Source organism: Poecile atricapillus, chromosome 18, assembly GCF_030490865.1.
Source record: "Poecile atricapillus isolate bPoeAtr1 chromosome 18, bPoeAtr1.hap1, whole genome shotgun sequence".
NCBI classification, from domain to species: Eukaryota; Metazoa; Chordata; class Aves; order Passeriformes; family Paridae; genus Poecile; species Poecile atricapillus.
In genome coordinates, this window is record NC_081266.1 from 6,082,843 (window position 1) to 6,151,008 (window position 68,166).

The 68,166-nt window shown below is 46.2% G+C and overlaps 2 protein-coding genes across 4 annotated transcripts in view; one reads left to right on the forward strand and one right to left on the reverse strand.

The window, feature by feature from the left end:
* CACNA2D4 (calcium voltage-gated channel auxiliary subunit alpha2delta 4) overlaps nt 1–11,669 on the forward strand; it is a 125,121-nt gene extending 113,452 nt beyond the window's left edge. Inside the window, exons 36-40 of the mRNA XM_058852793.1 lie at nt 706–726; nt 5,460–5,577; nt 7,635–7,747; nt 8,108–8,190; nt 8,565–11,669. Of these exons, the coding sequence (XP_058708776.1) occupies nt 706–726; nt 5,460–5,577; nt 7,635–7,747; nt 8,108–8,190; nt 8,565–8,651 (422 nt within the window). The 3' untranslated portion in view covers nt 8,652–11,669. The remainder of the gene's footprint in view (nt 1–705; nt 727–5,459; nt 5,578–7,634; nt 7,748–8,107; nt 8,191–8,564) is intronic.
* A 3,009-nt stretch (nt 11,670–14,678) lies between these two features.
* Nucleotides 14,679–59,488, reverse strand: ADIPOR2 (adiponectin receptor 2). 3 transcript variants are annotated; one of them, XM_058852874.1, is made up of 8 exons: nt 59,331–59,488; nt 36,745–36,980; nt 24,267–24,386; nt 22,330–22,501; nt 21,716–21,902; nt 20,492–20,679; nt 19,091–19,284; nt 14,679–17,280 (listed from the first exon to the last, which is right to left on the reverse strand). In XM_058852874.1, the coding sequence occupies exons 2-8, from the start codon at nt 36,910–36,912 to the stop codon at nt 17,149–17,151; spliced, it is 1,161 nt and encodes a 386-aa protein (XP_058708857.1). In that variant the 5' UTR covers nt 36,913–36,980; nt 59,331–59,488; the 3' UTR covers nt 14,679–17,148. The 3 variants fall into 3 exon arrangements, with proteins under 3 accessions (XP_058708857.1, XP_058708858.1, XP_058708859.1); XM_058852875.1 differs by lacking the exon at nt 59,331–59,488 and adding an exon at nt 59,011–59,165; XM_058852876.1 differs by lacking the exon at nt 59,331–59,488 and adding an exon at nt 53,803–53,949.
* Nucleotides 59,489–68,166: the final 8,678 nt, after the last annotated feature.

The following is a 68,166-nucleotide window of genomic DNA, read 5'->3' on the forward strand; positions in this document are numbered from 1 at the left end:
ATCTCTGCAGTCCCATGCCAGCAGCCCCTGCAAGCAGGGGGGATGTTAATGGCCCTGAGGAGACTCAGAGGGGAAGGGGAGGTGTGCTCTGCCCAGCCAAGGAGGGGCTGTAATTAGTCTTGTTGATTATTGATCACTAGTGGTGCCTTTAGTGGAGACAGTGGTATGTTCCTTGCCAGCTGTGGGGCTGTGTCTCCTGCACTGAGCTCTGCTGGCATGATGAGGAAACAGTCATTTTCTGAAATTCCCCTCGAGAGAGGAGGTCTGTGGGTGCTGTTTAGGTCCCACTCTCCACCTCCACAGAGATGGCAGTAGAAGCTGCAGCTGTCCCCTGAGCAGCTCTGGCTGCTGTGTAACACACAGCAGGAGAGCAGCAGTGGCCCCATGCAGAAACTGGTGAGGAGGAGTCAGGTGAGCAGGTGCAGTTATCATGGCAGTTCAGGAGACACTGCTCCTGCAGGGGAACAGGCTGTGTTCCTGCTCTGCGTGGTCTGTGGCTGATTTAGGCTGTGCTTGAGGAGAGCAAAAAGGGAGGGGGGATGTCACTGCTGCCCTGCTCATCACCATTTCCTTTTGTGCTTCCTTCATCTCTTTCCCACATCACCTCCATGACTGCTGTGTGCAAATTCATGTCTCCATGTCACTGCCATCCTGTGAAACTGTCCTGTGTTTCCATCGTCACTGTGTGTCTGGGGACTTCTCCAGCCAAGGCTGTCTTCCACCACTGTAAGTAGAAACATCTAATAGTTTAAAAAAAAATTAAAAAGAGAATTAACTAGAAACTCCTAGGCTAGGAAAGACTTTTTTCCACCTTTTGTACAGTGGGGGATTTGCAGAAAGGCGTGACAGGGCCAAGGCAGAGCCTGGCTCTGTTTCCCTGGCCTGCAAAGGAGAGGTGCTGCTGCTCGTTTAGCTGGCTGAGCTGGTGATTGAAGGTCTGTCACTGAGGAGCTGATAACCAAAGGAACACATGAGCCTCCTGGGGAGCTGCAGCCACAGACAGCATCATCACTCATTGCTGTGGCCTGGCTGGGCCTGTGGCCCGTGTTCCATGGCATGTCCTTCACCCTGGCTCCCTGCTGGCCCCTTCCTCTCAGCTGGTACTCCCAAAGCAAAGCCCAGCCCGTGCCTTCCTGCAGGAGAAACTACACGGGTCTTGTAGACTTCAGTTATTAAGAAGCAACTTAAGTCTTCTTTTCCACACTCCATGGCTTGGCTCCTTCTGATAAATCCCAGCCCAGCTCTGGGATAAGGCAAGAGGACTTCCAAGTAGTTCAACTGATAAGGGTATGCTGTAGCTCATAAATCCGCTCCTGCAGGCGAGTTAGAAATTCCTCCAAGACGGAGTCCAGACTGTGGCTGTGGCTGTATCTCTCTGCTTCCATATCTAGCTTGTGTTTGCCAACTTGCTCTCTGCCCAGCAAGCCGTATGTGTGAGACAGAGATGGAGAAACAGAGACAGTTGGAATGTGACTTACTGGATGGAGAAGAGGAAGAGCAAGAGAGGGTGTCTGCAGATGAAAAAAACGAGTGTCCATGTGTGTGGGGGAGTAGCAGGGAGGAAGAATACTATTGGGGCTGGAAGGAATGGATTGCACATGTTGTTAAGAAGGGGCTGTAGATTTTTGCCAGAGACGTTAACATTTTCTTGACTGCACGCCAGGGCTGGTGTATGTGAAAAATATGAAGCGAAGGAGACATTTTGTGAGAGAGAAATTGAGCACACACATTTTTTCCGGGTTATGTGCATAAGAATTAACGATCAGGGATCTAATGCTCTCCCTTGCCTGGCTGTGTACCTCTGGCTCTGCAGCACTGAGCCTGTTTCTGCTTCCCAAGCTCTCTTGTTTTCTGGGAAGGTGAGACTTGCTGTTGGAATATGGGTGTGATGTATTCAGACTGCACTCATCATACAAATCTGCCTCTCAGAGGTGCTGAGAAGACGTGTTTGCTGCCACAGATTTTTCTCTGCTCTCAGCATCTCAGTTTCTCTCTGTGTTTTTTATAAGGACTTCTGCTTTTATGGACATCAGCACAGGTTTGAAAGCTTTTAACTAAGCCAAAAATACTTCCAGCCAAGGCATGCAGCCTAGGAAGAACCATTTCTAGAATTCCGTAGATCATAAAAGTTTCTCTTTTTTTTTTTTTTTTTTTTTCTTTCTGCATGGTAATGTACACAGAAGATATTTTACAAGATAATTAGTTAAATTGTATGTTTTGTATTGGTAACTAAGTGGCAGATTCTGTCACGTGTGCCAGAGTAAATCCTCTGACTGGAGTGCATGATTTATGCTGGTGGGAAAGAGTTCACAATCTGGACTCCATAGTTCATAACGAGGCACAGCAACTGCCTCTGCTGCTCAAAAGGATTGGTTGCCAAATGTCTGACAAAGTCTTTCTGGAAGTGCAGATGGTAGCAACGACAGCCTGGAATTAACTCACTCTTTGCTATAAAGTTTGCAATTTGTTATCAGCTCCTCTGGCTGTTTACTAATCCCTGACCAGCAGGCTCTCAGGGCGCTGATAACATTTTGATGTCCAGCATGTGCATGCAGAGGCTCAGCCTGAGCCTTTTGCTGATGATGTACATGCTACTGGGTTTCTCTGAACCTCTCAATACTGCTGCAGCTGCATTGCTTCCCAGCAAATTAAGTGGCAGTAGGCTTAAGCATAATCTCTGTCACAGGTCTTGTCTCTGTGCAGGAGTCAGATTTTAAAGCAGTTTCTTTTCATTCAGCTTGTGCCAAAAAAAGAAAAACAAAAAGAAAAACCCCCAAAACTTAAGGCCACTTCTGCCAGTTTAAAAATACACCTTGGTGCTGGCCACATTTATCCTGGGGCCTGGTTCTCCAAGCCCACCACAACAGCCCTCATCCAACGCTGGCTGAGGCTGAGAGGCCTCAGATCAACTTCCACTCTGCATTTTCCAGGCTGACAGTCTCATTCACCCCTTCACACTGCTGTATTTTATATTGCTTGAACTCCTTCTGCTTTGATGATGCTATAACAGGAAGCTAGTAAAGGATATAATAACAGGAGCTAGTAAAAGATGTCATTCTTTACTAGAGACAAGGGAAAAACGAGGTCCTGGTAAGTCAGGGCTCTTTGCCACTCATGAGCCATATGTTAAATTCTTGCAAGCAGTTTGCCCCAACTTTACGAGGTCACCTTTGTGGTGATCACAGCGATTCTTCAGAGCAAGGACTGCACAGTCCATTGCCAACAGCTGAGCTGCAGGGGCAGTGCTGGGAATCCAGGGGCAGGAGCTGCTTTGTGGCTGAGGGACCAAAGTGTGGTCTTGCCACAAGCAAGACAAGGGCTGTCCCTGGTGCAGGGAAGGGTGACCTTGCCACCTGTTTCGGGGTTTGGAGCTGCTTTCCCAGCCTGCAGGACAGTGAATTAAGGCTGGAAGCAATGCTGCTCTGTTTCTCACGCTCCTTTAGTCTTAGTTTGAGGACTTTCCTGGCCAGAACACACTTACCAGCCCTGCAGCTGCTCAGAGCCAGAAAGTGTTTGCAGCTTCTCTCCTTACAGCATAAATGGGGATATTCTGCATGCCCCATCAGAAGTGTCTGAAATTCACCTCAGAACCAGGGTCTTCTGCTCATCCCAGATCTCCTCAGGACTCTCAGTCCCTGTGGAATGTCCTAGGCAGAGGCATTCTCCATCAGCAGAGATGGGAGAGGCTTTTCTGTGTCTCTGCAGTGTGGGGTTTGCACAGAGGGACAGCAAATGGTGGCAGAGCACAGCCAGACAGCTCCTGGCTGGTGGCAGAGGTGCTGCCGGCCCCTGGAATGACAAGTTTGGTGGATTAATTCAGTGTGAATCCAGGGTGAATACAGAACGAGGCACTGTGCTGCAGTCAGGCTCCGTGTGCTTTTTGAATATGTGCAAAATGAACCTCACCATGGCACCGAAAGGTGGGTCCCATAGTCTGGGAGGATTTTAACAGGGGGCTGCCTCCTGAGTGCTGGCTTTTGAGACTTCTGAATAAAAGCACAAAGTACAATTTCCAGAGACTCTGCACTGCAGGGAGGGGTTTGAGTGCCCATCATATTCACCTGGGCAAGGCATTAGAGGCAAGATCGGGCCGCAGTTCCTGGCTCTTAATGGATGTCTTGTGTTGCTGGATTGCCGTGGTGGATAGAAAAATCAGAGAAAATCATGCCGTTTTTCTCTCTCTGGTGTAATTTGCATTGTTTAGACGGCAGGCTCTGCGGGGAGGTGCCTGCTGCTTTCTGCCTGCTCCGGCAGTGCCGGGGGAGAGGAGACCATTGCTCTCAGCAGTGAGGCTTCTACAGTGATGCAAATCACCCATCCAATCACGGATGCCCTCTTGATGCCTGCTCGCCACACATTTGCTGATTAAAAGCCGGGTTGCTGCGTTTTCCTATAAATCTTGAGCGTTTCTGCTACAAGGGGTGGACTGGGTGTGCTGCAGGTGAGGAGGAGCCTCTCGCCTGCCCTTGCCTGAGCACTGCCCGTGGCTGCTGTGTGCCTGGGGGGCTGCAAAGCGAGCATTTGTGCTCTGGCCCAGAGCTGATGTAGAAACCATTCCTGGTGTTTGCTGCTGGCTGAGCCCTAGCAACAAAGCTTCACATTTCCATCGGCAGCGTCCCCTGCGTCCTGCAGAGAGAGGCAGGAGCTGCCTCTGCTACCTCCAACCGCAGAAAATAATTGCCTGAAGGGCCCAAGGCAGTAGTTTCAGGCAAGACAGATTTTGCTGAACTCCTAGAAAGAATGCTCTTGCTTCTTGAGGGAGGCTTAGTGAGGTGGCTCAGCTCCCCCTCCTCCCCAGATTAGTTTGGGAGTCCCACAGAGTGTGACTGATGAGCGATGGAGCAGCTGCTCCCTCCAGGAGCCAGCGCTGTTCATTAGCCGGGTTCCCCAGAGCTGTCATCTGTTTCCCTGTGCTCTCAGGCCAGATCTGGTCGCTGCTGGTGCTTTTTTCTTGCCATGGCAGGCACGGAGCCCCCGCGGTTTCCTGCTCGCTGTGACAGGAGGGCTCGGGGGGATGAGCCCCGGGCAGGGCACCGAGCTCAGCCCCGGCACGGCTTTCAGTGTTTAAAACTGCACTTTTCAGTGTTTAAAACCGCACTTTTCAGTGTTTAAAACCGCACTTTTCGGTTTTCAGTGTTTAAAGCAGCAATGAACCAGGGCTGCATTAAGGCAGGGGTCATTTCCAGCCAAGGCTGGTTCAGCAGGACCCCCGAGCTCCTCTGCCCGCTGTGCCCCAGCGTCCCGGGCTGCTGAGGCCGCTGCGCTCCCTGGGCCGCGGCCTGGGCCCTCAGGCCCCGGGCCGGCTGCGAAGGCGATGCTGGAGACATTTCTCACTTAGCCTGGTTTTCCCGCACCACCTAGTGGGAGCAGGGATGGCTGCCTGGCTGCTCTGTGCCGCAGCTGCCGGCCCTGCAGCGCCCCGGGCCCTGCCCTCACGGTGCCCTTGTGTCGCCCCGCAGCTCACAGGCACAAGAAGCACGACACGCTGCAGCCCTGCGACACCGAGTACCCCGTGTTCGTGTACGAGCCGGCCATCAGGGAGACCAACGGGCTCATCGACTGCGGAGACTGCCAAAAGTAAGAGCTGCAGCTTCCCTTTCAGCTGGGGACCTTGTCCCAGGGCTGCGGGGACAGGGTCACCTGCCACTGTGCCCATGGCACGGCCACCACCACAGCCACAGCGACAGGTGACAGCGACAGGTGACACCAGGGGACTGATTCTTAACAACAACAAAAATTATAACCTCTCATTAACCTCTATTCATAAGCAGAGGTGGCCGGAGAACAAAGAGAACAGCATTTAAATATGTGTATGTTTCCATTCCAAAGATTTCTTTCATGTTTCTGGCAAAAGGTTTTTTTCTTAGAAAGTTTTCTTTTTTTGCAGTGCTCTTGGTTTTCCTTTTCTCTCTTTTTTTTTTTTTTTTAATTTTTCTCCTTTTTCTGTATTTCTACAGAAATGAAAAAAAAAAAAAAAGGGATGGGGAAAAAAACTGAAAAGAACTGAAAACAAGGGTCCACTCTTTTATTTCCCATTTTCATTGTAAATGAACGGACAGTCAAAAGTAACATTGGGAAAAGAGGCTGTTTTCAGAGGTTGTACAGTGCCATCAGCAATCACATGGGGAAAGGTGACAAAAAGATGTATTTCCACTGATCCAGCTTTTCCTAACATGAGGAGGCCAAACAGATCTGACTGGAATTGCTCCTAAAAAAAAACCCAGAACAATCCTACCTAGTCTTCAGTATTGGATCAACTGCAGGAAAGACTTAAAGGTTAGAAAAACAGCCTCCACTAGTCAGCATGGCTCTAGGAAAACCCGAGCCTTGCCAAACATTGTTTCAGAAGAGGCTGCAGATTTGATGACAACAAGCTATTGTATTAAGCTCTGGGCAGATCCAGAGGAACTGAGTGACCTCTTTGGGTCACAGATCTCTGCCACAAACAGAGCCTGGGGCTGCCCCTTCCCTGCTGGAGGCAGCACCTCACCAGTGCTGGAGCAGCAGGTGCTGTGTCCTGCTTGGCTCCTTTGAAGCTGCATCCTCTGGCTCCCAGGTGAGTCTTGTGCATCTTTCATCCAGGTATTTGGGAGAGACACCCCCCTGCCACAGGCTCTGTGGAGCATTAGCCAGGGCCTGGCATGCATTCCTGATCACATTCCACATTCCTGGTGGAGCAGGGGTAGGCTGGCTGCTCCATCCTGGGCAGAAACATCGGCTTGTGGATTGGTGGGTGCATGGGGCATCGCTGTCCTCGTGGCTGAATCTGGGCATGGGTTGAAGGCTGCTTGTCCCAAGGCAGTCATTAGCCAGGGAGCGCTAATGAACTGCTCAGCTGCTGTGTGTGCCATTCAACACCTTTAAAAGGGGACACAGAAATCCCTGGAGGCTGGAAAGTGGCGCAGCTGCTGAATAACCAGGGGCACTGGGCACTTCTCCAGCACAGGCAACTTGCCCAGTGCAGTGGGCACATCCCCACAAGCCTGGGTTCCTGTTCCAGAAGCCCTGCCACCCGTGCAGGCCTGCTGAGCCTGCTGTGCCAGCCTTGCCTGTGCCCAGTGGCTCCAGGACATGCTGGTCCCCTCCCAAACCCCTGGTGGTCCCACTGGGTTCCTCTATTTCTGTCTCTCCAGTAACGTCAAATTTAGCACAACTCTTCTCCTCCCAGGACCACAGAATACAGACCCCCTTGCACTGGACAAGCACACACATATAATTAATATCATTAATATCATTAATATCATTAATATCATTAATATACATTAAATTGGCACTGACATGCCTCGGGATGAAGCCAGGCTTTGCTCAGGTGTTGTCTGCTGTGATGTGCTGCCCCATCTGGGGATGCTTGTGTTGGGTTTGGTTGGTTGGGTGCTTGGGTTGATTGTGACTTTCGTGCCTAGCATGGAGTTGTAGATCTGAGCCAGTTCAGAACCAAAAAAGGAGGCCAGAAAGGAGTGCCAAGGGCGCTTCTCCCTGTGTACACCTGCTCACTGGTCTCCTGCTTTCTGCTGGCACCCTGTTTCCAATGATCTCTGTTTTCTTTCAGTTTCCTGGCGGTGGTTCAGGCAATGCCAGGGCTGCTGCTCTGGGCGGGAGAGCTGTGCTTTTTCTCACCTTCTCTTCCCTTGCAGGATGTTTGTGGCACAGCAGATCATCAGCAGTAACCTCCTGCTCCTCGTCACGGACACCGTCTGCGATTGCAGCGTCTTCCCACCCGTCCCAATGGATGCAAAAGAGGTCAAATATATCCTTCCGTGCACAGCAGGGATGCAGGGCTCCGCTGGCCCCGTCATCTCCGAGTTCGCCAGGGTGGAAAATGCGTTTCTGCTGCCACTGCCCTGGGGGTGGAGAGCACGGCGTGGCTTGGAGAGGTCTCCAGCCCGTGCAGGGTGACCCGTCCTTCCTCATCCTCCCGGCTGGTGCGGTTACAGCCGGCCAGAGCTGCATCCCGCGGCTCCGCGGGGCGTTCATCCCCTTTGCTGTCCTTGGGCGTTCATCCCCTTTGCTGTCCTTGGGCGTTCATCCCCTTTGCTGTCCTTGGGCTTTCATCCCCTTTGCTGTCCTTGGGCGTTCATCCCCTTTGCTGTCCTTAACAGCCCCGCACACAACGCGTCCGTCAAGTGCGAGAGGATGCGCTCGCAGAAGCTGCGCCGCCGGCCGGACTCGTGCCACGCCTTCCACCCTGAGGTATCCCGGGACAGGGGGGATGCCCGTGCCCGGCAAGCACGACTGGCTCCTCTGGCACTCTGGAGCTGCCCGTCCTGCTGGAGACGGGTGCCAATCCCGGGGGGTTTCAGCCTGGTACCGCCCGGGAAGGGCCTGGGCTCGGAAACCGCGGGGTCAGGAGCACACACACACCCAAAAACACACACACACAGACAGACAAACACACACACCCTGCTGGGTGGGTCCCACGGGGGGCTGCTGTGGCAAACAGGAATCCCACCAGTCCCTGCCTTGGTTCCTGGTGGAATCTGTCGGCCACAGGCACTGCTCCCTCTCCCAAAGGTGGCGGGCGGGTTTGGCAGCAGGCAGGCTGACCCTTGTCTCCCATCCGGCAGGAGAATGCCCAGGACTGCGGTGGCGCTGCTGCCATCGCCGTGTGGCCGACGCTGCTGCTCCTGCCCCTGGTGCTGCTCCTGCGGTGACACTGCCCGGGGCAGCCACGGACCCGGCGGGACACAGCGGGACACGGCAGGACACGGCAGGACACAGCGGGACACGGCGGGACACAGCGGGACACGGAGGGACACGGCAGGACACGGCGGGACACGGCAGGACACGGAGGGACACGGAGGGACACGGCCCCTGCTGGGACACCGAGGGTCCCCCGCCGCAAGGGCCAGCACGGTGCCGGCCAGGAAGGCTCCTCGGAAGGTTGTGGCCAAGAGACGCGAGAAGCGGCAGGGGCAGCTCCTGTCACAGCAGCTCCTCCGTGACCCCGCTCACGGCCATCCTCGCCGTAGAGAGCATCCTCCAGCATCCTTCCTCCCTCCCTCCCTCGCAGCCAGCCGGGCTGCAGGCGGCAGAGCTGCCTCGGGGAGAGCCACCGCGCTTTTGAACAGCCGCCTCTGGCAGCAGCATGTCCTGCTCTCGGGGGAGGGACACGGCCCCAAAGCTGACCTGCACCACCCTCCCCGGCAGCTGGGCAGTGGGAGGCAGCACAGCTCGGCTGGGAGCTGCAGCCACGCCAAGGAAACCTCTCCTGACGCTGCTAGAGCATCCAGGTTCTTGTCCACACGTGGACTTACCTCTGGAAAGGGGTTTTGTGTGAACCACCAGAGTGGTGGCTTAGCTGCTCTCTTCATTGCAGAAGCAGCTAGGAAACGGGCACTTTTCCTCTCAGAACAGCTGCCCTGCCATTGCAGCTGCCCTTGCTTGTCCCTGCCCTGAGCCTGGCATTCCCAGCTGGTGGGCACGGGCCATTTCTCACAGAGCTTTATGGACAACGGGTGAGGTGCACCCATTTTTCTTTTTTTTCTTGTTTTTTCTTTTTTTTGTATGAACTGTTCCATACCATCTCATTAAAAACAAATATATGGCATATTCTACATAGACACCATAGCTTCAGCATGTTTGGTGGTTACACAAATCCCAGAAACTCGTGGGGACAGGGTGTGGGTGGGGGGACTGCAAACACAGCTGTGCTGGCCCCAGGGTAGGACAGCAGCCAGGCAGAACCTTTCCCTGCTCACTCTGGGAGCCTCCTGCAGCCCTGCAGGTCCCCTGTGTCACACCAGGATGTCACCTCCTTCAGGACAAGAGCACTCCTGGCTCGCTGCCTGACAAGCAGCACTGCCCACACGTGCCCAGGGCTCCTCTCCAGGCTCTCTCCTCTCAAGAGCAGCTGGGTGGGAAAGAACTTTATCCTCCCAGCAGGTCTGCCCCTGCCCAGCAGACACCCACAAATGCACTCCAGGCGTGGTAGGGACGCTGGCCTTCCTGCCCCCACATCACCTGGCACTGAGGGGACAGATCAGTCCCAGCCAGGTCCTGGCAGGGACCTTCCAGGACCTCAGAGCTCCCGCTGTGGGGTTTTGCCTGGAGGAGGGCGGTGTTACAGCAAAGAGAAGAACCACTACAGTACTGGAAATAAAACTGGAGGTGGAGAAGGTTCCAGGCTTCAGAGGCAGTGACCTTATCAGAGCCAGCAGCAGCCACGGAGGATGAAGGCAGGATGGAGAAGGGGTGGCTGTCAAGGCCGAGGGCTGGCCCAGCTCTCGCAGGGTGCCTGCCCTCCCAGGGCACTGCTCTCAAGGATCACCTCCCTGTCAGAAAGGATTAGCAGCCCCATGTGCACTCAGCTCAGCCAGGACATAGAAATGCACATTGCTGAGCTGTGGATGAGCCATGCCTGGCCTCAGGTCACTAATCCACGATAAACACGGTCCTGCAGGGACACCTGCACTGACAGAGAGGATGAGAGTTATTCCTGCCTTGCTTGGCTCTGTGAGTTTGTCCACAGGTGCTAACTGGAGGGAATGGGACAGGGGTGAGAACTGGATTATGTCTTAAACTGAGAAATGCCAGCAAAGGTTTGCCTGACTCGAAACCTGAGCTCACACCAGAACAGCTTCCTGGGTTGTTGGGGTTTTATTGTAGCAAAGCAGATCATAAGCAAACCTACCCAATTCTGGGCTCCAACATGGGGTTAAGCTAATTCCATTTCATGCTCTGACAGAGATAGTGACTCATGGCCCTTTCAGCAAGAGAAAAATCCCCAGGAAGAGCAGCTGCCTTAGCTTCCAACTTCTTCAGCCATGTGCTGGGCACAGCAGATGGAAATAGGTCAGCAAAAACAAACAGCAGCCGAGGCCGGAGGATCCAAGCGGCAGCGGAGCAGCTGCAAGAGGAGCCATCCCTCCCTTCCAGCATCCTGGTGCCATCCTGATCCCCAAAGCCCAGCTGTCCCTCCTGCCAGAGCCCACCCAGAGCAGAGCTGCAGGGTTTGTTCTCCCGGGGGAAGATGCAGTGGGAGAGAATTCCCTAGTGCTGCTCTGCAGGCAGGGCTGCCCATTGCCCCTCGCTGCTGCACAGGGCTCCACAGGCCCGACATCCTCAGCCGATTTCCCCGCAGGCAGGGGGACAGCGAGCTGGGAATTCTGAATTCTCCCCGTGACACTCCTTGCTCTTCAGGAAGAGCCCACTGCAGGCTGAGGTAGGGCTGGATGTGCCCCAGGAGGGCAGGGACACACAGCGTCACACTGCTGGGACAGAGCAGCTGCTGATTTCATGGGGGCTGATTTCACTCTGCAGAGCAGTGGGCAAATCAGCCCTGCAGTTCCAGGCACAAAACGGGGCTGGCCTGAGCTGGTTTGGGCTTGGGAGAGACTGGCCCATGCCAGGCTGGGCAGAGCAGGGTGCCACATGCTCCGGGGGCGCTCAGAGGCGTGGGGGGTGTGTGGCCCATCTGTGCCACGGGGAAGGAGCAGTCCCACAGCTCTGCTTGGTTCTGTGCACGCCTCAGGCTCCTCAGGATGCTTTTTCTGCTGAGCAAGCCCAGTGGAACTGTCAGCACAGAAACCCTGGGCTCTCCCCAGCCTCTGCTTGCAGGGGAGGGGGGCTGAGATACAGCAGATACTTCTGTGCTGAGCAAATTCTCCACAGCAAGCAGAGAGGGAGCATCAAAGGCCCGTGTGCCAAACACTCCATCAGCAGCTGGGCCCTCGCTGAGGAATCACTGGGAATCACCAGGAATCACTGGGAATCACCAGGAATCACTGGGAATCACCGGGAATCACTGGGAATCACCGGGAATCACTGGGAATTGCTGCTCCTGTTCCCCCTGGGCACTGGGGAGCTCCCCCATCCCTCAGCACAGCTGCTCCCCCCCACCACCTCTGCCTGCCCTTGACAGGAGCCTTTACACTCCTGTCACTGCCCCAGCACACATCTGTCACTGCCCCAGCACCCACCTATGTCACTGTCCCCAGCACTCACCTGTGTCACTGTCCCCAGCACAGATCTGTGTCACTGTCCCCAGCACTCACCTGTGTCACTGTCCCCAGCACTCACCTGTGTCACTGTCCCCAGCACAGATCTGTGTCACTGTCCCCAGCACTCACCTGTGTCACTGTCCCCAGCACTCACCTGTGTCACTGTCCCAGCACTCACCTGTGTCACTGCCCCAGCACTCACCTGTGTCACTGCCCCATGACATTGGTCACAGCACTCTGGGTTGGCCCCACAGGGACGCCACCCAGCACATTTCTGCTGGATTTTCATCATTTCAGGAGGACATTTCATCAGCCCTTCCTGCTCCACTGTCTGCCACTGTCTCCAGCTGTGGGAGCCCTGGCACCCCAGCTTTCCCCAGGCAGGTCCCTGCAGGGCTGGGCACTGAGCTGTGTCTGGCTCTCCGGGGCCAGGCCCCTGCCCCTGTCCTTGTCACCAGCACCAGGGCAGCAGAGCCTGTGTGTGTGGCACGGGGCACACGGCTGCTCCCCAAACTCTCCCCCAGGAAAGGCTGTGGGGACAGGGGCTGCAGCCTCTCTGGAGGCCAGCACTGCACCAAGGGCTGGCCTCTCAGGGCAGCAGGGACAGACACAGGGAAGTCCCCACAGCAGTGACACAGCCCAGAGCCCCGGCTGCTCTCGCCTGTCTCGGCCAGCAGTGACTTTCTCTAGCCCCTGGCAGCAGGAGCTGGAGCCTGCTGTCACCTCCTGCTGCCCGGCCCGAGGGACACGAGATCGCTTTCCAAGCTGGCAGGAGGCTCCCTGGCACAGGCAGCGATCCCAGCCCGGCGTGGGGAGCTGGGCCAGGGCCAGGGCAGAGCCGAGGGCTGGAGCCGTGGCCAGGAGCCGGCAGGGAGCTGGTGCCAGCGGCTGCTCCCCCCCAGGAGGGCTGGATTCCCGTGCCAGCAGCAGATGCCACCCCACAGCCCCGTCTGCCCGTGCCAGCCTGGCCACAGCCACAGGGAAAACTTGGGATTGGGGGAGCTCGGCTCCAGCCTGCGCCAGGACAAGCCCAAAACGGGCAGAGACCGGCAGGGTTAGAGGTGAAAGCAAAGCCAGCCACTGGAACTGGCTGGGGTGGCATTTGCCTCTCTAAGGGAAGCACACCATTGCTCTGGGAACCCAGCCATGAGATTTTCCCATCTCATTTACAGCTAGACTGGTTTTTATGCTGTAAAGAGACTCTGTGCTCAGTGGTTCCACTACAGAGGTGAAGCTGCTACTAAAAGATCATGCTGAATCTCCAGTGCAAGCATCTCCCAGCTCTACAACACCTCTGGAGCTTAAACATGAATTTTACCAGAGAAAGGCAAAGGTGAAGCTTCCAGAAACACCAGAAAATTTCATCACTGTGAGGGTGGTGAGGCCCTGGCACCTGGCAGCTGTGGCTGCCCCATCCCTGCAAGTGTTCAGGGCCAGGAACTGGAACTATGTGATCTTCAAGGTCCCTTCCAACCCAAACCCTCCTATGACTCTGTGATAAGCTCCAGCTGGCAAAGCAGCTCCGTGCTGTGAGCCAGGAGTGCTGGGCTCCCATCCCACTATCCCTGCCCAAGGAACCAACCTTCAGTGGTGAAGAAGGAACTGCTGACCCTGCAAGGCTCTCCCAGCAGCTCCCAGGTCACGGTGGGCAGTGATTTCATTTCTCCTTGGCTGCTCATTGCTCAAACAGCTGGAGATGACCAGGAGTGACGTTCTCCACGGGCACTCAAAGTATTCCTTCTTCAAGAGCAACATGCACCTAGGAATTACCACATACAGTCTCCAAGGAACTGATCTTTTTAAGCCACTTCATCCAAACCACATTAGTGCTCCACACTCCTGGAAATCAGCCTGGAGAATCTCAGTTGGGGCATTCCAGGCAGATGCAGCAGGAGGGCTTGGTTCACACACAGTGCTTTGATGCCAGGCAGGGGTAAAAAAAAAAAGAGAAAGGGAGGAAGAACTCAATTTTGCCTTTAACAGCTTCAACTAAACCAGTCAGTGCTTCCATCCTGAGCATGTACTTCATTTATCTCCAGCTTGACAGAAAGTTAGGCAATGGCACCAGACACTCACCTTGACTGCAGCACTGGAAACAGAATAAACCCAATTCACATTCAAATGTGGCAGCTACTTTTAATGTAATCTGCATGAAATCTGATCCTGACATCCTCCACGTTCCTTGAATTTGCTTTTCATTAAAATAAAAGTAATAATAATGGTAATAATAGCCCACCCTGAGACATCCATGGAGCTGTCGAGGTGATCAGCAGGAGCTCTCTCTCACAAGTCACTGCAGAACGCTGACCTGGAATGAAGGAACTGACATAAAGCAGAGCTGGGCTGGGGACACCCACAGTCCCAGAGCAGCATTAGCTGTTCCCCTTCCAGGCAGTTCCCAGATGTCACCTGACAGACAAGGAACAGCAGAAGAAGAAGAACTGGGCACAGGCTGTCCTGGCCACCACCAGCCCCTCTCCCTGTCCAGTCAAACCCACTCATGCCAGCCCTTGCACAGTGGGAGGAGATCAATCCTTCACACAGGATGGGAGGCGCTTCCTGCACACCAGGAATTGAAATCCAAACCTCCTGACCTTCTTTTCTTTATCTCAACTCACCTAAAATTCTGCCCACAACCACCAGTCTCCAGCAACGACCCTTTCTCCCCCCAGCTCTCGTGCTTTGCACCCTTGTCCCCTCTTGCCCACACAGCGCAGAAAGACCTGGACCAGACAATAATCAATTTGGTTCTTTTATTAGCAGAAGTTAAGAATACAGCAAGTAATAAGATCCCATCTTATATGGAACCATCACCAGAGTCCCCAGCCATCAAAACCCCAGAATGTGCTTCATTGCTTCCAACAGTAAGCAATTGTTAAAAAGAAATATACTGAACAAGGCCACTATTTAATGGGGAAGGAAAGAAGCTGTAGGTCCTAACTATTCTATGGCAATAACCTGCACACAGAGCAAGCAAGCCTCTGACTGCTGAGAGTAAGGCATTCAGGTGCCAACCTGGGAAGAGTTCTCAGCAAAAGCTACAGAAAAGTGCACAGCTAGGTTGTTTTTATTGGAACACACAAACTTCTTGAACAGAGAGACTGACTGGGTTAAGAATAGCAGGTGGAGTACTGTGTTTTTGTAATAGCTCTGTGCTGCGCAGGACCAGGTTACAATCACCCTTGGAGGAGTGAACGTGGGATGACCCAGGATGGAGGCTGCTGCTTCTGCTGGTACTGTTCAGAGGTATCCCAAAGCACCTTCCAGCCAGCTCTGCTTCTGATATGCACACACAGCTCACACACAGCACGCTGCCTCCAGGCACCTCCCCAGCCCCGGCTGGGACACCAGTGCTGCCAGCCCTCACACCCAAGGTGATACTGCCCTTCCTTCACTTCACTGCCACAGACCTGGGAGCAGCTAATTCCAGCCCTGCAGGCACCCAATATCGGGATCCTACTGGGAACTCTGCAGCTGACCTCGCTCTCACAGGCTTTACTCCACTCCAGGGCTGAAGCCTTAATGCCCACTCAGCTTTAGGAGGGGATCATGCTCCTACCTGACTCCATCAGACAAAGCAACTCCCCAAACACACTGACATCCAGGCTATGGGAAGATCTTTGCAATCCATCTCTTCTCTCAAAGAATGCAAACTGAAACTTGAGGGAATCTAAAAAAAAAAAACAAAACCACCCCACACAACAACCAACAACCCTTTACCTTCCTTCCCTGTAAAACACTGCATGCTATGAGCTGTTTAACTCATCTACAAGAGAGGTAATTGCTCTGAATTTCCAGCTAAAGCCTCCAAGCAATACCTGTGCCATAACAAACAAAATGTTCAAGTTTCACCTTCTGACTCCAATGATTCTCCTTCAGTCTGGTTCTGACTGGGCTCCAAAGCTCAAGCTACATCCATTACACAGGAGAAGGGTATTTGCCTCCCTTTATATAGGAGGTGTGTCTGCTCCACAGCAATCCAGCTGAACTCTCAGGTTTAGGCTTAAGAAATACCAGCAGTCCCACTGCTAAAGCACAGATGGAAAGCAGACCCAAGGACAGAAAAAAATAAAGTAAAATAAAATAAAAGGAACTGCACTGGGCTGGTTAGGGATCTATTCCTCCTAAAAGAGAAACCTGCAAACTGCCTTGGCATGTGGAGCCTGACACAGAGGATGGTCATGTGCCTGAGGTGTGCAGTGCCTGCTGAGTCCTGGAGCACACAGCTTCCTCTTTCCAGCCCCTCTGAACCCCACCTCTGTTTCCCCTGACGTGCTCAACGCTCTTCTGACCACTCTGTTACCATCATCCCTCAGAGCAAAGGAAGCAAATGGCAACCATCCTCTCCTGGGGGCCTCTGGGTGTAGGCAGGCACTGATGGAGTTGGACTGTTTGCCATTTCACTGCAGGATCCATCATCCCAAACCTCCCCCTGCACACTGGGAATGCAGCAGCTGCACCTTTCCAGTTACCTGAGCAGATCCATTTGCTCACACCATGATTGATCCTTCACAACCCTCGTGTACATGTCCTGAACCTCCTCCAGGTGCTGGCCACGACCCCACCTTGCCCAGGGCACGCTGGCCACCAGGAAAATCTACAGGGCCGGCGTGCTTCACTCCTGGGAATTTTACCTGGTCCTCCTGCAATCGTTTGTTTTGTGCAAAATTGAAACAGTGTGTGGTACTTGCATGTTGCATTCTTTACAAAAACCCTTTTCCCCCCACCCATTGTTTAAAACATTTATATAAATTTTATTTAAACAGAAAGTTAGAAATCTTATTTACAATTTGTTTTTCTCCCAAAACAGCATCTAAAATCAACGCCCAAACCCTCCAAGAGGATATAAATTTAACCTTGACTTTTTTTTTTCTTTTTTTTTTAAAAAAAAGGAAACCGCTAAGCTATCCCTCCCCAATTCTACAAATAAATATGGCATTGAACAGAAGCCGATTTGGAAAGGGTCCTCTGTAGCTCAATCTGTAGATCCCAAGAATAAATTAGGTTTTCAGAATTTCCTGGTCTTCAAATTGATTTATTCCATTGCTTGAGGTATAGAATTTATCTTGGTTAGTCAGAATCCCCATGAAGCTCCACGCCTCATCAGCTGAAACTTGGATTCTTCTTAGGTATTCCTTTTGCTAAGCCTGGACGCTTCACCCGTGCCGGCGGCTCTCTTTTGGTTCTGATCTGGGGCCGAAGGCTGCTCCTACTGCATCCCCTCCTCCTCTGTGCAGCCCCCTCCCACCGTGAAGCGGAATTCCTGCAGGTTGGAGACCCCGTGGAAGTGCACGAAAGCGCCGGCCACGACGAACACGTGGAACAGCTGGTGGGAGTGGAACTGCGGGAAGGAAACACCTCGGTTGAGCCCTGCTGCCCCCCAAGCCCCTGTGCAGCTGAAGTACACAGTAACACAGTGCCTCTCAGTGCCTCACAGTGCCTCTCAGTGCCTCTCAGTGCCACAGCTGCAGAGCTCTCCAGGCTGTGTTAAAGCCCACCCCTCTGCTATCTTGAGCAAAATAATCCAATTCTCTGCACACACGCATCACCCCCTTCCCTTCAGAGTCATCTGAACCAGCTGGTCCACCAAAAAATGTGCCATAGAACTGCTGGAACTTATCTTTGCAAAGGGGGTCCACCAAAAAATGTGCCACAGAACTGCTGGAACTCATCTTTGCAAAGGGGGTCCACCAAAAAATGTGCCACAAAACTGCTGGAACTCATCTTTGCAAAGGGGGTCCACCAAAAAATGTGCCACAGAACTGCTGGAACTCATCTTTGCAAAGGGGGTCCACCAAAAAATGTGCCACAGAACTGCTGGAACTCATCTTTGCAAAGGGGGTCCACCAAAAAATGTGCCACAGAACTGCTGGAACTCATCTTTGCAAAGGGGGTCCACCAAAAAATGTGCCACAAAACTGCTGGAACTCATCTTTGCAAAGGGGTTTTTCAGATTTTGTTTTAGAACCTTAGGCAAAAGGCTTAAGCAGGACACTTTTAAAACCAGTTCCTCCACAAGACACGCTGGTGGTTCACGGACAAAAAGGGATCCTCTCACACAGGTAACAGCTACAAACTCTGCTCTGGTCACAGGCAAAAGTTTTACCAAGTGGATTCTGCATGCTGGTATTTTATTTCTCTACCACAGAGGAACAGAACAGAAAAATGTGGTATTCTATTAAAAGCTAGAACCAACTGGATGTTCTGAATAAATGCCCAGGATGTCACTGACCAGAGCAGAGCAGAATGAAACTGTGAGGGAGCTACATGACAAAGCATGCCCTTGTCTGAGGGAAGCCACACCAATATGGATAATGCTCCTGAAATATTCCTACAAATGTGGATTTGCAGGCTTCATGGGAAGCTTGGAAAAGAGCTGGTGGCACACCAGTGCTTTTGGAGCTTAGCTCATTATAGTAACAAACAACCCAAGCAAACTGGTGCTGAGCACAAGCTGCTCAAACAGCCCAGGCCTCATCCTCACTTCTGGTCTTCTTTTGGGGTCTTAAACTGCCCTGCAAGTACAGTGGCCTCCCAAAGGTCCACTTCCTCTCATCTCTACTCTTGCTACACCCAGCTCCCTTCCTTCCTTACATCTTCCTCAGGTATTTCTCTTCCAGTCTTCATGATTCTTTCCCTCATACTGAATTTCCCCCACCCACCCAATCACTGACCCTACAATCCTGTCTTCTGGGCCAGAGATCCCCCCTAAGCCTACCATCTCTGTCCAGCATCTTCACTGGCTATGCAAGACGAGGAGCCAGACATGGGGAAGAACACACTGAACATCAATAACTACGTACTGCTCTGCACAGAAGGTAAAGATGTGTCTTTGCAGGATCCTCAACGCACACACACACACACACAAAAATGTCTGCAGTTCCTCACCCATCTGTTAAAGCTATCCAGAAATGTTCTGAGGTGAATCTACACACCAGCAGTTACCTCAGACCAGGCAGGTTGTGCCAGCTTGGCAAGAGAGGCACCAGCTAAGCCAGGCTCAGAGAGCCCAGAGCCATTCGGCCCCTGAAGACCTATTGCTTGTGGTGCAGCAGTGAGATACTTGCAATAACATTGACACAACATCCTTCAGGCTCAAGGGGAACCAGCTTTCAACTTGGTCTCCTCATCCAGTCACTCAGTAGACTCACCCAGATGTCACACTTGCCAGGGAAGAATCTCTCCGGGATGCGGGCAGCATATAGTGCAGCACCAGTGATGTACAGGCATGCCATGAGTGCCAGCCAGCCTATCTGCCCCATTGTGGCTGCTTTCAGGAGCCCCTCAGAGATGACAAAGTGCAGAGTGGGAATTACCCCACTAAGACCCAGACCTAGAAATACTCCTGGGAGGTAAAGAAAATGCGGGAGAGTCAGGTTTGAAGGCAGTGGCGGCAAAGGGAGACAATGAAAACACAAAAGCTACGGAAGGAAAACTCAATATTTGCCAAAGCTGCAGAGAGGTGACAGCTCCTGAAGCTGCAGGTCCCCAGAAGAGATTTATTGGAAAGGAAGCTAAAGAATGCACAAACTTCCTTCACAGACCAGAAGCTACTCAGCTCTACGTCCCAGCAGATAGCTGGAATGTTTCATTTAGTGATTGTGCCTGCCAGCTCCAGTGTAGGTGAGGCCAGTTCCTGCTCTCAGCCTGTAGAGGGAACTGAGACCACACAGACCGAGCCTCACTCCAGCACCACCGCTCAAGAGCAAGACAAGGAGACACAACAAAGAGATTGTTTATCATGTTCTGCACAAGCACCCCTAGGAAACAGAAAAGCAGCATCTGTGCTCATCTGATCTGCCATATAAGAGAACACTGTTTACTTGTTTGGATTTTAGCGGCAAGGACAGAAAACTTGTAAAAACAGTGGGCATGGTGGGGGAATATTCATGTCCCACACAGAGATTTTAAGTTTGGCAAGCTGAACACTCTGAAGGCACCCAAACCTGTCCAGGAAATCTAGATTTACCGTAGACAGCACGTGCAGGTTAAGAAATAAGAAATATTACTATTCAACCCAGCTGTGTGCACATTCCAAAGCTGCCCCCTAAAGCTCTCTTTCTTCCTACCTCAAAATGTGAAAGCAAATCTGGCTTTGTTCTTTTGATGATGTGAAGAGAAAAACAGTCTTTATCTCAAATCTGTGTTTTATCCAGGCAAATCATTCAGATTAATTCAATCATTCAATGATTTGCTAATGCTATAAAAAAAGCACAAGCACTACAAGTACACATATACACACCAAGCAGTCAGTTGTTTTTTGAGAAAGCAAAGCTGCTAGATGCAGCTAGAAATCCTTTGCACCACCTTTCCTACTGCACGTGTTACTGTCCATTTCAGGAATGCACTTTTCCAGGACTTGCACCAGCCCTTATCTGTGCATTCAGCTGGGTACAATAAATGCTGAAAGAAAACCCATCAAGCTCCCAATTCAAGAATATTAAGTCTATAAAATTAAGCTCTCTAAAGTCTTCCCAAGGTGCTTTGTCCAAGTGGCAAGCAGGAAGCAGGAAAGACAGTCAAGAAGCAAAACAGTTAAGTTCAGGTCTTACCTGCCCTTACACCCCGGTATTCAGGGGTGGCAAACATGTCCCATTGTGAGACAATTATGGCTGCAATGCCCAGGACACAAATCACAATCAAGTAGATGAAGCAAGGCTGAGGGTTGCAATAGAAGGAGTAGTACAGCCATGGTACAAAGCTGCCCATTATGAGGAGTGCAATGCCAGAATAATCCAGCCTAGAAGAAAACAAAAATCAGTGTCATAAGAAGTGTGAACCTTTGGAAATCCTCACACCCACACACTCTTTAGTCTACTTCTCACTGCAACTAAATTACTCTCACAATTGCAGCTAAGGGCCTGATGGCAGCTCTTCCACCTACAGCAATGGAATACCTTGACAGACAGCCAGGAAGGCCATTTTTGACACAGTCATCAGCAATACCTTCAGCAGCCTTTAGACCAAAGCTTTCTGAGGAAAGCTCACATTTTAGTTTCAGATGAGGAAAAAAGCAGTGCAAGAGCCCTCTAAAGACAGGGCACACAGTATTTTCTGAGAACACAGCCAAGGCAAACACTTCAGTATCTGACAAGTGTGAGTTAGCTGGGCATCAGCTTCAGTGACCACAGTGGAATAACACTGCAATTTTTCAATCACGCCGGTTTTAAAAAAGGAAATCCACAGCCCCTGCTTTTCACCACACCCTGACAAAATACTCCTGCAAAAGTTGATGGAGTTAATTTTTCAGATGGGGATTTTAACTGCTGGGCTACTTTAGAGGTGGTCTTGCAGATTACAGAATCCTAGGTAGAACAGTCTTAGGAAATACCAGCTATTCAGCAGCCAGCCAAAAAGAGAGCGTGCAGTACAACCAAAAGACCAAGACTCTTGATGCACACTGTGGAACTGTCTTACATAAGTTTAAGGTTCAAAGTTAGTCAGAGCAGCTGAAATGACAAGAAGTAATGGTTGCACTAAAAATTCAAAGTCCTGCAAGTAAGCTCAAGGCGTATTACTTACAGCAGCAAGATGCAAGCACATGCCTGCCAAACAGCAGAAAATGATGGAGTTTTAAGACTCAAATGACAGCACAAAAACTCATGCTGAAACAAACTATAATTAGAAGAAGCTGCATTAAATCTCTGCTCAACTCTGTTCCAAAGTACATGCAGTCATGAAATGAACAACTCCCACACTGGGGCTCCAGGCACAAACCCCAGGCCTGTTTTCCCACCTGTTTCCTATTTGGCCTGCCCTGTTCTCTAGGCACTTACTTGGAGAAGAGCCGGGAAACACCTTCTGAGTGGCAATAAACTGTGTGGAAGAGCCATGAGAAGGAGAGGCAGAGGATGGCTCCCAGGAAGAACAGCCCAACGACCACTTTCTCCTGCACAGGTGCTACGAAGGACATGTTTGGCCGGAACATGTAGAAGATTCCCAGACAAAGGAAGAACACACATCCTGCAAAACAGCAAGGCAGAGAGCTGTCAAGTCCATGCATACTGAAAGCTTTTCTTTCTGCAAGCATCACCACTCCCCTTCAAGGCTCTCACAAGTTGAAACTGCTCAGAAAAGATGCAACTTAAGTGTGTTCCTGTGGCAAGAAATGCAATCCCAATTAACACCTACACACTTGGGAAAAGAAGGATCTAACAGTATTTTATTAACAACTAGGAAATGTTTCATGCATGGGTTTGTATGGCATGCCATAATTGATCAAGTCCCATCCATCTGTGATGGGATAAAACTAGGAGAGGGATACCAAGCTGCTGATTTAGCAGGTTCCTAGTGACAACCCAATGGCCCCTTCTATCTCTCTTTCTTTTCTTTGAGAGCAACAAAACCATTGGATGAGATTTAGGATCAGATTAAAGCAAGCTGAGAGTACCCAGGAGATGTGTCCAGATGTTGCCAGTCTCTGTGTGTATTCTGAAGATGCTCTTGAAACAAGCCCTGAAGGAAGGCATGGGTGGTCTGTGTCCATGCAGCAGGTAGTCATTGTCCTTCAGCCAGTCGGGCAGAACGTCGTGGGGAATGACTCTCCATCGGCCCTCCCACACCTAGGGGTTCAAAGAGTTTTGTGAAACACAGGGAATGAGCTCCACCAGTGCATGGAAATAGTCAGAAAACCTATTTTAGTGACAGTGCTGGAGTTAACCTGTGAGTACAGTAAAGAGAAGAGAGCTGATGGAATAGCTCTGGGGAAATATCATGCTAAAGTCACTGTTCCCAGCTCAAAACGAGCTGCACCACCAGAGAAGGAAATACTTCAGCATTCCATTGGACAGGAAGGCTATTGGGCATCTTTACTGCTGATGGAGAGAAAACATTTAATTTGCTTCCATGTTCTGTTCTTTCACAGGCCACCTTCTCCATTTCACTGAAGAAGCCTACACCTAGCTGTCTCCAATAAATACATAAATAAGCCTGTTCCTCCACCCTGTCTGCTAGCACTTGGGGGAGGCTAGTACTAAGAGGGGCCAGAGAATGTGAAAGGGTGAGAGCCCAGCAAGAAGAGTCCAACCCCTTATTCAGGTTGGGCAAAAGACGCTCCCAAGCTCACAACCAAATCGTGACAGAGCCGTTAAGGCAACACTCAGGACTCTCAATTCCATGTGATTTCTTCTTGAAAGGGAGAGAGGGGGTTTGTGCACAGAGCTGTTCCTGCAGCTGGCTCCAGAGGAAATGAGTGTGCACAGATGTTCCCAGCACTGCTTCAGTGACACAAGGCACAGGGAGGCTTCAGTGTGGCAGCACCACCAGGGACAGGGGGAGCAGGGAACGGCTTTATGTACCGGGGCTGTTTCTGCAGGGCTCCTTGGACTTGCTGGCTGGCTAGAGTTACAGGAGCAAGGCTGAAGGTTCCTGAAACACTAAGTTTAAAAAAGCTACATTCTTATTTCAGTTTCAACAACACGAGCCCAGGGTTTTTAAATCAATTCTCCACACTCGTGCGTGGAAGCAAAACAAAGCTATCCAGAATAACCAGCCCAGTTAAAGACTGGGTTCTTAAATACATTAAACAAGAAAATAACTGATTTAGTCCATGAACAAAAAATGTGAATTGAGGTAGAAACAGAAGGAGGTAATTCATTTTACACAATACATCCTATAAAACATTTTAAAAGAGGCAAAGATACAGAGTAAAAAAAAAAATAACCAACAAAAGCAAAAAACCAAAATGACCCATACACAAAAGACCACCAAGTAACTAGGGTCCCTCTGTAAAGTAGTTCACAAAACCAGCAGGAACCACTGTATAAAGGGGCAGCATTCCTTTCAGAAAGGAGGGCCAGAGACTGACACAGCCCAGTGGCTCTAAAAAGTAGCAAAAATTGAGCCAAGGTCAACAATTACAAAATCTACAATAGATTTACTTATGTATGGTTTCAATATGGCATTGCTTTCACGTCAGGGACAAAGCTTATTCTACAACAGATGTAAACGGTGCTGGAAAAGCAAAATATTTGCAAATCTGAAGAAATCTGGTCAAATGACCTTGTAAGTCAAAGTGCCTTGAACCAGAAGGCTTTTGTTCTGCTTTGTACTCACAGGTGTTTCTCAAGGGACACACCTGAGTTGCATGATCAGCTCTGGAGTCTCAGTTGTGAATCCCTATTGTTCCACGCTCTGCGATTTAATCCTGTATGACAGACAGGTGCTGAGGAAGTGCAGCATTGCTGCTTAGAACACAAGATGCCCATCTGGGGGAGTGAGAACCTCCTCTCCCTCACATTAGCAGTGCAGCTGCTCCAAGTACAGCCTGCTGTCCACTGGAGCTTCCTACGAAAAGAAATTACTTCAGCAGTTTCCACGTGTCCTTACCTTACACACGAATTCTTCCATTCTCTCCATAGCATGGTGGGCTTGTAGAAGGGGTGACATTCCCATAAAGCCTTCATCCTCTTGAGGTGGTTCATCATTGTGTTTATTATCCTCAGAACACTGGAGGGGAAAAAAAAAAAAGAGAAAATGCTTTGTAGAAAGATGAACAGAGGAAGGCGATGTTGTTTTCCATACAAAACTATGAACTGAGGTCTTGGCAAATAAAGAAGTCTCTCCTTGCACGGCACTGAGAAAAGAATTCAGAAGAACAAGCAAAAAAATGATTACATTCTTAGGTACCTGAGAACAACTCACATGTCTAATCCATTCTGCATATGTTTCCAGCAGGTTTGGGAGCCAGCAGTGCTCCTCTAAGTTACGCTTCATTAAATCCCAGATATGGAGGCTGAGGCTTGCAGCCTTCCCACCTCTAGGGAAGGATTACTCCCTATTTTGTGTTTCAATGTCACTGTGCCGGTGTTAATGCCTCTATAATGGATCTGGCATTTCAGGGTAATAAAAGGTAAGCCAAGGAGAGGAATCCCTTTACCTTGTTAGAGATGTTTTACCTCAATTTGCAGTCCAAATCTGAAAATCTATTCTGTTTAACTGACACTTCTGTTCAGTTTCTAATCCAGTACTGGAATTAACTCATTTATTTGATTTTTCAAGGTATTTCAGAAACTACTATGAAACTTCTGCCAGTTAGACAAAGGCAACTTATCAAAGAAAAGCACTATCAGGGATCAGAGTTTTAAGCAAAGTTCAAACAAAGAGAAACATCCATATCCTCAGGATGTACCAAGAGAATTACAAGAAGGAAAATTAAAATAATCCTCTGAGCTGGGATATCAGGCTGGTACACATCATTAATAACTTTACAGGAACAGTTTGCTAGTTCTCTGCTCTATCATGACTTATCACATCATCTGCATATTTTGATTCACTCTAGCTTCCCATGGAGGAGAAAAGCAGGGGGCCGTGGAAGTTCTACATTCCTGTTTGCTTCCCACCATGCTCATGGCCCATCAGAGACTCCAATCAACACTTCAGCTTCCAAGATAAACAAACTGGAGGAAACTGGGAAGGAGAGAAGGAGCTTTTTGCACCTTTCAGACTGAATGCAGAGAGCTGCCATGCACCCCATGGCCACGCCAAGAGAGCCCCACAGCCAGCACTGATTGAGACTGGCCTCCTCCAGATATCCCACAACACTTTTCCCCCTCCTATTCCCATACCATGGTTAACAACTTAAAATTCTAGATGATGTATCAATAATATCATCCAAATAAATGACTGAGAATAGAGTATATAACCTCACTTTATCTACAAATTCTTGTCAGTAATGTTCAGATCAATGCCCTGAACTTTCACATCAGGGATGGGAGCTGGCTGTGCATTTGTCCCACATCACAGCTCTCTCCTTGGTGTCAAGCCTTATTAACTATTTCTGTCAAGTAAACTCAAAAAAGCTGCTTAAAATTCTCATTTTTGAATAAATAAAAGGAGACATCTTCCAGCCTACAGTGAGCTATCCAGAGCCTTCAATGCTTTTTGGAGTTTTGATAGAGAAATGACATGTTCATACCTGTTTTGTACCCAAGTCTTGCAGTAGTCACTGAAGATTCATCTTTCAAAGAGGTCCCATCCCAGTTCTTGACCCAATTTTGCTTACCCAGAATGCAATTTCTGGTATGTAATACACAGTACACATCCTTCAAATTTTATGTATGACCTCACAATTGTCCAGGAAAACTTGATTGCCTAAACCAATTCTTTTAAACCCATGTCCCTTGTACTTGTGTCTATTCACCTTCATTTATCATTCCAGTGAACAACTCCTCTGAACAATATCTTGTATTTTACAGCAATGGCTGATATATTGACCAGCTCTAAGCAGATTCTCCAGCAGAAAAAGGCAGCATTAAATACACTCACTCTGCCTAGCTTAGCCCATTAGTGCTATTCAGAAAGGCACCAGGCAACAGAAAGATGCAAATAGGTTTAATATCCTTCTAAAATAGGCATGATTCCTGTTAGGCACAGGAATAAAAAGCCAATTTGGTTTCATTCTGACTCAACAACATTCACTGACATTACTTCCCCACACTGTCAATTTGACTGCCTTTTGCTGCTAATGGAGCTCTCCAGGACTCTCGGTTTTCAATATCATAAATAATTAACTCAAGGTCATAGAAACACAGAATGGGCTGGGTTAGGAGGCAGCTTTAAAGATAAACTAGTCTAAGTGCCCTGCCATGGAGGCATGGAGAAGATGCTCATGATAGTCTGCACAATTTAGAAGCCAAAGCAGCCTTTGGTTTCCCAGAGCATGTCTTATGGAAAAGCCTTTAAGTTCCAGTGCATTTGACAGAAGCAGCACTGCTGTGCCTTTTAGCTACTCCAGAATTCCCTCCCCCAGCAGCACACAATAACAAGCTCAAAAGGGGTGAACAACTTAGTAACCCTCAATTTACACAACTGGGTGGACTGAAGGAAAAAAAGGTCCCTTATGGAATCAAAGCCTGTATTCATTGCAGTCTGCCCAGTGACTCAATGCCAAAAAATGTTCATTTCCCCCTCTGCACATACTCCCAGTTTCTAGAATGATGGGAAGGCTTAAATTTGAACAGACTGTAAAGCTTGAAGAGCACAGCTATTTCTGAGCTAGTCCAAAATCTTTGCATTTTGGCCATGTGCCTACAAACAAATCATTATTGAGCTTCTTTTGGTGATAAAAGGAATTCATATCATATACACAGTCCAGATTACTGCCAAAAAATGGAATTGATTTTACTATCTCCTTCCTGCCATTAAACTGCAAAATTAGCATTCAAGGGAAGAAAACTAAAGCTCAACTTCTTAGTCCTTTTCTTGCTAAGGAGGCAAAAGGAGGCCTGTTCTGGAACACCCATCCTCCCTTGACTCCTGCCCAAAGTCTCTTTGGGAAGAACAGTAAACTGTGCTTGTTGAAAGCCAGAAATCTACAGGGCAACACCAACACCAGTTTTCACTTGGAAATCTGAAGGAGTCTGTTGACTTTCAGTCCTTCAGGCAATGACTGAAAGGAAAAAATACCACTCTTCTGCTTAGGTATGTATTGTAACATTTCCACTGTGACTAGCTCCTTCATATCTCAGGACTTGTGTATTTTCTCCTCTTCAGCTGACTGTATCAGAAATTCACGAGTAATTCTAGACCATAACAACATAAGCAAGCACATTCTTTTAGGATGCATTCCCAACTATTTCTAAGTCCTGCCCACAGGATCACATTTTGAAATTAGAAACATATTGGGTAAATAATATCACTTGCCTAAGACTGTGCAAGAAATGAGAGTCCAGAAGAAAACTCTGATACTCCCACTTTTAATGAGCTGTGGTATATCCTGAATTAAGTGCTTCAAGAATAACTTTTGCCTTTGTAGTTTCTAGCCCATAGGCCGAAGGGATTTTCACTAGGCTGATGTTTCAGATGGTTTTTACATCATCTAATTTACTCAACTTCTTTCAAAGCATCTCAGATTTGACTAAATAATTCTGTGAAGTCTTCAGAGCATTTTAGAGCATCTTTAGATAAACCCCCTGGTTTGTAACAAGCAAACTTGTTACAATCAGCAGTTGTCACACTTCTGCTGAACACGTGCAGCAATGCCTACAATCAGTGCTTCACATAAATCAAAAATCATGGCTCTGGATACTTACACTCTAAAAGGTCTGGACACTTAATTCTATGGAAATGCCAAGCAATTGCTCCAATTTCAATCCTATTCCCTTTGCAAATTCACAAAGTATTAAAGCTGCTAAACCAGTACAGGTACCTATGAGATGGAAATTATCCAGCAGATGTATAAACACAAGCTGAGCTGAGTAACAGTACCAGAGAATAAAATAAATCTGAAGGACAAGTGAAAATATCCAGAGGAACCAGCTTTACTGGTTTATCCATACTCACTCTATTTTGTGAAGCATTACAGCTTCTTTCGTGATAACAGTGGCAGACAAGAATGTAAAGGAAAAGGTAGAAATCAGACTTAATTAAATCACTTTGTACAGAGAACCAGGCAACACACTTCCAGGGACAGATCATCACCAAACAAGAATTCCAGAGCATATTTTGGTAGGGATCAAAAAGGTTTAATACCAAACCCAAGACTTAGAGCACCAGAGCAAACAAAGAGCAAGAAACCCAAGAGCTCAACTGCACAGTGCTGATCATTAAGTAAGTTTAAGAGTAAAATTTCACTTTTATTGCAACGGCACAAAAGGTAAAAAAAAGTTTACATTTAGTACAAGAATTTCTTGTTTGAATGCAGTCCAAAAATGTCAGATCACATAGCCAAAGATCCTGTTACAGAGAAAAGAGAAGTAAAACCTGCTCTAGTAAATGCAACATACTTCTCTTGTCTACTGCAACAGCTTATCCTTCTCACACAGACTAAGGGGTTCTACACTATCACTCTCAAACCTGTTAACAGAAACACTGTTTAATAATGTCCTTACTATGGAAAAGCCTGTCAGAAGTCAAGTCATAATTGGAGAAAAAGATTCCAGAAACATTTTTCTCACTTTTGACTAAGTTATGTTCAATGGACTTCAAGCAAAGTTTATTTTCTGGAGGGGTCTGTATTTTCTTGATGTCAGTTTAAAGATTTCTAGAAAGTTTCAGGGTTTGCACATGACTGCTGCTTGAACAAGTGACAAGTTCTGGTTCATCACCTCAGAAAGTGTCATCAATGTTGCTAATTTGAGTGTGCAAACTAAAAGATAAATGAAATCTGAATGGAACCACTTTTTTTACTCTAAAAAGTGGTCATCTTCTCCTTACCCCCAAGCTGACCAACACCCAGCCTGTCTCCCAGCAGAGAGCAGCAGCTCCCAGCCAGCTCCCCCCAGTTCATGTACTGGGCTCCATGGTCTGGAATATCCCTGTGGTCACTTTGGGACAGCTGCCCTGGCCACGCTCCCTCCCAGCCTCTCGTGCCCCTCCTCACTGGCAGAGATTCTGAAAACCTCTTGACTCAGGGTAAGCACTGCTCAGCCACAATTAAAAACTCAGTGTGTTATCAGTGCTATTCTCACCCTAAATCAAACCACTGACCTGTACCAGCTTCTAGGGAGAAAATGAGCTGTGCCAGTCGCAACCAGGACACAACTAGCAAGGGCAATAAAACTCTCCTAAACCCCAGAAAGGGCACAAGCCTTCTGCATTAGAGTTTCTTTCCAGACAGTCATTACTCAGTTACCAAGGAGCCTAACTGACCATGCACATACCTTAATGTAGTATTAAGCTCTGGAGTTAATGAACTCCCATGTCTCAAAGTTCAACTGTCTGTGCTGCCAATTCACCACCAAGATGTCACCAGTGCCCTAAACCTACCACCAGGGGAATTTTCAAAGCATGATGCAGTCTGAATCTGTTCCAATATTCTTGCTTCCTTCAGCTGCTGACAGACACTCCCCCACTCTCTTCTTGATCAGTGAGTGCCCTGACAAAACTCTGTGCCTTGGTAGGGACACAGGCAAGATAGCTCACAAAACCCAAATGTCTTGATTAACACTGAGTCATGGTATATTATATGACATGGTACTTACAGTTTTCTTCTTAAAACTCAAGTTACAAAACATATGTTGCTGCATTTACAATACCACTGTTATCCTCCACATTAAACTGAAGTCACAAAGTCTAGACATGACTCGGAGTTTTTGCTCTTGTTTATCTTGATCTCATCAGATGAATGATTAATAGTGCTTAACATGACATTCAAGTCATTTTATGTTCCTTGGGGCAGTGTGCCAGATTCAGTAATTCGAGAGCTTTCAGCATAATGGCCAAGATACGTTCAAGGCTGTAATATAAAAATGTTATTTTTCTAATCATGGTTCTGTAACATCCCTTTCAGCTGGCCAGATTGGTTTTTTTCAGCAGCAACTCCTCTGTGTCCATTCTGTCAGCTGACCTTGTATCAGCCAGCCTTTTGTAAAGAGGGAGCAGCAGTAAGTGCTGCCATGCCATTTCTCCTAAAAGCCTGTTGCACATTTTCCAGAATTTCATCAACTTCTATTCTTTGGGTTATAAGAAATTAACTGGAAATGAACAGCACCATAAAACTTTCCCTGACTTCCCCTAATTTCTGCACATACCAAGTTATTTTAAAATAACAGCTTTGTCCTTTAGCATTCACATTCTCCCTGACAAGCTGGTAAACACAGCAACACCACAGTTTCCAAAAGGCTGACTACATCCACCCTCCAAGCAGGGTGTGCAAAGCTGCCTTTGCTGTCACTGGACCAAAAAAGGTCTTTCATTAGCACAGTGCCAAAAACCCTTTAGGCCTGTTGGTCAAAATGTCAAGTACTTGGAGGTTCCTGGAGTTTAGTGGTTTTCCTTTGTAGGTCACCTTCTTATAAAAGATACAGTCCATTTAATATAGCACTTGAAAACAGCTTTACACAACTGGTCATGGGTGACTGCTTGCTGGCACTCATTAAAAACAAGCACTAACATTGAAAACTCATTCAGCAAGTAGTCCTAGGACAAAGTCACATTTTGGTTTCAGCAGTCTTGCTAGAACACTCTGATTAGAACTAGCTCCCTTGTCAAATATCTTCAGATGGAAAGGGTCTGGAGAATCTCTGAGAAGCAGCAGCAGCAGCTACTGATTTTCTGTCAATGGCCAGGATCTGACGAGGGCCCAAGGCCTCAATGCCCACATGTGCTCAGCAGTATTTTGGGGGTGAGCCTGGAGAAATTTGTTTCTACTGCAGAAAAGTCTCATGTGCCTATTTCTGCTCCTCTGCCATTGTTAATCCTGACAGCAGAAAAAGAAAACAAGCATGCTGGGCTTATGGAAAAAGAAATGCTCTGTTACAAAAATAAACAGAGAGAGATTGAAAGTGTACTGCTGAACTTAACAGCAGAGTCAATCAATCTGAAACAGTTGGAGGAAGATGCAAGTTAACCCAGCAGTACAACACTATTTTTTTCTCTTATATCACTGTAAAAGGTCAACACCCCCACCACTGCTGCCCAAATCAGGCAGATAGGATCTCCAGGAGAACAAAGGCAAAACCCATGGAATCTAACCCCTGTCCAGGGAAACTGTTGTGCCAGTGAATGATAAACAGAACTACTCCCTCCCTCTCCTAATTTCAACACAGAGCACAGCAAGCAATGGTTACAAAACCTGCTGGCAGGCAGCAAACTGCCAGCACCAGCACTTCCCCTCCCAAAGCACAGAAACACTCCACAGTAATAGAACACAGCTGAATCCAGCTGCAAGGCAGCAGCCATCACCCACGACAAGTTCCTTGGTACTGCAGTGAGCGTTTCCTGGCACACAGCACACAAGAGAATGGCCATTCCTACGTGCTGCCAGCCTTCTGGGTATGCAGGGCTGACTGGAGCACCAATCTGCCTTTTCTGCAGATTTTCAACCTCTGAGAGTCTGTTCATAACCCAGCACATCAGCTGCCAGCAAGGGAGGCTCAGCATCTGAGCAGCTCAGGACTGTGGAGCCTGGAAACCATCTCCATAAATGTGTCTCATTGTCTTCAGACTAAGTGGGAATACTTGGAGATATTCTGCTCTCTGTATCCAAAAATGCTTTTCTGTACAAAAAAATAAATTACTATATTCAAGCACTTACTTCAGTGACTAGCAGTCTGAGTAAAATTCACATTACTTCCAGTTCTTAGAACAGCAAGTGAAGGAGAAATGCAGATGTTAAGATCTTTTGATCTGAAGCAAAATGTCAACCCACATGCTTTCAAAGAAATAACATTTCTTCCCAAGAGTTGCAGAAATGGAAGAAATGAAGAGGTGATAAAGAAATCTACAGAACATCAACATTTGAACACAATCAGCTTTAAAACAAAAGGAAATGTGCTTTGGTGGGACCTCAAACTTGACCCCAAACTTGCCAAGCCTCTTCCATTCACACTCTACCAACAAAACCTGCAATGCAATGGAGGAAGAAGGCAAGTGCCAAGATTTCAATCATAACTCCAACAGAAAAATGCCAAACTGAAAAGAAAGCTAAACTGTTTGAAACGTGCAAGTAGATCTACAAAGGATGAAATTTCACACAATGAATTTACAAATATTGGCTCCAGAAAGACTATTCTTAAGACTCAAATGTCTCCCTTTGACCTTCAAGACTTCACCTGTCTTTTTCACCCAGCTGGCATGCACCAGAAAGTCAAGTAGACAATTCAATTTATTTACATGCATCCTTCTGCAGTCTGTAGTCTGCTTTTGTAGGTAATTTATAAATATTTCTGTAACAGAAAAGGCTTTGAGTGAGTTCTGTGATTCAATTTAAAAGCCTTGAGTCATTAGCTCACCTTCAATTACTCTAAAAATTCTCTTTTGTACCTGAAATTCTGTTCCCTCCTTCTGCCTTCCTCCTTCAAGTCTCTTGGGTATTTATGTCTATAAAGACTCCTGTAGGTACATGGAGACATCATGAAATTTGTCAGAGGTCAACTTAAGTTCTCCTTTCAAAGCCCCAGCTCCCTGAGAAGAAATCCAGAGGAGTATTTACCCAAATTTCTTCTGCCCATTCAGAGGACTTGAGGGCTACACAAACCTCCTCCCAGAATTTTAGTGTAGTTTATCAAACACCTCAAAGCAACAGGTCTCCACCTTAGGGGCACATTTTGGTGATAAAAGGAATCATCATCCCAGCACAGGGAAAAGCCAGGATTGGAACAAAGGCAAAGAAAATGGCTTTTTTGTTTACCTCCTGTCACTGACAGGTTAAAGTACAAAAGGAAAGAGTCAAGCACAGGGTTTGGGGCTGCATAAAGAGCCCATTGAGCACATGGTAAGAAGTCACATGCACTGGATTGTGTCAGCTTAACAAAGTCACAGTAGGAGAGATTTCTTTAGGAACTATCACTGCTGGAATTACAAAGGCAGTTAAAACACAGAAACTCTGGGACAGGAGAAAGGATGCTGTCCCAAAGGCAAGGCAATCCAGGATGCTACAGGGGGGAAGCACCTGCTGAAACATGCCTTACCAGCACCTAGTGTAAACAAGAAAAAAGAGGTTTAAACAGTGGAAGGAAGGAGAAATCTGCAGCTCACTTGATCCTTTTGTCATCATCAAGTGCTTATCATGCAGACAACTGGTCACTGTTTGTCCACATCACAAAAGGCTCAGCACTCACCTGCCACTACACTAATTTCATGTTTAAAGACAGCAAGATGTGCATCTACTCCTTGAAACTGGTACTGGGAAGAGGGGATAATCTAGGGACATATTTGCACTCTAGGAGAGAATAGAGGGTTACAGAATAAAACACAGACTGAGAGGTTTGGGTATAAAAAGGATATTGATGTTATAGGATTTGTATCTTCTCATAGGAATCGTGATAAAATTGGCAGATTAACAGCACTGGCAGAATGATGCAGCTGTGTCATTATTACTATTTTGAATAAGCATGTTCAATATGGCTAGTAATTCTTTGCTACATGAATCTACTGAATGCCACAATTTACAGAAAGTAGGATCTTTAATTTTTAGCTCACAGCTATGCAACCTCCCAGGTAGGTTACTGATGTCAGGGTCAAAAGACTCAGAAAAAAAACTTTTTAAGAGGAAACCTTATTTCTTAATATCATCTTCATTTTCTTAGCAAAAAGATGCTGTATTACTTATGAGGACCAATATTTTGGCCCATCAAAATTAGAAGTACATATTATGCAATGCAAGCTGTGAGGAAGATGGAAATTAATTCTGAACAACATAATGACATGCTTCCATGCCTTCCTTCTTAGAAAAGACTATTAAAATAATTCATAAAAAATTCATCAACTACTACCTCTTAAGAGCTCTGACTGCCTACTTCTACAAGTGGAGCAGGAAGTGGATATAAAAGTAGGGAAAGGAATCATGTATAGGAGAGTTTGGAGAAGATTTTATATAATTAAAGAGCTGCAGGGTAACAGGAGGCACTAGGAAAATAACACCATATTATCACAGGATAAAAATACAGATATTTTTCCACTAATACCGCAAGTCCTAGGCCCATTACATTTTAGAATACATATTTATTATGATAAAAGCTTTTCCTAAGTCGAAGCATTTAAAAGCATACTAAATGATGATGGTGGTTCTACCATCAAGACATGACACAACCCTCATCCAACACTGTTACCATCAACTGCAGCGTGGCTGCTTGAGCACAACAACACTGATGGAGTGGGCACTACTGAGAGCTTTTATAAACTTATCTTTAGCCTGAGTGCCTGAGCACTGTTGACACCTAGCCAGGAACAACATCCTTGTATGACCGTCACCTAAACACAAACCCCTTCCAGAGCAGAGGAAAATCAGGCTTTGGAACTTTTAAGTGGTGCTAATGACCTAATAGGTGTCTCTGCTGAGAGCCAGAATGAACAGCACAGCAGAAGAGTGAATCTGAGCTGACATTTGAGCAGCAGCTGTGCTGGGGCTTACACCAGGCAGAGGAGGATGTACAGCATAATGTTTTTTCCAGATTATTTGCAACATTGCAGAATATCACATAATAAAGGCCATTTGGCAAGCCAGTGTTGGTACTTTTGACAACAAAGTGTTTCAGGATGATCCATTAGAAGCATCAATTATTCAGCCTTTTAAGAGAAAAAACAATCTAAAGACATCATACTAACAAACCCAAGAAATCACAGAGGACAGGAATAAAAGGATGAAAAAAAAGAGTTTAAAAAGCAGGAGGCCATATATGGCAGAGAAAGTGATGCAGATTAAGATGTAACAGCAAGGCCCAAATGGCAAAAACAAATTTCTGTGACAGTACTTTAGAAGACCAGGAAAGAGAAGAGAAATCAAACACAAAAAAGCCAAACACTTGTAGTGAGCCAAAACAAAAAAAACACTAACTTTTGTTGTATGGATGAAAGCAAAAAAATCAAAAAGACAACATGTGTTATGAATGCCTGAGAGATAGAATGAAAGTATTTCAACCATTTCGCTGCCAAAATGTTAGAATTTAACACTGATTCATCCAGATAATTTCTGTTTAGCCAGGCAAATGTACAGAAAGAATTAAAGCACACAAGCAGTCATGGACTTCTACTTTGGGTATTCCATCCATAGGCAACAGGTAACTCTCATTATTCAAGCAGGAAAGTCAGAGACAAGAATGACAATGGCCTTCAAAGCAGATAATCCCAAACACACCAACATGTAAATTCAAAATATCTGCTAGCACAGCTCAAGTTTTCTTTTCCTAACCAGCCTTGGCCAAGACTTTGCACCTCAAACACGTGCTTCACAACCTTCCACAAGATGGAAAAAGACTCTGGGTGTTTCCCTTATCAGGATACTGAAAATGTCCCGGAGAAGTTACAGCAGTACAAGTGTGAGTGCATCGCCTTGGCTTACTAGACAGGAATACCAGTCCTGACTTCTCATTACAAGAATGCTTGGAACTAAACTCTGTCAGGGCTCCAACTCATCAAGCTGAGAAGGCAAATACCAGTTCTCATGTCAGCTGATCCATGACTGGGCCACGCACATTCCCAGAACTTGTGGCAAATGCAATTACAGCCACAGCCCAACATGCATTAAGTAGCACCAACATAATTTTGCTGCTGGCTAAAACCACGCAGTTGCTGTGACTGAGCTGATACAGTAAACTCATTAATCCATGATAAATTGAATAGAGAGCCTAAGATTAATGCTTCTTCCACTTAACTATGCTGATATCCATCTGAGCATATCCCAGGAGAAGCATTAATTACAGATCTGGAACTCTCTAACCAGAAGGTGCTTTTGTCCAGTGCTTGGACATTGTCTTTGTAGAACACCTAATTAAGTGTTGTGGCTGCTAAAACTTACAAAGGTCCATGTACCAAAACCTCACAGATATTGCCACTGGCTCAGCAGATCTATGAGCCACCAACTGCTGAAGCCTGGGAGAGTGTCAAAGGCAAGTAACACAAGGTGCTCCCTCAGCCCTGTGCTCTCCCTTGTCAGTCTGTGACTGGCTACTGTCCGACAGGGGATATCATCCACTGCTCAGTCTCATTCCAGCAAGAATGCTTGCAAACAGATTTTTCTGTGCTAATCATCAAAAAGATACCAATTAGCCAAGGTTCTGATTACATGCAGCCAGAGCCAATATTTCTCCTTTCACTTACAATTAATTGAAAATTACAGAACAAAAATCTTGTTATATGAGCAGCATCTCAATGAAACACAAACCAGTACAAGTGCCACTTCCTTGAGGACAAAATAAAAATATAAAAGCTGGTAAAGCTAGTTATGCCCAGTCTTATCACCCAAGTTCCCATACATTCAACTGAATCCTTCTGGAATCTTCCTGGTATTATTACAGTTATTTACCAGGCATTAAAAGGTTGTAGGCTCATGGTCCACGTTTCTGGAAGTTATTTTAAACACTGAAGCGCTTATGTCAAAACTCATTTTGCCTAGCAAACCTAAGAGGTAATCAATCACATGACTTACATTTTCCTGGTCAGAAGACAGTGCTGGCTCCACTAGAAGAAGCCTCTGTTGAGAGCTGTCCTCTTCAAAGGCTGTCTGTGCTGTTGCAGGGCCAGGCATGTGTCCTTTTCTGAGCCGCAGACCTGGCTCTGGAGAACCAGCATTATCGGGTTCCGTTAGTTCGTTCATGAGATGCTGGGAGCCTTCTCAAATATTCTCTTTCCTCTTGGTTCAGTTTGGCTGATTATGTCTTGGCTCTGAAAGACAAACCATTTGTGTAACTCAGCTGAAGTTCAAAAGTAGAGTGCAAAAGTTGGCTGGAAGAAGAGCTTGCTTACAAGCTACCCGACAGCTATGACAACTGCTTTTATATGTGCCCAAAATCCCACAGGATCAATTACACAGATTTCCACACTGCTGGATAATGAATTCTCATCTTGAGACCTCTAACAGTTTCATATCCTAACCCAAGCTAAACACAACTTTGAAAGATGACAGAAAATGAGCTTCATAAAACAGCAAATCTACAAAACCCCAGCCAGTTTTTCTGAATTATTTCTACAAAATTGCAAGCAGCAGGCTGATAATATTATTTAGAAATAAACTACTTATCACAGGTACTCTATAATTACTGTATTTTTGCAGGTATGAAGCTCATACCCAAGCTCCATCATCCAGACTAGATTTCACCAAAACTAGGACATTAAGTACTGGTAATAGCAATCAAGCAAAGCTCAAGTAGAGCTCAAGCAGCAACTAAATTTAGACAGACTGCAAGGAGGGCAGTAGTACACAGAGCGATTATGCTCCCCTTGCTTAAATTAACATGGTCACAATCACTGTCAGGAATGGGTTTGTACCTTTACTTGTGCAAGGAATTAGAGCAGGCAATTTTAAACATTGTTCATTCCATCAGAGCAATCAGAAACAGGTAATTCCCTCAGAAAACAATAACCCATGATTTCTACTCAGGAAAGTAACTGTATTTCACACTTACAACACTGCAAAAAGGATTCAGGGTACATTTAACTCAAAAACACTAAGGATTTCATCAAATTTACAGAAAATTGATGTCAGCTGTTAATCTGAGCCCTCATCAATTGGCTACCCATTTGTTTTGTACATCCCTGTGTGGTGTCAGTTCAGCAGCCAGTTCAGAGACCTGTTTGACACTGGCAGCCTTGGGAGGCACAATCTCCAGAGAACTTTGTAATCTGAGTGCCAGAAAGCATCAGAATGTATTATGAGGATGAAGCCCCAGCTGAGGCTTCAGAATCACTCTGAATAACGACCTATTCGTTCTGCACTAATCACTGGTGTCATTCTTATTACTGTAGCACCTAAGTGCTCTGATGTGACTAACACATAACATTAAGACAAGCCATCTGACAAGTTTTAACTTGCCAGTATGCATAATTAAATTGGAATTTTAGTGCCCAATAAAAGATGCTGAAATTTGTCATAATGTAGGAGGGAAAATTAAAAATACAAGATGGGGAATTGATATTGGCAGTTTTGTAATAAAATGTCACCTCCAAAAAGCCAATAAATAATGCATTCTGTCCTTACAGGAACTCATTTCATTTACATATGATCACTGCAAGATAATTCTCAGCTCTGACAAATGGGCTATAGTTAATTTTGCTGCAGCAGTTTGTAATGTTATATCCCCTCAGCTGCCTGGCAATCCTCAGAGGAGAGAGCTGCTAATGAGCAGGTAACAGACTCTGCAGAACCAAATGATACCTCAAGTTGTCCAGGTTCAGTATGGCACACTGCTTTAATCACCCAGGATGGTAAGGTGACAATCTGACAGGAGAGCAGATGGCATCCCCACCTTCCTGCTACCTCCACTACAGGGTCAGCAATCTCCATCTGAGAAGCAACATCTAAAACAGCCACAGCTGTTTACCTGGTAAACACAAGAGCCACAGGAGAATTAAGAGGAGCTTTAGCAACATTACACAGGAAGCTCAGTGAAGAAGTTGAGGAAGGAGATTTTAAGAGCAGGAACGAATATTCAGAAAGCCACAGAACTGAAATCTTGACTGTTTTTGTCATATTTCAAGCAGCCAATTCACAATTCTATTTTTAGGCAAGAAACATGAAGACATAATCACACTGCCATTTGGCAAAACTGATGTAAGAAAGGAAAGAGCAAGCAACAACAACTACAGCTTGAAATGAAGCTAATGGATATCTTAATTTAAAAAGCAACCTATAAGAGACAATTTCAGTACAGTACTATGCTGGCTTTGGCTGGGGTAGAGCTAATTTTCTTCCCAAGTTACCATGACATGTGATGGAGCCTGCCTTTCCTGGGCATGGCTGAACACCTGCCTGCCCACGGGAAGTGGTGAATGAATTCCTTGGTTTGCTTTGCTTGTATCCAGAACTTTTGCCTCTCTTTATCTGAACCCACAGCTTCTCTCTTTTCTGATTCTCTCTCCTGTCCCACTGGGGCAGAGTGAGCAGGCAGCTGTGTGGGGCTTAGCTGCCCGCTGGGGTTAGACCACAACAAAAGCACTAAACCAACCTGAAGCTGTAGCTAAAACCAGAAAAATGCAAGTAAGCAGAGCAGCTGTTTATAAACAACAGCTCCACGCAGGCACACCCCCCTGCCTGCTATTCCACACATTTCCACCAGCTAGTCAGTAGAAACAGCCCCAGTTACTTCCACAGATTGGGCAACTGCATGAGACGTTTAACCAGCAAGTTTTACTGGTTCTTCCCCCAGCCAGCTTTAAGCAATAGCGTTGCCCCTGTGTGCTGCAGCACCACGACATTGCCCAACGCCTGGCCTTGCATCACCTCTGGGACACAGCCACACAACTGGCCCAACCACATTTGGCCAAGATGCTTGCCAAAGGCTCTTCTAACACAAGAAGATACAGGAATGCCAAGAGACTTTTACATCAGGCTCTAAGGATTTGCTTCACCAGCTCTCGCTGCCAAGCATTCGCTAAGGTTAAAAATAAAAGATGCACTTCACCTCCAGCGAGTCAGATTTGCATTCAGCAGTAGAGCTGATCATCAGAGCTCTGCAGAAATAGAAGTTGTTGTTTCTTGAAATTACAGTGGGATTGTTCACTGAACTAAGACGTTTCCATGTCATTCAGGCAGGATCCTCATAGTGCTCTAAATATGCTTGCCCTAAATGAGCATGCAAAGGTAAGCAAGATAAAAGCTAATCCAAAAGCATCACTACTGGGTTTTACTTCTTTTTAAAAATGTATTACTGACTGAATGCAAGTGCAAGGTGCCAACACAGAAGTGCAAATAGCCTGAAATATTTGTTCACAAGAGAAAGCAAGCAGTGAAGATTATGAACAGGAAAGGCATAGGTCACCTCTAAGTTCTATCAAAGTTTCTATGACACACAGTTCAGTGAAGGATGACCTTTTCCTAAGAAATTAAGAAGTCTAAGTATGGTCAGTAGCATCTAACCAGAAGATGATGGTTGAACCATTGTGAGGATATTTACTGCCCCATTCTATGACTGCACAGTTCACAAAAACTAGAAAATGGAAAGCTATAGAACGCTTGAGGTCTTGGAAAATACTGTTTTGTGTCTCACTGAGATTATAAATCTCATAAATGAAGTCCTTCAACATTTTTTGTAGCATGCAAATTAAAGGTTTCATTAAAATTAGCTTCCATTTAAAGAGGAAGTTGCCATTATGAGTTAAAATCTACTTAATGATTGCATACATAATATCAGCCTGTAGATGAATCAGTGAGTTCCTGCTGTGCTTAAAATAAGCTGAGAAAAGCATCTACAGAGTTTGGTCTGTTGGGTTTTTTAATACTGAAAACTTCTAAATGCTCCGTCAGCTTTTAGAAAGGACTCAGCAGTTTAATGCAAGCAGGGTTCTAAACAGAAACTGTGAACACAAAAGGAGCCTTTGGTCAATTCAGTGTGCTCTGCCTGCCACACAGCCCCAGAGCAGCCTCAGCTGCTCTCTCCAGCCCCATAGGGACACAGTCAGCACCAGTTTGAGGCTCAGCCTTTCCAACCAGAGCTACAGGGCAGCGTTCTTCCAGCATTCACTGCAGTTGTGCAATGCCACGGGAGTCAACACCCACAAACACAGCAGATTTAGGACACTGCTTCATAAAGATGATAAGGAAAGACTAGTTACACGAAGTTAAGCACCACGGGATAATGCTATTATTCTCTGTATGACACTCCCGAGGATAAGCACTGCAGCCCTTCTAACCTCCCAGCACTCACCTGGCACAAGGATTCATTTACTGCCTTGGCAAAACGATGACACATGGTTGTAAAACAAAGAAAACGCATTAGCAGTAGTGTCTGTCATTAAATTTAAAAGGTCTGTCACTCCCTTTTGAGGAGAGAGCACAGTTCTGGATGGTCAGACTACCTCCCACTACCCCTAAGCAAAGCAATCTCCCCAGTACTCCCTCCTGTCAGTATGTTCTTTCCTGTAAGCAGCATGAGAACGATCCTCAAAAGGTATTTCATTCTGTCTGTAGCTGGTATTTGGAAGAAGAATGAAAACAGCTTCCCCTACAATCCCCTCTCAAATGCCTTACTGGCAGAAACCTTCCTGCTCAGGTAGGCAGTGGCACCCACTGTGTGCTCCTTTCCTTGCTGATTCCCTCCCAAAGCATCCATTAAAGCAGCATAAACAATGTACACAGAGGATGATTCCTCCTTAGATTAGCTCATTGCCCTTAACAGACCTTAAGGTATCAAAAGAATAAAAGACCATCATGAAAATTTCAGGCTACACATTTCTCAGAACATTCATTAATGCTTAATTTTCAGTAAGGGCTAGAGCGCCCAAAGGATCTTGTAAGAGATGCTGTATCAATCCAGAAACTCTGTGTCCATGTGCCATGACAGCCAAACCACAGCAGTGGAATGGCAAAGCTGAGTGAAAAATAAGACTTTACCTAACCCCAAGCTGTTTAGGCAAGGCCTCAGGGACAGGATAGGCACAATTCCACTCCCAGAACTGCCAGCACATTATAAATGGCACAGCACTTCCACTAGAATCCATGGACAGACTGGTTGGGCTAAGAACACGACTGATGGGGAATTTAGTGCCTATGAAACAATTCATTCTGGCTACCTTGAGAGAAATAAGGTACACTAATTGAAATGCAGTTTTCTTGGCACATTGTATTTCAACTACTGTCTTGTGGTAGGGAGGTTCTGTCACAAGGAGTCCCTCACAAATAGTATAGTAACACTAACTTGAAATGAGGGGCTCTTTTTTTAAATTTTTATTTAACAGTCTTTAAACGATTGAGCTTTTTCAATTCAGGAGTTAAACATTCACAGCTAACACTCCAAATATTCTCTAAAGCTACAGTCAAAAAACAAAGCAAACAAGGCTATGTATGAACAGGAGGAGAAGGAAATTCTCACAGACTTTGTTTTCTCAATGTACCCTAAAGGAAAAGCCCGAATCAGCCTGTAAAAATTCTTTGGAGGTCATCTTTAACAATGAGGAACAATGAGGAAGTAATCCAACACCTCTTTTCTTGATGTAATTTCCCTAGATAAAGAGGCATCTACAAAACAAAGATTAGACTCCCGCAGAGGGTCAGTGGCCAAAAAGCTGTCTTTGTAACTTGTAAAGTGTCACTGGACGCTTCAGCCCCAGCTATTTCACAGCAGGCTGCAGAGGCGAACAATCAAGCACATTCTGATGCATTTGGATCCAAAGAAAGGGAACAAGCCAGCAGCCTGCCTGCATTATCGAAATGCTTCCATTTCAGAGGATCCCATTACATTGTTACAGCGTTTGTCCAATTTGTACTGCAAATTGGAGCCCATTTTTTTAACTGGGTTAAGAGTTATGTCAGAGGTTGGCCCACCCCCAGAGCACAATGTCCGGTCCTTGCAGACTGGATGCCTGCTGTAAATCAGGTCTACTCTTCAATAAACCAGAACCAAGTGAATTGGCACAAAAGCAGTACAAAACTGAGAACGGAAGTTCAAGTTCTTTTCACATTACATTTCATAAATATCCACAGCCCAGACCTAGAAAACTTGCTTTGGGTTCATTTTTCATTCAATGGCTCAATTTTTCCACGTGAGAAACATCCCATCTCTTGCTCTTTTATGATTTTACTTCTATGGCATGCTACTCACACCAACTTGCTTCATGGCTGCCAACAACAAAAAGCTGCAGTTCTTCTATGTTAGTAACACTTGGGATCACAGACTGTCTAAAAGTGAAAGACTGAAATGAAACATCACTTTCCTCTTAAGTGAAAATTAAGAATACATACTTTTAGCTACTGCCTCAAGGACATCCAATTCACAGAACTGTTGGGTGAAGATGAAGAAACCAAAGTATTTGGAGCAGGCATTAAAATCCAGAGCTGGACCATGAAAGTGAGGTTACATTCCTTTAATTGCTATACAGAGAGAATCTTTGCATGGGAATAGAAAGGGTACAAAGACAGCAGCAATCCAGAAGTAAGCATACCCCTACTCTTCCCTCTAGGAAACTTGAGTTTCAATCCCTAAAAACTGAACCAAGATCATTTCCTGATCGAGAAAATGCTCCAAGGCCTGGAGCAATTGTACAAAAGCGAACACTGCAGCCCTGCTTTTAAAACCCAAGAGGAATATGCACATTTCAGGCTGCAAAGCTCCATAGGACAGCTGCCTTCAGTGCTCCTTACTGGCCTGCGTGGACATCTCTTTATTTAGATGCCATCACTGAGCAGATTTAAAGCCTGGCTGGTGCCCAAAGGGGGCAGCTCCACTTTCCTCTGTTTGGGCAATAAGGAGCTCCACTTCTCCCAGCTGCCTGCCCCAGAGGGACTGTGATGTTTGTCACAAGCCCGGAAGGTCCAGGGGACTGTGGAAAAGCATTAACCAGGGCAGGGGAATGAGATCATCAGTGCCACAAAAGAAGCAAAGGCTGTCAAACACGTCAACTGCCCTGGCCTGATGCACTACTGAGGAAACAGCGTGGATGTGACAAAGGGCAGCACCCCACCCCAAAGGTTTAACTTTATTATAGGCAGTTTATTTTATTTTCCTATGAAAAACTGGCAGTTATCAGCTGGCCCTAACCTTTAATTGTTATACAGATACACACCATGGCCTTTATTAGGACCTGCTGATGAAGGGCAGACCATGCCTGGCACAGCAAACCAAGAACAATAATTTTAACACAGGCCAGGTTAGGAAAAGTTGACACTCTTGCCAGTTTTTGGAAGCACCTGTTCTCTAGTTTTATTGATAATCTTGGTAAGATTTACTCATGATGCAAGTGTCATAAAGCTCAATAAGCTTTACTCATTTGTGAGCTTGCTCATCAGTGTTTTGTTTTGCTGCCCACAGGTTTGGTTTACAAAATGTTTGTATTCCCGTATTAGTAAAAAAATAAGAATGAAGCAAAGTTACTGCTTCACTTGCCCTCAGCAATGGCATTTCTTCAGCTGAAAGCACCACGCACTCCTCTCCTCAAAAGCCATAATGTTGTTTTGCCATAAGTCAGACAACTAAAAAATCACTACTTTTCTGTAGCAAAAATGCTACAAGAACATTGTAGAAATAGCATCCACATCCACAGATTTGTATCAGTCTAGGATCCAAAAAGTGGTGCATCATCTTTCAGATTCCTTCTCAACAACCAAAATTCAAGGAAAATAAGCTGATCCACCATAACTAGACTGCATCTAATTTATGCCAATTTGAAGCAGATTTAGTCAAGTGGCTGAAGTTCCACATAAGACCAGGTAAAGCTATTTATTAATTACTTTACTTCCTTAATGCAATAGCCAGAGAATAATTTTGGTTTTAAAAGACAAATATTGTTGAGAATTAGGAAAAGCTGATGTGAACCTTTAGTCTCCCCTACATTTAGTGGCACTCCTTCAGATACAAATTCTTTCCTGGTAACATAGTTCAAAGCCATCCTGAATTCTGAAACAAGACCAAGGACACTGATATCCTGAGACACCACTGATGCAATTTAGAAGTAGAAATGTCAAGTTAATAGCTTCCTTTCTACTGTCCTGTGACTAAGGAGAGATCTCAAAACACCCAGAGTTATGAGAATTCTGCTAAAATGAAGTAGGGCTGTACCCTGAACTCAAAATACATCTGCAGGTCCCAGACCAAGAGACTCACACAAAATGTCATCTCACTGTGGTTTCTCTGACCAAAATACTTTCTGCTACTACCACTGTGTTCCCCACAGAGGTTCCTGCTGCAGTCTGTGGTCTAACCAGTACAGCTATCCCAGTGTAAATTCTAAGTTTGAAACAGTTTAAGAGCATAAACATGCCTCATGTTAACTAACAAGTAATCAGGAAGCATTTTGTGAATATATACATGTTAGATGTTTTCCATGACTTAACATCACTTATTGGTACATTTGCACAACCATTTTGGGATGGGGGGTGTATGTGTGTGAGATTCACATCTCTTTCAACTCAAAAAAATCCCTCAAAACCAGAAAAGCTCCCCAAAAACACAATGGAGTTGAGGAAAAAACCTGTAAATGAGCTGTGAGGCAATGAGGAGCACTTACCTTCTAATACCTTCTAATACTTCAGTGCAAACAAAAATATCCTTTCCCTACTTTGCCATCCACCCTTTGTAACAGAGCTTCACTGCTTGCTAAGTACAGCGAGGACTGGCTGTAACATTGGATTAGTGACAATCAGCACCATTACAGGAAAATAATCTTTATTTTTTCTGTCAAACTATTTACAGAAGTTAATTTACAACATAAAACTCCAACAACAGCAGATTAAGCAAAAAATTCCTCAAGGGAAACAGACACAAAGTTTACACTTACGAAAATCTCATTACAAAAGAGGAATAAAAGGCTTAATTTCATACAAACAAAGTTGAAGTTAGACATCCAGGTTGCCTTAATCATGGGTAGAGTACAGCATTTACTCTAATTACGAAATTCACTGAAGAAAACACAGTGTGAAGCATTTCCAGTAAGCAATGCTGGATGTGTATCATAGTTCAGCACTACTGGCTCCCCTCACACCTCCACAGGTCCTCACAGGGCAAGGTAAGATAGGAAAGAAAGAAAAGAGGAATAAAAAGTGTATTTGCAAAGATACCAAGGAAACTCAAGTGGATCCTAGTGAGAGGAAAAAGAAACAGGCAACATCCACATCATACTCTTCCCAACAAATGACTCCTAGGGCTGACAACCTCCCTCACCCTCTCCAGCAGTCCAAAGGTGCTGACCTAAAGACCCAGGGCAGAAATGGAAAGGTGAAAATAAATCACAGAGAAGGGGCAGAAACCAAAAAGTCCACGTGTTACAATTTTAGCTACATTTTCGTGTATATAACTGCAACATTCTACTTAGAATCATTAGTCAGACCCTCCTAAAGAAAAATTGAGTCACAGTGTTAAGATTCCCACTGTACCAGCAATAAATTCTTGGCCTTACTTGCATGCATGTTACTTTTATAAACAGACATGCACAAGGGGTACTTCCTCTTGGGCCATAAACAAGAACATAACAAAGGAGAAGGAATTCAAGACCCCATCCATTGTTTTCTTCAAAGTGTTACAGGAAAATCACAATAGAATAATAAGGTCTGAAAGAGCCCCAGGAAAAGCAACCAAACAGGCCACTGAACTGGTAACATTCTCTGCCCAGGGAGGGAACTCTGTGCTGGGGTCACCTGTCAATGTTGGTTTGTACCTAAGAGCCTTTCATACATGTTCACATGTCCCTACAACAGCAACTAAACATAAAACAGTGAGCCTGGCATTCCCTGCCTGTGCTTTCTGCTTGCAGAAAGACTCTCTAGATACCAGAGAGACATTTCTTTAAAAAAACTTAAGAACAGGAAGGAAACATGGATATGTCTTCACGATCTTAAGAGTAGGAAGGGTAGGAATTTCAGTTGGTTTCCTGGATAAGGGCCCAGACAGGAGGAACACAAGCAGAAAACAAGAACTGGGTCAGCAAACTACTGAATAGTTATTTGTCCTAATTTTCAAATACTTACTGAAGGTACTCTTGCTCTAGCCCAACTGCATCTGTAAGGGGTGTTAATATATGTAGAACTACACAGAGAAACTGTTCTGGAAAGAAGAAAAAAATACTTTAGGCTGACAACACCAAGTGCCAATGGAGTTAGCAAATAAAGGATCTCATGCTAGGATGAGTTTGTGCTCTCTCTGTAAGAAAAACAAGCTACCTATTGTAATTTTGGTGTGAAGACAAGCTACCGTATCCATGGGTGTGACTGAGATGCACCACAGCTCTTTAGATTCACCTGATGTGCACAGACAGACAGACAGACAGAAAACACAGGCCAAGCTTCTCAGCAGAGGCTGAGTGCTACATATAGAAGGCAGCCACTAATCTGTATGCCAAAGATGCACTCAGCTGAGTTCTGTAGCTGAGAACTCCGTTCAGGGGCTCAGATCTGAACAGAGCAAAAACACCACCTTACCCCCTCTAATCCCCAGATACACCTCTAGGGAAAGTGTGTATTGACAGCACAGTAGTGGCAGATATGATTTGGGAAAAAAGGAGACACTGACAGGCTCCAAGTCCTAAGGAAAGTCAATAACCAGTTCTGTGAATTTAATACATTAGAAAAAGCAGAAGGGAAACCTTGGAGGACCTTGGACCTGCCCAGATAACCAGGCAAGTCCTGACGTATGTAGATAAGCAAGCAGCTGTAGCTAAGTAAACAAGCGAAACAAGCCTTGAACTTAAGAAATACAAAATCTGATATCTACTTTTAATATGTGCTAGTTAATGTGCAATAGTTCATAAGTTTTACACCACATTTCACACATTTACTAATTTATTTGAGAGAAGGTTTCCTTTGTGATAGGAAAGAAAGTTTTACGTGAAACCAGAGGCGACCACTCAAAACTGCAGTTAAGATTTCAACACAGCACAAGGTTTCCTAATCTTTGTGTCTACAACAACAGCACCATCCCCAACAACAATAAGAAAAAGTGAAGACACCAACCACTGCCCATCAACCCAGGCAAGGTCACAGAGAGTTAGCACATCAGCCTGGGCAACCTCAAACACAAGAAAGTCATTTTTGACAAAGCAAGAGGCAAACCTTGGAGCTTGTTGCTACAGGATGAGGATTCACAGGGAAAATGGACAAATATACAAGGTAAATCCATCAATGGTTGTGAAGTCACATTTAGCTCTAAAAACCTCTGAATACCATGCATGTCTGTCTTATGTTGCTTGCACATTCATGCTCAGGAGCTATTTTCCTCCTTAGGGGATGGACATCCTCACTAAAAACTCCCTAAGAGAGTTCTCTCTGAGGAAGAACAGCAAAGAGCCTAATACATACAAACAAAACAAAACAGGGAGGAAATCAAATTATTATGAGACAGAAAACATAAAACCATGTAGAAGAAAGGATGAGGGCTGAAACAGAAGATTTCCTAGGGACACCAGGCAGAGCACCCTAAGAGTACCAATAGCTCCCAAAGGCATCCAAGAAGCCAGCAGGCACTGCCCTGAGAGGCTCTGGCCAGCAGCTTACATAAGAGGACAAGGGGACAGAAAAACCCTATGGCTGCCAGGTTTCTGCCTTCTCCCCTGAATGGGCAGCTTGGCAGGGACTGGTAGGTGGCCCTGCAGCTTGGCCAGCCTTCAGATTCCAAGGGTGTAGTAGAAAGGTCAGGGGCAGAGCACAGGCAAAGGCTCAGTGAGAGGTGCTGCAAGCTGGCACACTTGGCACCTGCAGGTCAGGATTTCACCCTGCAGCCAGGGACACAGCAGTGAGCATGGCACAGCTCTCACACTCACAGGGAACACTCACAGCTCTCAGGGACACAGCAGTGAGCATGGCACAGCTCTCACACTCACAGGGAACACTCACAGCTCTCAGGGACACAGCAGTGAGCATGGCACAGCTCTCACACTCACAGGGAACACTCACAGCTCTCAGGGACACAGCAGTGAGCATGGCACAGCTCTCACACTCACAGGGAACACTCACAGCTCTCAGGGACACAGCAGTGAGCATGGCACAGCTCTCACACTCACAGGGAACACTCACAGCTCTCAGGGACACAGCAGTGAGCATGGCACAGCTCTCACACTCACAGGGAACACTCACAGCTCTCAGGGACACAGCAGTGAGCATGGCACAGCTCTCACACTCACAGGGAACACTCACAGCTCTCAGGGACACAGCAGTGAGCATGGCACAGCTCTCACACTCACAGGGAACACTCACAGCTCTCAGGGACACAGCAGTGAGCATGGCACAGCTCTCACACTCACAGGGAACACTCAGCTCTCAGGGACACAGCAGTGAGCATGGCACAGCTCTCACACTCACAGGGAACACTCAGCTCTCAGGGACACAGCAGTGAGCATGGCACAGCTCTCACACTCACAGGGAACACTCACAGCTCTCAGGGACACAGCAGTGAGCATGGCACAGCTCTCACACTCACAGGGAACACTCACAGCTCTCAGGGACACAGCAGTGAGCATGGCACAGCTCTCACACTCACAGGGAACACTCACAGCTCTCAGGGACACAGAACCTGCTGCTGCTCTCGCTGCTCCAGGGAGCTCTTGTCACTTTGAGCATGGCTGACACACGGGGGGGAAAGAAAACCCAGCAATCTGAGGCACAAGAACATAAAGATGTTTCTGCAGCAGGGCCTGGGGGTACACAGCCTGCTTGGATTACACACAAGAGGGTACTCAGAGAGGCTCAGAGGGCAGAGCCTAAAGCAACTGCTCCACAATGAAGGCACAATCCTGAGCCAGAGGTAGTTCTACTAGTTTCTGTTACAGCTTTCCTAGAATTTCAAGTTTCAATTAAATTAACTTGCTTTTTTCCCCAAGACTTGAAGAAATCAAAACACTCAGTGTGCCCCACTTTTCGTTCTTACATACAGGTTAGATAAGATCTGTTAACTACGATTTTTAACTTCTTTCAGGGATAGTGTTTAAACTGTCACACAGCAATTTGATGTCACCGATTTCCACTGACAAAAGTCAGAACAGCAGGTGCAAGTGGAAAAGAAAAAACTAACCCAAAAACCCCCACCCCATACAAAAAAATTAAAAAAAAATTCCCAAATTCACAAAACTGAAAAACAAACAAAATAAACCCTTCAAAATTCATTGCTACAGTTTTCCTCCCTAAAGGGAAAAGAATGACATCTTCCAGTCCTGACTGGTTTATATTCTCCTGCAGCTCACCTCAACACTCAACTCCAGTTTGGAAGCCCCATTTGTCACATCACAGAAAAATTCAAATTTCTCCTAAGCCTCATTTCTGAGAAATACAACATGGAACAATTAAACAAACAGATCTGGTACCCTCCACATGGAGTAACACATAAAGCAATTATCTTAACCACTGCAATAATTTTCCCCAACACACCAAGTATTCCTGACTCTCATTTGTTACTGCTCTCTCACAAATAGCTGTGCTACCTGTGAGGAAGCATAGCTCAACTTCTCTCATCTCAAATTCCTCCCTGGTTCTTGATGTTTGTATTCAAGCTTGGGAAGGTTACAGCCCAAGATTCCTACAAGAAAGATGTAATCAACACGAAGGCTGTTTCTAAACAAAAGAAAACTAAAGACTAGGTAATACATTTACAGAGAGAGAGAAAATAAATCCAAAGAGTATGTGTCCTACGCAGCAGCTTGTAAACATTTACCTCACATTGGATGACAAAATGCATGCATTCATCTAAATTAACATCCTTCCATTTTTGTAAGCTCACTCACCCAGATAACTCTGACTTAAACTCCACACAGTTACAGCTGAATTGCATAAAGATGCATCAGCACAAAACCAAGGAAAGCAGGAAATTTTCAAGCATCTCCACTATATCATTCTCTACAAAATGTTCAGCTTAACTCCAGATATCATATCTTATCCAAACTCTCTGCCAAACAAATCTCTGCCTCGGTACTTGTTAAAGCTGATTTATTACTGTCAAATACATTAATCTGCATGTTAATCTGCCTCAGGTCACTTGAAGTTAGTGAAAAGGGACCTTTGTCAAGCCATATAAAATGTTGCTTTTGGTCCACATGGGAGTTTGAAATCAGAGCTTGGGAGAAAGCCTCTATGACATAAATATTACAGCATGAAAACAGCAAGGAACGCAGAAGACTTTTCCTGTAATCCGCTTCCATTTTCTCTGCTTCACTTCATGGCATGTTGTTAAAGCCTAAAAATTTCCCTAAATGAAGGCTGAGTTTATCTTAGGATCCTGTGTTGCTGGAGTTGTAAAGCACCAGCACGACAGCTTCAATCTGACATTCATTGCACTCCAGTGGAGGAGGGAAGGCTTGTAATTTATACAACCTACTTCATCCATACTGCAAGTAGTACACAAGGCAGAAAATCTGGCTCCAACATTACACACACTACATTATGTACAGTGAGTGCTGGTAATATTTCTTTACAAAGTCTTACATACAACAGTTTAAAACCTCCTCAGTTGCATGGCTTCCTTATTCAACATTTCCAACAGAAAGCAGAACTGGTTTTCACTAGCAGACCACTTGCTTCCTAACATAATCAATTCTCTAGACAGCTTAGCAGACGATCCAAGATTTCAGTACAAACAAATCAAAAGTTCAAAGATGAATAAAGACTGTTGGGCAATCCCTAAAGAGAAGCAGTTTTAACATACACATCCTGCACATTTGCTTAGCAACTGGATCACCATAAGCAGCACAATATATTGGTACTGGTCTATTACCTGTCACATCCCCTGAGGAAGCAGTCTCGGATGCAAGCAGCAGCAATGAGTATATTCCCAACCTTTCCTTTTTATGTTTGCCTAGTAATTAAATTTTAAGTGCCAGTAATTCTCAATTGCTCCATCATTAGCACGACTAAATGTCATTCCATGATAGGAATTACGCAATTATGCTTTGGTCAACCCTAAATACCACCACTGTTACCTGTGACTCTGAATGTTGTAACAAATAACATGCTTTTGAACTGTTCATTTATTACAAAGACATTACTTCCATTACTGTGCAATTCACGAGTCCCTTCAGCTTGAAACGAGAAAGTGTTACCTCAAAACAGGACCTTCAAGAAGGAAGCACTGAGCTTTAAGGAAGTTTTAATGTTTACATGTGATAGTCTCTCAAAATGTAATGATTTTGGGTGTTTAGAATTACTGGACACATCACACTTCCTGCTAAAAGAATAGGAATGTGGAACTGTGCCTTTTCAAGGATGGCCTTAGCCTACAGAAAACACTCATGTGAGTCTTACAGATAAGCCCTCAGGCTCTTGTATAATAATGAACTATTGAAGCAGAGCCAAGACGTGAGTTTTCAGAGGGAAACAGTCATGGGTTCTGCGATCATGCTTTGTTTCTCACAATGCCTTTACTGTGATGTGTAACAAGGGGCTGTTTGATCCAGCTAACTGATCCAGAAAAAGTCAGCTGGAAAGGGCTCACACCAAGGAATGAAAACCTAATGTGCTTTGAGAGCATCTTGTACCACCTTTCCAACAGCATTTGAAGACTCGGCTGCTCCCAAGCCAACGCGTGCCCCGCTTACTCACACTCCTGCAGAGCTCTACTGCTACTCAAGCCTGACCTTATCTGAGTGCTTGAGATTGTGGAGCATCACCTCCAACAGCCTTGCACATCACCTCCCTTTGCCCACACTGACCCCTACGTACCCTGGAGTCCTTCCAAATCAGTTGACACCACCGGCATTTTCAACAGCATCACGCGCTGCTCGGCTGTTTGCGACACAAACATCTCTGCCAGGGCTCTGGAACTTGGTCAGCCTCTCCTGCTGCCCATCAAGGACAAGCTTAACTTAAAACCCAGCTTGCCTTCAAGGCAATCCTACCCTTAAACTCCAGAGCAGAGGTTCAAGGCCAAGTTAGAAGAGTTTTACAGACAAAGAAACTAAAACAAATAGCCACCTCCACAGATACTTTAGCGACAAGTCACTTCCTACTGGATCAAAGGTTTCTTTTGTAACCCAGAAAGTTTTAACATTTTATTACTGACATTCTTTCTTTACAATCCTGGTTGATACAAGAACGCCAGAACAAACACCTATGAAAAATCCTAACAGAGAGAAGGGAGGCTTTAGCAAATTACACTCTGTTTCTGGGGGATGAGCAAGAAAGAGAACAAATAATTGGTATATATTTAAATAATATTGTATTTATCTTTAAATTTCCTCCTCTATACCAAAAATGTCTTTGAAAATTGCCCCTTGAGAAATACTTTACAAATCAAGTCTAAGCTACCTAGCAACTTCCTTCCCTGCATTAGTGAAGCTCATAAAAAGAAAAAGATTTTTATAAGACATCTATTATATACTATTTCTGTAATGCTGCAGATTTCACATGGTTGCCAATTATTAAAATGTCACAGAGCAGGAAGTCAAAGAGCAGTTGCACTTAACCATGGACATTAAGATAACCATGACACAAGCCTTTTTCAGCATCCTCCTTCTAGCTTGGACTATATAAAGGTCAGAAAACCACTAAGTAAAGCTTTTGTTGACTTTGTTATGCTTTTCTCAACTCTCAGAACACTCACCTCAGAAAATAATCCATTTTGTTCCCCACAGAAGGTACAGCAGGCAGAAGGCCAACAGTTGGCACTTTGTCACATAGCTACTTTAATAAAAATTATTAATAGGCTCTTACTTTTATTTCTACAATCATGTTCCATTAAAACAAAAAATATTTGGCTAAAAGATCGCTATTGAGAACAGCAGAACATTGCTGTGACCAGCTTTGCAATGCCATACACCATTCTAGGGAGTACACAGACACAGAGATAATTCTTAAACTAACACAATTTGGAAAGCACATTGTTCTTCATGAGCAAATTGGCTGTATCATCCCATAACATCTGAAAGGACCAGATTCCACCACCAATAACTTACCTCCACAGCTTTAGTATTTGTCTAAATAATACATACCCACCAATTCCACCAGCTATGGAGACCAACACATAAATTAAAATATTAGAAAAGAAAACAGAAAAAGTGAATCCTTCAGTTTACACCAGGGAATGGCAACTGCTCAGTCCCAGGAACAGCCCATCAGGAAATGCAGTTCTTCATGACAAAACCATACCTAAAGCAGTCAGCTGAGAGATGCTGAAATTCATGTGACTCTTCATCCCAAATCCTACTAGCCAGCCACTTGTTCCAAATGCTGAAATCCCTTTCCCTGCAGCTAAAAGCCTGCCAGGACTCTCAGGAGTGGGATGCAGCCAGTCTCAGCTACACTTTTCAAACTTGGCTTTTTCAAACAGCCCCCACTCCTGTCTGGGGGTCACGGACTCGTTTCTAGTAGAAGCAAGAGTTAAAGATTAACTTACAGAATTTTATCATCACCTAAAGGAATTTTACCATTCAGATTTAATCTAAGTAGCCAGAGTTGGTATTTGTTCTCAAAAGACAGCTTTTACTGCTTCTATTCAACTACCTCATTTCCATCACAAGCTCTGCATTTTACAAAAAACAGAAACAATGTACAGACATACGTGATCTTCAGGTCCAAATCATGGACTTGACTTGGACCTTACCAAAATCTAGTATCACCTGTCAAATAATGTGAACAAGAAATCAAAGGAGCACAAGACTAAGTGCCTTTAATGAAGTCTACAGAATTACATGAAGAAAGTATTTCATATAGCAGGAAGGCCCATGGCTCCACGAACAGCCTGTTATTCAAATATCCATAAACATCCTATTTATTAACACACACTTATGACAATATTTTAAGAAAAATCAAACTTGACAAGTAAAAAACATCCATTTAGTAAGGAGCTAAAACAGGAACCTTGCCAGAATGCTGTCATTAAAACACAGAAAAGCCCACTAAAGGCTCCTACCAGCAAAATGACCCTTATCAAGGTGTAGAGCTGCTTAACACATCCAGTTAAAAAATTCCACAACCCATAAATTGTCATCCTCTAGACCAAAACAGAGCAGCACAATTGTCCTCGGCTTCAAACAAAGAATGGCAGTCTCTGCAATCCTCTAAGTAGATGGAACCAACATGGTGGGGGAAAAGAGCATTTAATTTGGTTAAGGAGGAGGAAAACTAGATGAACAGATATGAGAAATGGCTTTGGTGTACTTGTGCTCGAGCAGCCTAGTGACACCTTATCTCTGAATACATGCAGCTGATCACAGATACCCTTAGAAAAACAACCATTCCACAACAAGAAACCACTCTGGCAGACAGCAAGACTCTTTCAGGGTCTATTCAAATGCAGGCAACATTTGAACTTTGTGACATCTATATCTGGTGTACGTTTGGTTTTCACCATTAAGTGAGAAACATAAATGTTCAGTATTTTGAGATAAAATACATGCAGAAAGAGGAGAATAAACAGGGGGGAAAAAAAAAGAAAAAAGAAAAAAAAAAGGAAGTAGCCTTTCCTGTAGAAGGTTTGCAATGCACTTAAATGTGCTGGCAGAACACTGAAATACCCACTTTGAGTATTCAGACATGACTTTCAGCCCATTCTGCGAGTAAATTGTCTGCTCTCTTGCCTACTGCTGTCTAAAGGTGCCTCAGAGCCAACGATTACAGCTCTGCCTGTTCCAACACTTTCCTCCTGTAAATAGTGCCTGACTATTTTCTGTTCTCACAAGGGCTTAATTAGTCCTGTTCACAGAGCTCTACAGCAGCTGGCACATCCCAGCAGACTCCATTCCATTTTCACAGCTATTGAAACCCATCTGAACCACACAGCAGATTTTTCTACACTAACAATTACACGTCCTGTGAAATATACCTCCACCTATACACTTGAAGACCCCTTTCTGCAGTCAACTGAACCACAGGACAGCCCTGAGATGTCCCAAAATCACTGACACACGTGCAGATCACAGAAGTCCAAAGAATCCTGCCTGGTCAGATAAAGAGCTCCACTCCTCCACCAACAGTGCAGCAGAAACCTGCAACTCCAGAATACATGAGAATCAGGAAGCAAAATGCTATTTAGACATATAATATTTGCTTTTCCTATTTCTGAACACCTTCATTTTGCCAACTCTCTTCAAGTTCTTTGCTATTTCTCAAATCAAGTAGCAGCAGCATAAGCTGTGTGGCACCTCCTTTCCTGAGAGAGGCTGCCTGCTTATCAGCACACCAGCTGCCACATCCCAACGTGGTGAGCAGCCCTCCGGAAACAGAAAGCCTCTCACCCTGTCCTGAAAGGGAACCTTGAGGTTCATCCTCAAACCGCACTAAAATTATATTTTTATATCAAACCATTGAGACAGACTTTCCAGAAAATAAATGTCATCACTGGGCAAGCTCAGTTTTATGGTTATATGATGGTAAAAGTCTGCATCTCACACAGAAGGCAGGAAGCTGTTCTCTTCAAAGCTCTGTAACAAGAACTATGTAAAAACAACTCACCTCCCGCTTCTTATTAGATTACACACTGATCTGCAGCATCCTGCTTCAAAAGTCAAATGTTCCAGTAGTAGGACAATGTTCAAATAAACAAATGAAAGTTAAAAATCTTTTCAGAAATTAGTTTCCTGAAGAATCAGAACTAGCATCTAATTTGTTTCTGTATCCTTAATTTTTGAAAACCAGTTTCTTTGTACAACTTGTCTCGACCAGAGTGCTTTAAAAAGCAGAGGCAGACAGCCACCACATTAAGCACAACCAGCTGAAATACAATGTCTTGTAAAAAGACAAGGCATTTAAAACAAGTTTTATCAAAAAACAATAGTTTAAAATAACAGCCCTCCCCTTAAACACTGTCCCAAATACTTTTTCATCATCACCACCATTATCTTGTGTAACGTCTTTTCAAATCTACCAACACCGTCTGTCAGAAAATTCACTGAATGACTCAGACAGACACTTTCGAATCATAAATACTCAAAACTGCTATTTCCATTTCAGAACTACTTCTGTTCAAGGATTTGAATTGCTGATGGCATAATAATCCAACGACCTCCTGAAGTTTCCTTATCAAGATTTTCCTCATGCACAAATACCATGTCCACTGACGAAAGCAAGCCTTGTTGCTTTGCACAGTGGCTTGGACAATATGGTTATGCAATCCAAAACCTGTACAACTTGCAAAATTTTTTAGTGCCTAATACTGAGTATCTTTCGTACATGAATGCTTGACACAGCTCCTTGAACATGCAACTGAAGACATGAGATAACAGCAGAGATCCAAGCATTAAAATCACTGGCATTACATGCCCCGCCAATTCCCATTAATTTTCCTTCATCACAGCTCTACAGAAACGCTTGCCTAGAGCAAGCACAGGCTTTCCAAAGCCCAGCCTTCTAATGCTGTGCCTAGGAGTCAGGTTTGCAGCCTGAATCTCACCCACATTGCCAAAACCACTGGTCACTAGCCACTTGCCAAATTCACAGCAATGTCACCAGCTCAACAGCACTGATCCAACTCCACTAGTGCAAAGACTGGGGTAAGGGGGTGATGGAAAGCCCCATGGCTCTGGCTCTCTTGTCTCTTTAAGACAATTTCAGCTCCTACACCCATGGCAGTTTAAATCTATATCTGAGAATACACATTTAATATATAAGAATTTGTTGGAGAGATTTTCCCCATGAAAGGTTTTGCTTGAAGAAGTATGCCAAAAGCACACTCTTGTCCTTCACACCACATTATGTTTTCATATCTGATTTACGCTCAGAAAGCATCATTTCAAAAACCTGGGCTGGGTTGGGATGCAGCTTTTAGCTCCCCCATCACTTATTCTGATTCAGTTTTCCACATTAGCAACTGTCCTCCATGGCTTTCACAGCAAAGCTGCCAACAACTTTATTCACAACCATATTTCATTGTCAGCTCAGACAAGGGAATCATTTCTGTATTTTATCAACTAATCTTATACTTCCAACACAACAATGACCTTCTTTTAGGCTTACAGTCTTCACATAGGCTGAAGTGCCACAGAACAGATGAAGTTCACACACTGTTAATAAACTATTCCTATAATTCAAGAACCACAGCAAGAAATCTTCTTAACTGCAACTGGCTGGCAACCCTACAGGAAAAGAAAAAAACTGAAAACACAAACTTCCTTTTTCCTATAAACAAGGCCAGGTCACAGCCAAAGATAACAAGAAAAACTGGCCATGTTTCATGATTGTGCTGCACCCATAACTCCATGACACAACATCTACTTTTGTTGATTACAAACATATTTTCCTCTGTTACAGCAGCTACCACAAATCTGAAGTAGTCTCAGTAAGGTTCTGCAGCAAACAAGCACCTCCACACTGAAATACTACAAAAAGGCCTCTGAAATCTGAGAATTTTTATAAAAATTCTGAGACTGCTGGGCAGCACACAGCTCTTCACTGACTTCCAAAACAGACCTGTGAAGACCAGAGCCAAGATGGAGCCAGAAATGCGATACTCCCCGACACTGACTACAGCAAGGGAGTCAAAACAAGAGTTTAAATTACACTCTAAAACATCAACTCTTGAAACCAGATTATGCCAAGAAGGGTTTGTCCAGAGGGCTTGGCCAGTTTCATAAAATTTGATCCATTTTTTAAAATACACAACACGGTTGTGATACACAAGGCAATTCAGCTGCCTGAAAAACTTCAATGCTGCATGAAGAACACAAAGTTTCTTTAAACGAGGGGTAACATCTAAAAGCTCTTCTGCTGTGTGACAAGTGCATGACAGTTTACATACACACAAAGTGGCAAAGCCCGTATGACAAAAACATAAAAAAAAAAGTTATAATTTAATATTAATGGTTTTCTCAAAACAAATGCCCACGCATCTCCTGAAGCCACAAAATCAAGTGACTTGTAAGGCTAAGACAAACACAAGAAGAAACTAACACTGCTTGAAAACCCCAGTAAAGAACAACAGCTGTCATCTCTTCTTTGTCTTCCAGGCGATTACCATATGTTTCCAACTCTTTGTTGTTCATCCCAAGCAAACAAGAGATGAATACCTGATTCTCTCAAGGAAAAAAAAACAAAAAACCAAAAAAACAACAAAACAAAAACTAAACAGAAAAAAAACACAAAACTTTTTTTAAAAGTTTCTTCTGGTGCCACTTGAGAATATCCAAGCCGTGGTTACCCTAATATCAAATATTTATAACACATTATCTACTGTTGGTAACCCCAGTGTTTACAGATACGTGCACTTCCAAACACTCAGCCGGCAGAAAGGGTTCCCATATTGTGCAAGCGGAGGAATTATTATTTACATTGCCTCCGTAAGAAGATTTCAGGCGCAGCAGCAGATTTCCCTGCCCTGACAAGCAACAAGTGCGCGGAAGGCTATAAACAAGACCCACTTACGGTGCTCTTGACCCACTTAGAGCGCTGCACCGGCCTAAAGCCTCCTCCTGCGGCGGCGATTCTCCGAGCTCCGCCGTGCCCCGGAGCCGCTCGCTGCCCGCAGGCTCCGCTCTCCGCAGGGCCCGGCCCGGCCCGGCCCGGCCCTGTGCCCGCCTCCCCTCCCCGCCCCGGCCCGGCCCGGGCCCCGCCGCGGCTCCTCCCGCCGCCCCGAGCAGCGGCCGCACTGCCCGGCCGGGTACCCCCGGCCCCGCGGCAGCGCCCGGGCCGCGCAGCCCCCGCGGAGCGGAGCGGGCTCCGCGGCTCACCCGGGGCTCGCTCACCTGGCAACGGCCGGCGGAGGTGCTGCCGCCGCCCCCGTCCCGCGGCCGCCGCTGCCGCCGCCGCCCGCCCGGCCCGGCCGCCGCCTCCTCCGGCCCTACGGCGTCACCATCGCACGAGGCCGCCGCCGCCAATGCGGGAAGCGCCGCCGCGGCTGCGCGCCCGGCCCGGAAGGACGCGCGGCGGGCCCGGCCCGGGCCGGCCCCTCACGGAGAGGCGGTGCTACAGCCGCGCAGCCGCGCCGAGAGCGGAGCGGGGACAGCGACCGTCCCCAGCCCTCCCTCCTTCCCTCCCGGGAATGGGTTCGGGAAATCGGTGGGGAAAGAGTTCTGAGATACCGGCTCCAACCTGTGGCCGGACGCCACCGTGTTAGCTAGACCGAGGCACTGAGGGCCGTGTCCTCCCGTTCCCCAGACCGGGGCACTGAGGGCCGTGTCCCGTTCCCCAGACCGGGGCACTGAGGGCCGTGTCCCGTTCCCTAGACCGGGGCACTGAGGGCCGTGTCCCGTTCCCTAGACCGGGGCACTGAGGGCCGTGTCCCGTTCCCCAGACCGGGGCACTGAGGGCCGTGTCCCGTTCCCCAGACCGGGGCACTGAGGGCCGTGTCCCGTTCCCCAGACCGGGGCACTGAGGGCCGTGTCCCGTTCCCCAGACCGGGGCACTGAGGGCCGTGTCCCGTTCCCCAGACCGGGGCACTGAGGGCCGTGTCCCGTTCCCCAGACCGGGGCACTGAGGGCCGTGTCCCGTTCCCTAGACCGGGGCACTGAGGGCCGTGTCCCGTTCCCCAGACCGGGGCACTGAGGGCCGTGTCCTGTTCCCCAGACCGGGGCACTGAGGGCCGTGTCCCGTTCCCTAGACCGGGGCACTGAGGGCCGTGTCCCGTTCCCTAGACCGGGGCACTGAGGGCCGTGTCCCGTTCCCCAGACCGGGGCACTGAGGGCCGTGTCCCGTTCCCTAGACCGAGGCACTGAGGGCCGTGTCCCGTTCCCCAGACCGGGGCACTGAGGGCCGTGTCCCGTTCCCCAGACCGGGGCACTGAGGGCCGTGTCCTGTTCCCCAGACCGGGGCACTGAGGGCCGTGTCCTGTTCCCTAGACCGGGGCACTGAGGGCCGTGTCCCGTTCCCCAGACCGGGGCACTGAGGGCCGTGTCCCGTTCCCTAGACCGAGGCACTGAGGGCCGTGTCCTCCCGTTCCCCAGACCGGGGCACTGAGGGCCGTGTCCCGTTCCCCAGACCGGGGCACTGAGGGCCGTGTCCCGTTCCCTGCACGTCCAGGGACGGTGACTCCGCCGCTCTTTAGGACTGTGTGCTCTCGTTGTCGCTGTTGCCTGGCGAAGAGCCCACCTGGCTGCACCCTCCTGTCAGGGAGCTGTGAAGAGCCATAAGGTCTCCCCTCGAGCCTCCTTTACTCCAGGATAAGCACCCCCAGCTCTCTCAGCTACGCCGTGTAAAACGTGTTCCAGGCCCTTCACCAGCTTCGTTGTCCTCATCTGGACTCACTCCAGCACCAAAAAGTTCTTCCTGAACTGAAGGGTGTCGTCCTGAAAACTCAGCTTTTGGAGCTTGTTGACATAGTTTCTCAAGACATTCCCAGGACAGTAACTGTAAACAGATATGTATACATTCCTTCTGTTACATGTCTTTGATGGACATCTCTCACCAGTGTGGTTGGGAAAGTGTTATCCTGGCTACCCAATCCCTGGTTGTGGTCAGAAACCTATAAATTGTGAGAGAAGAAATGAAGTGCTCTTTTTTCCTTCACCATATCCTGAGCTGCATCTGTGTGACTTATTTCATGTCCAGCAGCGACAGGAGGGCCCAGGACTAGACACAGCAGTGGAGGTGAGGCCTCACCGAGTGCAGGGGCACAGTCCCTGCCCTGCTCCTGATCCTGGCCAGGATCTCCTTGGCCCTCCTGGCCCATGTTCAGCCAGCTGTTGTCCCACACTGCTTTTCCAGCTGGTTTTCCAACCACTGTGTTCCCAGCCTGTATCGTTACATGGGATTGTTGTGGCCAGAGAACAGAAGGGATTGGCAAAGAACGGAGTTTGCAGCCCCCAGGCTGGAGGAGGGTTCCCTTTTTCACCGCTTCCCCTGTGCCCTGAGCTGGCAGCAGAGTGTCACCCTCTCCTCTCGGAATCAGTGTCAGGGGAAATCCCAGCATGATTTCCATGATGGAAAGGCCACCTGTGGGAACAGCCCAGAGCCATCCAGGCACAGCACATCTCACTGCAGGAAAGGTGCCCAAAAGAACAAACACCAGAAAGCACAAAAAAGAATCATGATCAACAGTTCTCAATGCCCAAATAACAATAATAAACCCTTATTATAATAGGATGATCTCATGTTCATGCCCTCTCCATCCATCAGTCTTCTCCTGCAGGACCTGAACTAAAATGTGTTGTTTCTTAGCTCTGTTTAAATGACAGTTGAGATCTATTTTTTTATTTTATTTTATTTTTTTCACTAGAAGAGAACATTGGGAGGGGACCTGAATGGGGGTCAGAATGTATCTGAATGGGGCTGCCAGAGGATGGAGCCAGGGTTTTGGTGGTGCCAGGCAATAGGACAAGAGGCAATGAGCAGACACTGATGCTCAGAAGTTCCACCTGAACATGAGGAAGAACTTCTTTCCTGTGCAGTGACCGTGCACTGGAACAGAGTGTGCAGAGAGGGTGTGAAATCTCCCTTTGGGGAGATATTCCAGAACCATCTGGAGGCAATGCTGTGTCCCATGTGCTCTGGGGTGGCCCTGCTCGAGCAGGGAGGTGGGAGCACTGCGGTCCCTTCCAAGCTGACCCAGTCTGTGATTCTGTGACTGTGTGATGTGGACATTCCCTGTGTCCAGGGCAGCTGGAGGAGGAGGAAGAGGAGAGGCTGACCTGCCTGCTCCGGGCATGGCACCGAGCAGGGAGACCACAGCTGGCACAGGACCAGAAGGATGATGAAAACCAAGGTTCCCTGATGCTGCAGGAGGCACCTGGGCAGCCTGGCTCAGGTGACAGGGCCCAAACTCCTGTGTCTGGTGTAGAGGCACGGAGCAGGGGCCACAGAGAACAAGAACTTGCCCTGTTCAGGAATGGGAAGTGTTGGCTGAGCAGCAGGAAAACCTATGTGACGTGGAGATTTCACCTCCCAAAATAGTGTCCTTGGGGAAAACGGTGGAAACCCTACACCTGCATGTTTTACAGTGAGACCAGCCAACACTACTCTGTTGGAGGATAAGCTTAGCAATTGCCAGGGAGAGTAACTGGACCATTTGCAGAGCCTGTCTGCAATTTGTGTGGCTCTAAACTTTAGTGCTTTGCTGAGCCACACTCCAATCTATACACTTGTCCCCACACCCAGAAATTTCAGCTCAAGCCAGTGAGTGTGAATAAGGCAGTTAATGCAAGCAAAACTACCCCTATAAATTAATATTTGAGTTGTTTTGATCCCTAATACCCACAAACAATAAATATATCCTGCCCACTCCTTAAAACTCTGTTTATAAAACTATGATTCCCTGTTGTCTCCTTTAAAATATGTCCCACCTCACACATTCATTAAAGTTTTTGTTATTGTGAAGGGAGCAAGGTAGTTACTGAACATTACAGTTGCACTCTTACACGTACTTATGGTTTCTCTCATCATTCAAAATGTATTTTGGCAGCAGCACAGGGAGCAGCAGCTGCAGTGGCTGCTCCAGCTCCACCCCGTGCCTGTCAGATGAAGTATTTCCTGCCCTGTCTTTCAGGATTTCATCTGTAAAATGGCGCTAATGATTTAAAAATATTTTGAGCTTCACTGACGAAAAATATATGTAAAAACTGCATGTCATTTTCATCTGTCATTTCCTGTCACCATAACTTAATGTGTATGCAGCCAATTAAGAGGGAAAATCAGATAGGAATACTGATTCAATAAATACTAAATAAAAGGAATTTGGGTCGTTTATTCTGGTTTAAGAGCCTGGAAATCAAAAAGCAAAGCTGTGCCCTGCAATACAGCAAAACACATTTTCAAAAACAGAGTTATGTACTGCCTGGGCATTTGCAGATGATTCCTAGAAAATGTATCAGTAATAAAATGTTCACTGCCTTAATTCCTTCAGAATGTGTTTGTCCTATATACACAGCCCTGTGGTTTGTGGAAGCTGGCAGGTCATTACAGGTTAACTCTGTTGTTCCTGAGCAGGAGAAAACAAATCTGCCTGTGGCAAACGAAACTGAGACTGGCCACAATCATCACAGGGAATTGCTGCCACTCTTAAAAACTGGTCCAGATGTTTGCTCAGGCCAAGAAGATGTTAAATACTTGTGCAGTTCCTCGAGGCTGTGGACAAGACAGGGTTACAATTAGCTCCAACGCTGGGTCCACCCCATGTCTTTTTGGTTTTTTTCCCCTGAAAGGCAGTGTTTCCCTTGCATGGTAATGCCCCATCCTGCCCATCCCGCATAATGTCCATGTTTTGGGAGCCTTGTGAAGGGCTGACACAGCCATATGGCACTCTAGGAAGAGCCACAAGACAAATGATGACTCAGAATAAAACTGCCTCAGGGTAAGGAAGAGCCTGGACCTTTTTTTTTCTTCTTTTCCCCCCCAGGATGTGTGTTACTGCTACAAGCCTTTAAACTGCTTCATCTCTGTTGGCAAACATACCTGAGCAGCTCCCTTCTGAAGCCTTCTGTTGGGCACAGAAATCTAACCTTTGCTTATCTTTGAGCTGGTTATATTTAGACTTCAGAGCTGGTATGCTCAGGAGGTGGCCCAGTCCCAAAGCCTGGAGCTGGGACAGGCACTCACCAGTCTGTGCATTCACAAACCTTTGTACACAGGGTGCTGGTGCCAGGGGGACAGAATTTGGCCAGGATACACACCTGAACCAAGGAGATGGGATGCATCTCTGTGTCCCAGGGATTAGACATAGCCTGTGAGAAGAAGGGGATCTGATATTACCTTCACATCTGCTGTGTGCCTGTCCTATGTGTTCCTTCACAGCCTGCCCTTCAGTGAACTTGACTTCACAGAGTGTCTGCTAGAAACTCTTTAACCTGAAATGCAGTTAAACAAAAGCTAAATGAAAGTTAATGACCATATAAGCAGCTGATTCTGGAAAAGCCTTGTGACAGCCACTTGAGAAATGCCCTGTAGTCACTGGAAGGTATTTCCCAAGGTCTCCTTGGGATGTTCCGTGGCTGTGTCAGCAGATGAAAATACTGTCTATATTTCTGTAACCACAGGTGATGAGGAATTGCTCCCACAGTGTAATTTAAACCTCCCAGGCTTCTCCCTGGCTGGGCTCGAGTGAGCAGAGAGAGACTCCTGCATGTTTGATTTCATATGACTGAACAAGATCTGCTTCGTTTGTGCTTTGTTGGGATCCACAGGGAACAAGCTTTGGTCCATATAGAAAGTGTAAGTTACACCAATGCTGCATGTCTGGCTGTTCCCTGAACTGCAAAAAGCATCAGCTGCTCTGCTACACTGAGCTCTGAGCAGGAACACATTTTTTGGGGACAAAGAGTGGGAGCCTCCAAATGATTCAAGTGGCCTGAAGTTCAGCAGTGTTAAAAGGTTCATTTAAATTCTCTCACAACCCTGCCACCTTCTTCTTAGCATGATTAATATCAACTGAAAGTTTCTGGGATCAGGTACTGCTCAGCTTACCTTGCAGCAGAGCACACTGAGGCCTCATTCATTCCCACTGTAACTTAGGCAGGAGTTGCCAGCTGGAAAATGATGACAGATTTGCATCCTGTTCTGCTCCATTTAAGAGCCCATGTTCACTGACTTGCAGTAACAGAATATTTGCATAGTGCCTTTAAGCCCAAAATATTTTAGTTTTACATGACTTAAGGGTGGCCATTTCTATCAGCCTTGAAGTGCAGGGACTTGAGGGTTGGAATGTGGCAGCCAGTTACCAGCCCACAGAATGTAACAGTGAGTATCTTATCCCTAGGAAACTGCAAACAGAATCTGAGCAGGCAGAAACCAGGCTGACCTCCCTAAGCCTTACTTCAGCTACAAGATCTTCAATACCCATAAATAAACAAGCCCTGAGTTGACCTCTCTTTTGTGGCACAGCCCTTCCTCCAGCATTGTGCCAGAGTAAGGATTTGCTGCTGCAGACCCTCCCAGGCTCCTGCTGAGCCTCCCAGGAATCACCTCTGACCCTGTAAGGTGCTGCTGAGCCTCCCTGTGCAGAACTGGGTGTCCCCACACATGTGGATACAGCTGTCTGCCTGCCAGAGTGCATCAGCAGAGAACATAGGCCTTCAATTAAACTTTTCAGCCATATTTCTCAAAGATCTTGACAGAAAAAAGAGGTGTACAGAAAATATTCTGTATTTTATACAGAAGAAGGCTGGAGGTTAAAATGTAAATAAACTATTTTAAAATTATGCAGCAGATTATCAACAGAGCTCAGAATTAAGTTTAGCTCCCAGCCCCACACCACTTTCTATCACTTTGTGCATCAAACAAAGCACAACTTAAAATCTGTTGAACTTTTTAACTTCCATGGGAAAGAAGCCGTTCTGCTGCAGCTTTCTGTTTGACTTCCTTTAGATTTGCATCAAGCCAATCTGGCTGTGTTCTTATTTTATAATTATTACCACCCTATGGAGGTTCTTTTATGTGGGAGTGCCATTGAAATTAAGTTTGAAGCTAGAGTTTAGTGAGATCAAATTTTTGGATACAAAATTCCCAGAAAATTCTAAAAAACTGAAACCTGGGACTTGGGGGAATAAAAAAGGGGGGAGGAAAGAAATCTAATGGTCACTTTTTTCCTATGGCTATATGCTCCCAGTCCAATAGGAACTGCTGGCTCCAACCAGGCTGCCAGAGGTCTGGAATGCCGGGACAAAAGGCCAAAAAACATCTCTTTTTCCATCCAGACAACATTTTAGGTGGAAAAAGAAGGACATATCCAGGGACACCCAGATGAATAGCAGCCCTAACAATGCCAACTTTTCCGCTCCCAGGGTTGTTTACACCCACAAAATGAAGTGTGGTGCCAAACCGCAAGGAGAGTTGTGTGGTCTTTATCAGAAAGGCCAGATGAAGTAATTGTGAACCATGAGACACATTAACAATGCCTGAGGGTGCCATTTACAAAGGGCTGACACCTTCGAGCACTGATGCAATAAGGATGGACAAGAACACGAGGTGAGGGCGGTGGGAGGAAAGGTCTTTTTCAGATTTATCCAAGGTAGAGCAAATTTTATTGCTGGGCTAGAAACAGAGTATCCCAGGAGTGAATAGCTCACTCATTTGATCCCATCTTGGGCTCAGTCCAGCTCCCACTGAAGTTTAATGGCAGTTGGATCAGGCTGCTGCACTCACATTTTTTCCATGCATGGAAAACTATTTCCGTTACTTTGAATTACAATACCACTGGCTTTGGATTTTATATAATAAAGTGAATCTAGGCCACTGTTTATATTCCAAAAAAAACTGCATTCTGGGATGCCAGCAAATATATTGCCTGTTGGATTAAAAAAAAATAAAATAAAAACTGGACACATTGGTTTAAAAAAAACAACAGCTCCTAATTATTAAGCATAATTTCTCTTCCTGGTGCTTTTCTGGAGTCCTCAAATATTTGAAGTATGAAAGGTACATATAAATTCTTCTCTGGTGGTTGAAATGGTGGAATCTGTAAAACTGCAATGTTTTATAAGAAACAGAGGTTTAATATAAAAACAATAATCTTCATGACTGGCTCGTTGCTTATTGGCATATTTTGAGCATTTTAAAATTTACAAGGGAAAAAAAAACCCCAACACCCCTGCAATGTCAGTGACAAAGCGGATGTATATTAGAAAACCCTTATATTTTGGGAACTGGCTTCTCCTGATTGTTCTGACTGCAAATGAACTCTGCAGATGCTGAGAGGTACAGGAAACGTCTTGTGCTAGGAACAGCATTTGCTCCCTGCTTTATGAATTGGATTGTGCTAAAATCCCAATGTGGTAAGACTGATTAGCAGACTTTGGTAATGCCTTCTGCCCTGGTACAGTTTTATTCCAGTCTTTTTATTACCAAGTTAAAACACAGAGACTTCCATGGTGAACACACAGCCACGCTCTGGGAGCAAACGTTCCTGTGGTTGGCTCCTGCCGGGGAAGAGCACGGCCCCTGCCCTCTGAAACACAGAGCAGCAAAATAAAAGAACCTCACCAAAAGAATAAACCAAAACACACGTACACACAAGCAACAGAGGGAAAGAAATGCCATTGAGGGGAGCTCAGTGTTGAAGAGAAATATACAACTGGGCTGGCGGTGAGGAGGATTTAACAGAGCTGAACAAGGTGACCACCTGCATCCACTTGAGAGAGGAGAAGCTGCAGCAGGATGAGGAGCGCAGCCATGTGCATGTGTGTGTGTGTGCAGTGCTTCTTTCCACTGACAAAATACACTCTGCAAACATCCCTGGCACCAGTAGCTTTTCCTCTCTATTGGAAAATTAACTTTCAGCATGGGATTTGAAGGAAAAGGAAAAAAAAAAAAAAAATCCCTTGCACACACAGCCATGTGGTTGGAGCCGGGCAGATTTCCCTGGGCGGCACAGAGGAGCCAGGTTCTGGCTTCATGGGCACTCCCAGGCTGTGCACTGGTCAGCCACAGGTTGAACCTTCCTTCCTCACAACAGCAGGATGTGAACTTTCCTCTACCCCACTGTGGTCTGGGGAGCATCCAGGAATGGTTTTACAAGGCTGTGGATTTTAAGCCGTACCCTCGTAGCCTTAGCTAACCTTCCCTCTAATGTGACAAAGCCCTTCAGAGGGACCAAGAATCCGTTCTGAATTTCCCAGTGCAGGATTTGAAATCTGAATAACTGGGACTCACCCATGG

Excerpts from the sequence above, each read along its gene's own strand:
- ADIPOR2 (XM_058852874.1), bottom strand. The coding sequence starts at position 36,912 with ATGAACGAACTAACGGAACCCGATAATGCTGGTTCTCCAGAGCCAGGT. Across the intron at positions 24,387-36,744 it reads TGTCTTCTGACCAGGAAAAT|TGTTCTGAGGATAATAAACA; the intron begins GTAAGTCATGTG and ends TTTCCCCTCCAG. Across the intron at positions 20,680-21,715 it reads GTTTCCCGGCTCTTCTCCAA|GCTGGATTATTCTGGCATTG; the intron begins GTAAGTGCCTAG and ends GTTTTCTTCTAG.